Source organism: Myodes glareolus, chromosome 19 (assembly GCF_982192425.1).
Source record: "Myodes glareolus chromosome 19, mMyoGla1.1, whole genome shotgun sequence".
Lineage (NCBI taxonomy): Eukaryota > Metazoa > Chordata > Mammalia > Rodentia > Cricetidae > Myodes > Myodes glareolus.
This window is the reverse complement of record NC_142044.1, coordinates 22,366,433-22,438,521: the sequence shown is the minus strand read 5'-3', so window position 1 is coordinate 22,438,521 and position 72,089 is coordinate 22,366,433. Positions and strand designations below refer to the sequence as shown.

General features: G+C 46.3%; 1 long non-coding RNA gene across 1 annotated transcript; it reads right to left on the bottom strand.

The window, feature by feature from the left end:
• Window positions 1–33,708: 33,708 nt before the first annotated feature.
• On the bottom strand, window positions 33,709–43,909 carry LOC146891091 (uncharacterized). Its single transcript, XR_014998038.2, has 3 exons — window positions 43,540–43,909; window positions 43,222–43,397; window positions 33,709–34,045 (listed from the first exon to the last, which is right to left on the bottom strand). It is a non-coding gene; the product is annotated as an uncharacterized LOC146891091 (long non-coding RNA).
• Window positions 43,910–72,089: the final 28,180 nt, after the last annotated feature.

Below are 72,089 nucleotides of genomic sequence, written 5' to 3'. Positions count from 1 at the left end.
TTTCACATCTCCTGGCAAAAAAATATCACCAAAGGTGATGAAGGTGAGATTGCTGTTGGCTTGATGAGTACTGCCAGAAGGTGCTATTGGAAGACCTACTGAAGACAAAGTAGGCTTTTCATGGGGTTGCGGCATTTGTTTTACCCATAAATCACCAGGGTGCCTCCAGCTGTGTCCAAGGGATGGTTTTGTTACTGTTTGATCATTCTCCTTACAGTGGAAGATGAGACAGAGAAGTTGGAAAGTGAGTACCAAGGGAGAAACTTCTTAGTTCATGGGCTCTAACTAAAGGAGACTGCCAACCGTACGCCCTGCATATACTGCAATGAAAGGACTTGATACGGTTGCTCGAGAAGTGGATTGCCCTGTGCTATTGTTGGGCATGTCCATATCCTGAAGGCAATGGCTATCTGCCATAGCAAATTTGCTGAGCAAGGGGTTTATACCTTGGGGTGAAATTCCCAGGGAAATGGGGGCAAGGCCACAAAAGGGGTAAGTTTTCCCCTAGGACTGTCCTAGCGAAGGAAGAGGCCATGAAGGAAATTAGAAAGCACCATAAATCCAGAATTCTAAGGTGTCTCCAAGCTCTCTGCTCTTGTGTGTGAGGCAAGGCTGAGGAATTGCGTGCATGGCCCATGCAAAAAGACTGTGAGGTCACGCAAAGGGAAGATTATCCTGGCTGAACCTAGGCCACTCAGGGAAACCCTTCAATGGAGAGACGAGAGAGAACTAAAGTGGGTGGCATACTCCGCTGCTGACCTTGAGGAAACCAACCGTCCTAGAGTGTAGACGGTCCCATGTCAAGGAACAGGTGACCGCTGGGTGCTGAGGCCCTCAGCCCTATGACTGCAAGGAACTAGATTCAGCTAACAACTGAATGAGCTTGTAAGAAGTTCCCAGTCTTCAAGTGTAAGCCAGCCTGGGTTGACATCATAGTTTCAGGTTTCTAGGTCTCTGGGTCAAGATGCCCAGGCCAGCTTCAGGTACACATAAATCTTGAGGTGATGAGTCGTAAGCCCCTAGGTTTTTACTATCAGTGTTGGATGTTCATTTCAGCATTGGATGTTAATATCTGTGGTGTTGGATATTAATATCAGTGTTGGTTGCATTGCAGTTCATGGCAAGAGAAAAAGATGGAAGTTGTATCTATTTTCAGATGTGGCATTGATCATAATGCATATGATACCGACTTAATAACATTTAGACAGACCTTAAGAAAGAAACCAGAACCCTATTCTTGCTTCTGACATAAGGTTGAGGTATTCCGGCTTTTAAAATGCAACAAAATTATTTTCTTAGCATTGAAGGAACAGGCCTAAAAATTTTTTTATAAGCCCTTTCAAGGACAGTTGTGTGGCCCTCCCAGCCACTCTGTCTTGTTAAAGAGTTGCAAAGGGGAGGGATGGAGATGATGAAGCTAATAATGGCTTATTCTAGGTGATAACCCAAGACAGTGCAGATGCAGGCTAGGTTTCTTTTTCTGGCTCTTCGGCAGTCTGCATTTGAGACACTCCGGGTGGCTCTTGGTTTGTGGTACATTTATCACGTGTATAGCTGTGCACTTTGGATCCACACTGGATCTTAACCCCAAGACTGAGAAACAATAGTGCTGAGCTCTGAGAGAGATGATATCCTGGCATGAAGAATCACTCATGCAAAGTTATGTGCAAACTCACACAGATTTGCCGTGACCGCCCTGCCCAGCAGCATTATTATGTTCATATTCCAGATGAGGAAACAAAGCCCCAGAAACAATTGGTCCCAAGCCTCCCAACTATTAAGTCACAGAGCAGGGACTCGAACTCAGGTCCTTGTTTCTCTGAACCTGAGCCTCCTTAATGTATCAGTGGTTGGGTTTGGAGGTCTGTGCATTTTAGACTTCACCAGTGAACAGCATGCAACTACAGTCAACCTGAACCAGGTTGCCAATCGGGCCCTATAACTTAAGAAAGCTGGACATTAATCTTCCAATTCCTGTTGTCGAGCAACCAGTATGGGTGAACTGTGAATTTTTACTAGTGCTGGCTAGTTTTTTTCCTATCTTTAGTTTCTCTGCTGATTCCTTGCCTCCTCTTGGTTCAGGTCAGAGGTGCAGCTCTTTGGTTCTTGTACAATTTCAGCTCCCCAACTTGCCACCCCTTCTGAAAGAGGCCCAGTTCTCACTAATGCTTGCTCATCCACAGAGACACACTAACTTGGATCTGAGCATAGTCCACTGGCTGCCTTAGGTGCCCCTCACTGGCTCAGCTCTGGTCCTTGAAGCTCTTTACCTGGAACTCTCTTCCGCCTGAGCCTCCTTAATACAGTGTGTATATTACACACTCTTGGTCTGCACTTCTTGTCTGACAACCTCTGACCTTACTGTCCCTTCAACTCTTGTTTGAAAAGGCTTTTCCGGCTGTTGACAAGATTCCTGCTTCTAGCCCACCCCAGCTTCTGTTCATATTCTCTCTGCAGAGAACCAAACTTGACTCTTCAAAGGTAGCGTGAGTCACTGCCAAGGAAAGCGTTATAGACTCTTTCTAAGCACTTTTGACATGGCAAGCATGTTTGTGGATATCCTTGTCTCAGCACTCAGGAGGCTGAGGGACAAGGGGATTGTGAGTTCAAGTCCAGCTTGGGCTGTATAACAAGACCCTGTTTCAAAATCTAAAGCCAAAACACCATTATTTAAGTATAATATGCTCACGGAAAGTGCATAAAACAGAAATATTGGGTAGTCATTAGCCACTACAGGGACCTGGACTTCTGAACACACAGCCAGTGATCTGAACACACAGCCAGTGATTCCTTGAATACTCCTCCCACCCCAAAAAAAGTAACCCCTATCTACCCTCCTTTCTCACGCAAAGGTTAATTTTCACCTGCTTCTGGGTTTCATATAAATGATGATTTTAAATTTCTAAAAATTATTGTGACAAGTATATTTGACATAAGAATGCCATTTCTCTAGTTTCAGCATATAATGGGTGGCACTGGTGTACTCTCAGCAAAACAGAAGCTTAAACAGCTGCTTAGCCTCTGGTGACTGCCATTCTGCTTTCTGTGATTTGTGGATATTTTCGCCACACCGTATAAACAGAACCATGCGTTTGTCTTTTGGTGACTACTTTATTTCACTTAGCGAAGTGACCTCAAGTTTGTTGCATAGAGAAGAATGTCCTTAAGGCTAACTAATACTCCCTTGTGCGGCTATCACACATGCCATTTTTACATCTGTTTGTGAATATTTGGGACGCCTCCGTGCTTTCACTGTTGCGGATAAAATTGTTGTGCAATGTAAATGTACAAATAGCTCTTCAAGACTCTCCCTCCAATTCTGTTTGCTAAATACCTCCAAAATAGAATTGTTGCATCATATAGCAATTCTGCTTGTAAATTTTAAAAACCAAATCTTCACATCTATGTAAAAGGGCCTTGGAACTGGCGCAGGACACACACAACTAAATTCTCGGTACCACGGAGATTTATCGCCCGCCCGGTGGGACAAGCGGGGACGGGGTGGGTGGCCGCCTTTGTGTCAGGCCAAAACAGCAGCAAGTGTGTCTGCAGAAGCAGTTTCTATGGAGGTGAAAAAAGGGAAGTCTGTGTCAGAATGATTTGGTACATTATGAGTGTTGGCCAGTGTAGCCAAAATATGAATTTTAATTGCTGGACTTTGGTGTTTTAGTCAGGCATAAGGAAGTGGCCAAATAAGGGAGTAGACATTGGTGGCTAGCTTTAGAGATGGCCTAATGGTTTAACATGGGAGACAGCAGGGAAGGGTCACACCTGCTGGGTCACATTTGCTATACTTGGGCCTCAGAGAATCAATCCTTCAATACGTGAAGCTGAACACGTCAAAGGGAGGGGGAGGGTGTGAATCAAATAATCCCAAACTAATTCAAAAAGTATTCCAAGATTATTCTTTATATTGTAAGGGGAAAACTCACGAAACAGGAATGCGGGGTCCAACCTCAAGGTGTGGAGCGCGGGAACAAGAGAAAGCCAGAGCTGGGTGGGCTGGTGGTTTTCTCTGAGTACCCAAAAAGTACCGTCCCAACCTCATCCAGCCTCTTCAAGGTTATTGGCTAAAGGAGGTTCCCCATCAAATATGGTCAAGAGATTTTGGGTAGTGGTACCAAAACTAGTCAGTAGGGAAGGGAGATGTCTTTTGAACAGATGGTGATGGGAAAAACTCAAAAGGGGGAAGTAGAATCCTCAGTTACTGCCATGCCAGCTCAGCCTGGATGCCGTGTCCGAGCCAAGGACGTCGGGATTAATGAAACACACACTCTGGATATTGCAGAATCATAAGCCCTTTATTGCACATTACTAAGGGGGTTTTATACCTAACCCAGACAGGTGGGTCAACAGGATGGAGACCTGATAGCCAGATCCTCGGGTTGGAGCTCAGGGAGCAGGGTTGGTAAACAAGTCTAGAGTACAGAACTTGTTTCTCAGAAAGCCAGAACAAGGGCTTTCTTTTCATCACCAACAGGGGAGGTGAGTAGGAAGGACAGGACTCCATTAGGTCCCAACAGCCTACCACAAAGGAATTGACTTATTAAAATGCCCAGTGTTCAGAAGGAAGCGTGGAACCAAAGCTCATGTTGCTGGATTCGACCGGGACCAAACAAGACGGCAATAAGAGAACGCCAGAGTGGGCTTTCTGGAAATTAAAAAGCCTTGTGCCTCGAACGATGCCATGAGGAGAGGTATAGAGAAGGTGGACCGAACACATTGCCGAATCACATATCTGACACCAGAATACAGAGAATGCTTGACAGCCAGGTAAACAAGGGCATGAAAGGCTGGTTCTCCAAGGAGCACAGATGAGCGATACATGCAAAGATGGCCAACACTCCTGGTCATTAAAGAGACACAGAACAAAGCTCAAGGAGATGCCACGTCTTGCCCAGTAGGAAGTCTTCTGCTAAACACAAGTAATGTTGAGAGAATGGAGAAGCTGGATCCCACGTGCCCTGCACTGGGGATGTGAGATGTTGCAGCCCCTGTGGACACGGTATGGTATGTATTCATGGGTCTGGATGGTTTTATTCCAGTTGTGTGTCTGAGACTCAGGGATGTGACTTCATTTAATTATATAGTTGCTGCATGGGATCCTATTGTGAGGAGTTATTGAAAGGTATTAAGTGTGTGGATTGTGTGGATTGCTTCCAGTTTGGGGTCTGGATAGATACTGATCACACACACACACACACACACACACACACACACACGTTTTATTATAAACACGCAAACTTATATCAGAATGTAATAATAGGACAGTTGTCATATTCCCATCGACCAGTCTTGACAGTTATCATACATGGGCCAATCTAACTTCATTTCTTTTCTATAGTCCATTCACCTCTGATTGTTCTGAACCAAATACTAATATTACAAAAAAGTCACTAAATATTTTAATATATATCTCCAAGAGATAAGTGTTGCTTTAAAAACCCCACAATATGACTTCATCTTAACAATTAATGTAATATTAGAATCAGAGGTCTAGTCTTCATTTACATTTGGACTGATAAGTACAATTTTATCTTTTGTGGTTGTTTTCTTTAAATTTACAATGTCACCTGCCTCCTGTGTCTTTGTCACCTGTGAATTTTGTGCACGAGAGTAGGTCCTTGGTGTGGTACACACTTTCCTGGAACTAGCTCTTGTAGACCAGGCCGGCCTCGAACTCACACCTACCTCTGCCTCCTGAATGCAGGGATTAAAGGCGTGCACCATCACTGCCCAGCCCAGCAATAGTACTTTAAATATCATATTCACCTCCATTCATCCCCCTAATTCTATCCCTCTATAACTTGCGGTGCCCATATATGGGTGTTGTGCTGTCCGTGGAGCATGGCTAACATGTCAGAGAGCAGAGCCCTAAAGAAAATTGACTCTCTGTGTCCAGGAAGCTATGAATCATCAGTAGCTTCTCCACAATCTCTGTGGTGATGCTCACTGGATTGCTCTTGTGCAGGTAACCCCAGCTGCTGTGGGTTCATGAGTACAGGAACGCTGCCATGTTCAGAAGACATCATTTGGGCTCCAGCCCTTCCCCAACCTCTGCAGACGTGTGTGTGTGTGTGTGTGTGTGTGTGTGTGTGTGTGTGTTTTGCATATGCATACAGAAGTCTGTCAGTCCCCAGTGTCATTGTTCCTTGGTTTCATTTTGTTCTATTTTTTGAGACAAAGTCTTTTCCCTGGCCTGAAACTCACCCATTAGTCTAGGTTGGCTAACTAGCACGCCTCAGGCATCCACCGGACAGGCTTTCTAGTTCACACATTTGCTGTTGATGAAACGAAACCTCACCGTGGTTTTCTGAGGTGCAGGATGCTATACCTGTTTAGTAAGTACAGCCCCTCCTTATTTCCCGTGGCCCAAAGAACGCATGTAGTCTATTGAACAGTTGAGCTCAAACCAAATAAACATAGCGTTTGACTGGGTTTTCTGTTTCTTCCCACGGGTGCTTCTGTTTTCCCTTAGAGCCCTCTAACACCAGGCCTCCCCCACTCACAGAAGCCCCCAGTTAATAATCCACACATCCCTTCCACTTTTCTCACATGCAGACAAGCCATAGAAATACATAAGAATGTACTCCTGTGTGTTTTCTTTGTCATATCTGTTGTTCAGGTTCCTTCCAGACAGCTTTCCTCGAAAAAACTTCACAGACATTTTTCATGTCAACCCCCGTGGCTCTTGCTTATTCCTTAAAGTAGCTACCCAGCAGAATACAGCCACCCACGGTCACAGCATGGGGCCACCTGCCACTGTTCTTGTCACTGTAGCCACTAATGGCGGAAAATCACAACACTTAAGCATTTATGCGCATTGACTGGTGTATTTTTGCTTCTTCAACTTGAAATTAATTTTCTATACAAAGACGTAAAATGTTGGTGATTCAAGAAAAGTGACGTCATCTGGTATTGCTGTCAGAATATAAATAGTATGAAAGTTGATTCCAGCTCCTGAACAGTGTTTTTGGTGAGACGGAGTCAAGGAAAAGAAATGATATGGGCTAAATAATTCCTGAATTACGCATGTGTCTTATTGTTGATGGTAACATCAGTGATCTGTCAGGAGAATATCTAAATATTTGCAATATCATTTAGACCTGGACACCCTATTTTGATTACATTAAAACAATCCATGACTCACTGAGCATCTTTCCTTGTTTTGTTGTTACATTGAAGCCTTGTCAGGGCACAGTGAGAGGACCATTTGCTAGGGACTTGTTTTATAGCTTTGGCTGTTTAGATATATAGGAAATGGACAAATGTCTTGGAGGAGCTTATCTACTTTGTGTCCCAGACACTACCATCTGCTGGTTTGTTAATTTCAGGCATTAAAATTTCCACAGCCAGAAGTGTTTGTGGAGTTCATGGGATCAGAACACCGTCCGAGTCATGCTGGGGTGCTCAGATGACACAGGGTTCAATGGAGGTTCTGGTGAATATGATGAGTGTATTCAGAAAGTGTTCAGCTCAGTGGGGGAAGGCAGACACATGGGGAAACAACTCAGACAATGTAAGCATTGGCTGGAAATGCACACACCACACTCTGGGAGTGGGGGGCTGGGACATCTTCATGGAGGAGAAGACATGTTGGGTAGGAAAGCTGACACTTGATCCCAATTTAATAGATACTATACATGTGGACAATGCATATTTATATAGAACATATTTATACCATGGCCTATAAAACATAATTTATAGAATGTGTAGTTGTAAAATATGACTGTACTTAAATGTACAGTATCTTAGACACATGCAACATATATGATTTATAAAATCTGAATCATAGGTAAATAATAATTTTAAAAAACATGCAAAATGGAAGTATTTATTCTCAGATTTTTATATGTCAGTGAGACCTTTGCAGAAGGATAGGGAATGTTGGGGGAGGGGAAGGAAGTGGGCATGATCAAACTGGAGTTTCAGGCATGTTGACTGAGAAAGGAAGGAAAGCAAAGGTCTTGGAAGAGAAGCAGGGGTGTTAAGGCCCAGTAGCTTCAGGCTCCTCCGAAGTGGACAACGTGTTGGTTTCTGTAAGGCCCAGGCATGTCAAGAGGGAACCCAGTTTCTAAGCTAGCAACTTACAGATGAAGATGAAGCAACCGGCTGGGGTATTGGCTTTAGTTTGTTGGCTTAGCGGAGGGGATGAGTCACACCAGACCACAGCATCAGAGTAGGGTGACCCACCAGCCCTCTGCCTTGCCAGGGAATACTCTACCCGACCACCCCAATGCACGCTTCCTGGATGCTGCCAGCACAGGTAGAAAAGTGCATTTGCCTGGGGCTGTTTTTCTGACCCTGCAACGTCAGTCTAGAAAAATCCCTGGAGCTGTTGCTTTGCCCACAGCATCTAGTGCTCTCACACCCCCGCTATTTCATGACCTCACCTCCAAGATGGCACCTAGATTGCCAGGAAGGAACCTGCTGCTGACAATGCTAGTTAGACAGGCGGAAGCTGAGGCTTCTGACCGGATCCTCCAAGGAGACTGCCTTCTAGCACCATCTTAGGGAGAGTCATACGCCATCTAAGTATTCAACATGAGCCATCTTTGAAAGTCAACAAGTCTTATCTCCTTCATCCACCAGGTCACCAGAACTGTTCAGCTTTGAGGAAATGATGGAAAATCACCTTCCGGGTTCAGGAGATGTCTCAGGAAAGTGTTTTCTGTGCAAGTATGAGGACCTGAATTTGGATCCATAGCATCCATGCCAAAGGCCCGGTATACATAGTGATGCATAGCACTGTGGGCTTCTAATCCCAGCACTGGAGAAGTGGAGACAGGAGGAAGCCTGGGTTTTGCTGGTCAGTTCTAGGTTTGGTGAGAGACTCTGTTTCAAAAAGTAATGTGGAGAACAATAGACGAGACACCATATTGACTCCGGCGTCTACACATACACATACACAGGCATACGTGTACCATCCATGCTACTATGTCTACTATACCTGTAGTGTGGTGTCTGCACTATGAGACAATTTGCGAGTCTCGGGCAAGGGTCTGGAGATTTAAACACTAACACACTGAGACAGTGAGACAATGACACAGGTCATCCCTGAAGCAAGAATGCCAAGAACACCCCCTTTATTGTCAATTTGTAGAAGGCTCTGGCCATGCTCCAACTCTTGGGATCTTTCAGCTGTAGGCCTCACTAGAAACCACTCCGCTGCCATCAGGGTCTCGTGCTCAGAGTGGAGGAAAACAAGTTGTTTACAGAAAATTCAGGGTCTGTGTCCCACCCGAATCTGCGAAGCCCTACTCTCCGATATGGGTGCGCGCTTCCCGTACCGAACCATGAGCCTGGATCAATATCCTAGGAGTTAAGCAGACACACACATAGAGACAAGGATCATTTGCCCAAAGGGTAAATGTCGACTTTATTCAGCACATGTCAGGTTTATATACCTGGGGCAAAAGGACCAGAGCCTCCTCCCACCCGGGATAGGGAATGAGGGTGTCAGGCACCCGGCGCCAGCGGCTTGAGAACTGAGGGGAGGGGGTGTCAGCAGCTGCGGTGTCAGACGCTTTAGGCACTTTAGGCCATGGTGGGAACCTTTGCTTACAGGTGAAATTACCATATCAAAAGAGGACAAAGCTCTCTCTAAACTAATCCCCCAAGTCGGGTGCAGCAAGCAGAGGAGAAGGCAGGAAGCTAGGCTGGTAGGAAATACAGCCCTGCATAGCGCCTCAAAGAAAGGGGAAAAGACCCGGGTACCAACAGGTCTGGTGGTCCACAGTCCCCAACACATACACACTACACAAATACACATTTCAGTTGGGTCTAATGGGGAATCAGAGTTGAACAAATGGTGACAACCCAAATAAAAATTCCAGGCTTTCCTCAATTGTGGTGAAGAATCTGCGGCATTCCCACTTTAATGACCTTCCTCTGCCTGCAGGAGCAAGTGGAACTATGACAATCTCAAAGTAAGGGAGCAGGAATGAAGCAGGGTAGAGATGGAGGTGCTGACCCAAGGGTTAGGAATGGGGGGCATCCCAGTTCATACCAGTCATCAACTCATTCCATGCTGCGTTTCTAGTCATGATCCACGCTCAAGTCTGTTTCTTTGAGGTTGTCAGGGTGACACGGTCTCTCACACTAGGTGACTACTTTGTGGCCACTCTTGCACACTAGACCGGAAGTACCTCCTTTTATACTCACGGAAGTACTCACTTTTATAGCCACAGGGATCAAGTGTGCGTTGGTTCACATGAATGAAACTCGAGGCTCCTTCCAGATCTGAGGGATGGATTTCCTCAGTAGCATAATCCCATATCAGCACATTCTGCAAACAAGAGGGAAGGAGGGAGTACGGAAAGAAAGGAGGGAGGAAAGGGAGAAGGGGAGAGAGGAAGAACATTACCTTTGCAACCAGATCTGAGAATAAGTGTCCATACTTAACTTCCAAGAGTAGACCATCTTCCAGGAAGTATAAACTCCATTCTCAGGGACACATGAGGCCACTTAATCGGGTAACTAAATGTCCATGAACTTGCTTGTGGTGCCTAATTATCATTGATATCTGGAGTGCCATGCAGTCCTCCAGTAGGCTGGAGCTCTTGACAACAGTTAATAAACTGTCTGACTCACTGTGAGTCCACTGAGTGCACAGACAAATCTAGTGGCCACTATCCTAGCATCCAAATGTGTTATCCGGACAGCATATATTTGATTGCTCATGCAGCATCTACATTAGTTCTTGATTTTATGTTGGTGCAGTAAGAAATGTCAAAGTATGATCTTCTGAAAGCTCTGCTTCTCACAGTTAACAAGAACGATCAAAAAAGGAATGGAGGACAACAGGGGAACAATGAATCTAGATCAACTGAGCAAAGTTCATATGGACTCATACAGATCGCAACATGCGCAGACTGCATGGGTCTGCACCAGGTCCTCTGTGTATATATTATGGCTTCCAGTGATGTGTTTTTATATTTTTTAAGTATGAACAAGTGGGTCTCTGATTCTTGTGCCTACCCTTGGGCTTTTTTCCTTCTGTTTGGTTTCCTTGTCCAACCTTGATGTGATGGTTTTTGTTTTATTGATGTGGGGTTCCCCTCTATATGCTGTGAATACCATTGTTTAATAAAGAAACTTGCTTGGCCTTACAGGGTAGATAGGCAGGGAAAACTAAACTGAATGCTGGGAGAAAGGAGGCAGAGGAAGGGAAAAGCCATTGAGCCTCCACCAGAGACAGACACACTGAAACTTTGCTGGTAGGCCACGACCTTGTGGCGATGCACAGATTAATGGAGATGGTTTAAATTAATATGTAAAATATAGCCAATAAGAAGCTAGGCCAAGCAGTGATTTAAATAATATGATTTCTGTGTGATTATTTCGGGGCTGAGCAGCCGGGAACCAACAAGCGGCCTCCTTTCAACATTTTGTCTTGTTATATTTTATTTTGCTATGTCTTGTTACCTCTTAGAATCCTATTTTCTAAAGAGGCAGAAGGGGAGTGGATATGAACGGAAGGGGAGTTGGGGAGGAACTGCAAGGAGTACAGGGAGAGAAACTATAATCAGGGTATATTGTATGAGATAAGAATCTATTTTCTATAAAAGGCGAGGAGGCGGGGAAGAAAGATCAAAAAATAATATCCTACCTCTGGGTGACCAGCAGAGACTTGAATCAACTTTGAAGATGATTTGGGCCTTGCCTGCATTTAAGATCCTTGCCTAGACCTCCAAAGCTAGGTGCATCCTGGGTGCAGGTTGTTGCTGCAGGGTCAGAAGTAGGGCCTTCTGTGCCAGTCTGGCTTGGCTTCAGGCACACGGTGGGCCACCAGTGATTTTAAGCATGGATTTTCATGATTCCTCTTAGAAAAGGAAGATTTGCGTTCATTTGACGTGACCACTCATGTATGTCCCCAGTCTTCCCCCAAATAGAAGTGTGAAATCTCTGCTGGGTGACCATTAAGACCCAACTAAAGTCAGAGTGATTTAGAGTACCTAAACACATATAGATTCAGTATATTGGTGACATTATGCTAATTAGACTACATGACTAGAAATGGCAAAGGGATGGTAGGGATTAGTTAAGACAGATGATCAAGATGGCAGGAGATAATACTGAAGACTCAGGATCACACAGTGAAGTTTGCCCAGTTTTGAAGGGGAAGCTCGAGAAGGGTGGCTCTCCAGGGACTCAGGCAACTTAGGAAGATCCAACCACACCAGCAGGTAAGCAACCTCTATTAGCAGAGATGGAGAGACAAAGAAAATCTAGGCTGAATAACAGGGTAAGAAAGCCACAAGGAATAATTCCTGCCTTGGAATCACTACAGTGGCAAGGTTGAGCTCACTTCACTGGCTTTTGCCTTACACTAAGCAAAGGACCTAAATAGCACCAGAGTGGGTCGCAATGGAGCCCAAACCACACTCAGCAGATCTTCCCTTCAGAACTGAGCATCCCAGCCAGCCACTGTAAGTTTTGTTAACTGAGAGAGCAAACGGCCTCCTCACTAACAAGACTCTCTACTTGACCGAACACTAGTTAGGCCCTTTAGACCCACCTGTGCTTCACTGTAAAATCCAGTTTTAGCAAAAATCCTGATCAGTCGGTTTAGCAAGAATCCCTGACCTCATTCCCAATATGGATCATTCCCAATATGGAGTCACTCAGGTATCTGCTCAGCTCATCCCCAGTGGTCTGATCACCCAGTGTGGTAGTTTGAAAGAAAATGACCCCCAAATGAGTGGTATTATTGAGAGGTGTGACTTTGTTGTGGTAGGTATGGCCTTGTTGGGGTAGGTGTAGTCTTGTTGGAGGAAGTGTGACACCGTGGAGGCGGACTTTGAGATCTCATATTTGCTCAAGCCATGCCCAGTGAGACAGACCACTTCCTGTTGCCTGCAAGATGTAAGACTCTCAGCTACCTCTCCATCACCATGTCTGCCATGTCCCACCATGATGATAATGGACTAAACCTCTGAACTATAATAAGCCATGCCAAGTAATTGTTTTCCTTTATAAGAGTTGCTGTGGTCATGGTGTCTCTTCACAGCGACAGAAACCCTAAGACATCCCGTCTGTCTTCATCAAGAACCCTTTATCCTCAACGGGTGTTCAGCCAAATCTCTCCAGGGAACTGAAGATATTTTCATTGAGTCTTAAGCTAAATGAGATAAAATGATTGTATAAAAGCTGGGGCCAATTGCAATACTTGGACCGATGCAACTGGGGTAGCCAGCCCTCAAGCCCAGCTGGATTGCTAGGATAAAAGGAGACCCCGTGGCGGGAAGAGACTTTGCTATTTGATTCAAGACAACCCCAGTGAAATAGCTTAAGTCTTAAACAGTCACTGTAAACAATGCTCCACAAGCCCAAGAACCCACTGGCCTGTCAGCTACACTCTGCGGGCCACCATCTGTAGCCCTTGACCTGGAAGACAATTAAAAAGGTGACTTTCCCAAGTACACTGACTTGAGGACCATTGGGAAAGTGACCTCATTCCCCTAAATATCATCCCCTGTGTGGCCTCAATTTCCACTATTTTAAATTGATCCTCCACGGTAAAATTGAGCTCTCTGTGTTCATTAAGACAACATGACAGAGAAAGCTAACCTACTAAACAAACCCTCCAGCTGAGAGACACAGAGTGTCTGAGTAGATGGGAGTAAGGCTGACTGGACCCATCTTGCCGTTGGCTCTGCTGTCCCAGACTAGCCTCAGCACCTTCTCTCCTGGGCCGAATAGGGAGGAGGTGATGCTGGACCTGCCAGCAGAAGACAAACACAGGAAACAAGGAAGGAGAGGCAGGCTCGTGGTAGAACAGAACCTGCGGAAAGGTCAGGACTGAGGAGGAAGTGGGGGCCAATGGGCTGCCTTTAGACCTGACGCCCAGTAGGATGGGGGTAGGATGTTCTACTGCACATCAGCGCCTCCTCCCCAGGAGCTATAACACAGGCCCAACCCTTTGACAAAACTCACAGACCTAAAGTCTACTAGGTGGGTGAGTTTTAAAAAAAAAAAAAAGGGACAGGCTGCTATCACAGCAGAAATGGGCAGTAGGCATTAAAATACTGTCCCAAATCTGACCCCCAGGAGACCTGGCCAGTCCTTCTGTCTCCCTGAATTTTAGCGAAGAGCTCCTTAATCCAATGACCAAGTTTTTCCTGCCCATGACACTCAGCTCATTAGTTCCATCCCTGCTCTGAGTTCCAGACCCTGATCCCTCAGGGCTGTCCAACTCCAGCACCGCATCACCCCAATCTCTCAGGGATCACGATGGGTTGTCCCCCTCTGACCACACTGCCTCATTCTCTGCTCCCACCCCCACCCCAAAGTGCATCCCCTGGAGCTGTCATTGTCATTTCTGTGCAGCCAGCTCCATGGGGGTCCATGGAGAAATTAGAAGGGGAAAAAAAAAGCCCTGGCTGTGTTTATCCAAGAATATGGTCGTCTATTTTACTGTGATGTTTAAAAGACATTCTGTGATTTGGACCCAAGGGTTCCATCCCACCTTTGAGAAGCATCTGTCTTGCCAAGCTTCCTGTTTGCAGCGCACAGGTTCCCTCTCCGTCCTTAGTTCCGAACTTTTCTTCCCTCCTCACTTCTTAGGTTCTGCCCTCAGACGCTCTTCTGTCCTGGTTTCTTCCCTGCGGCAAACACAGGAGGAAGGGGTTTGTTTGGCTCATTGTTGCCTGTCCATCATCAAGGGAAACCAGGGTAGGACCTTGCAGCAGGAACCTGGAGGCAGGAACTAAAGCAGAGAGTTCGGAGGAGTGTTGCATACTTGTTTCCTATCCTAGTTTGCAACACCTGCTTTTTGTTTGTTTGTTTGTTTGTCTTTGTTTAAACCAACCAGGTCCGCCTCTCAGGAGCAGCGTCACCTCCAGAGGGTTGGGCCCTCCTACTACAACCAGTAATCAAGAAAATTTCACACAGACATGTCCACAGGCCAGTCCGGTGGAGGCAGGTTCAACTGATGTTCCTCTTCTTTAGGGATTCTAATTTGTATCAAGTTGACAAACAAGCCAATACATACCTTCCTATTCCCTGTGGTTAAAATACCACTTATCCCAGAGACCTTTCTCTTCTCTTGTTGCTGGGTTCCAGCATCACCTCTTTACTGTTAGGACATTAATCATCCTAGAAGTCTTTGCGCTTAACGAACCTCTTTGGTTTTGATTTTTGGTTTTTCAGGACAGGGTTTCTCTATGTAACAACCCTGGCTGTCCTGGAACTTACTCTGTAGACCAGGCTGGCCTTGAACTCAGAGACCTGCCTGTCTCTGCCTCCAGAGAGCTGGGATTAAAGGCATGCACCACCAACCCCCAGCTATCCTTTTGGTCTTAATGGAAATCCCCAGTGCTGGTTGACTTGCTAGCATTGCATACCCTGGAATTCACGGGCTGAAGTCTCCACTCTCAAGGAGGCCATAGGAGATTGTGTCCGGAGAGCCAGTTCAGTCACAGAGGCACCATCCTCATGAATAGGATGAGTGCCTTTAAGAAAAAGCCCCGAGAGAGGGCCATCCCAACTGGGCTATTGAAGACACAGTGAAAAGATGTCAATTATGAACCTCACCAGACTGGATCTACTGACATTTTGAGCTTCAGATGATGGCTATGGTTTCACTGTTTCTAAGCTAGAAGGCACACTTTCTAGCATTGTGATAGAGCAGCACCCACCGTTATCGCAGGGGCCAACTCTAGTTCCCAAGAGGAGCCTCTCACACTGAGTGCCTCCATTTGTCTCAGCCAGTGTTACTCTGTTACATACTGTGTTGTGAGACTTACTTGGTTTTTTTTTTTTTTTTTTTTTTTTTTTTTTTTTTTTTTTTTTCAGAGTGCTATAAGGACAGTGTGGAGCTAAAAAGGTCAGCCTTCCATTCTGAATGTTAGGAACCACCCACATTCTGGAACCAGCTGCCCCCACCCCACCCCCCTTCAGAAACTCAGGGCCAGCAGCCCTGTCATCTCCAGCTGCCAACTGCAACACATTTCCAATGTGGCCACAACTGTGTGCCCTTTAAAATGTCCCCACCATCACAGCCCACTCTCTGTCTCTTTGTCTCTGTCTCTTTCTTGTCTCCATTGAGAGGTGGCCTTTTGCTACACCACCTACCATGCTCCCAATAAATCTTTTGTATGAGATCTGTTGCACGATGTGAGCTCTTCATCATTCCTTGGCCCTGATGCACCAAGGTTCTCTTCTGTCGCTAAACATTAACGCTGACTACTTGTGCTAGGTTTGTGTTCATCCTCCATGCACCCCTTGTCCTACCCACCCTCCAAGTCTGGTCCTTTCTACTTGTGCTAGGTTTGTGTTCATCCTCCTTGCATCCCATGTCCTTCCCATCTTCCAAGTCTGGTCCTTTCTGCTTCTCAATAGTTCAGTGTGAAGGAACTCAAGACAGCTCCAGTGTGGCAAACATGGCTCTGGCAGGCCTTGCTCTTCTCCCCATTCCCTCTGCCTTGCTAAACTGCTAGATTACATTCCTAAAGCTAGTCGCCAAGGTCTAGTCCCTCATTTGGCCACTTTCTCCTTCTGAGGCTGACTACCAAGGTCTAGCTATCAAAATGCTAAAGTCCAGCAATCAAAAGCACCTTTTAGTTCACTTAATTAACATGCCTCACCCTAGCCCATTTTAACTCAGACTTCCCCTTTTTCTCTTCTTAAAAATTACACCTGTGCCGGGCGGTGGTAGCAAAGGTCTTTAATTTCAGCATTCAGAAGGCAGAGAGGTAGGTGGATCTTTGTGAGTTCAAAGCCAACCTGGTCTACAGAGCAAGTTCCAGGACAGCCAGGGCTATACAGAGAAATTCTGTCTCAGGAGATAATAATAATAATAATAATAATAATAATAATAATAATAATAATAAATTTCAGCTGCAAGATCATTTGCTGTAGTTTTCTGCCAGAGTCAGAAAGCAGCCATTTGACTTTTCTTCCCCACTTAATAAAGGATCTCTGTGAAAACAGCTGTTTGGGTGTGGTTTGTGCCTAATCCAGGGTCTGGGAAGGAACCTTCACAGAGAATCCCAGATCTCCTTTTCATGTACCCCTTTTGTTATGTAAGCCTATCAGGGAAGCTCTGTAGTCACTGGGCCAGCTGTGCTATAGAGATTTGCTTTGGTATGGATCTTGGTCTATTGATGCAAATTTAAGGTCAATCTTGTTACATGTATATTTCTGCTCTTGATGAAGGTATTGTGATTATGTAGTTCATTTTAAAATGTAATGTATAATTAAGAAATATAGGTTAATAGATAATCATCTATAATAGTCAAGCTTGTAGTCACATTAGTCAAGTTTTCTAAATGTACAGAGATGTATTTCAGATGGATAGCCATTCTTCAAACCTTTCTAAGACTACAGAATATGGCATTTAAAATGTTTTAAGAACTTAGGACTTTTCATGACAATGAGACACATCTGCTCCTGGTAGCACCAATTACTTCAAGAGGAAGATGGGCTCCAAAGAGGCTTCTTATAGAGTTTGTTAGTCATTTGGGCAAGAAACCGCTTTGCCTGGTCTGCTTAATAAACTAAACATGCAGGACCCACAAAGAAATGACTGCTGAACTTGCCTAAAGGTGAGACGGTCCTTCAGGGTTCCTGCTTCATGAAAGAATCTGCAAGACATTCTGTAGGACACAAAGTGACTGACAATTTGCTATTACAAGGCAGAACATATCTTCAAATTTTCTGCTTCATGGAAAAGTCTGCTGGATACTATGGGCCTGTGAGCTGAAGATGGATGCCCCAACGGTACAGAAGATCTTTGGGTGACTGTCCAGAAAGTGAGATGTCTCTGTCAATTCTAAAGTTTTGGAAGTTGCTTACAATACACTTCCTGTTTACTTAGGTAATATTATATTCTTCTGGAGTCTTTGATGGAGTTGAAGAATTTATATAGTTTTTCTTAGTTATGATAAAAGATAAAATAGATATAAATATTGTAATTATAATTCTTGCTTCATACCTGTTTTGTTATATGTAATTTTACTATGTTAAAAGTTAAAATCTTTTTTATTTAAACAGAAAAGGGGAGGTGATGTGGGATTCCCCTCTGTATGCTGTGAATACCGTTGGTGAATAAAGAAACTGGCTTGGCCTGATAGGGTAGAACAGAGGTAGGCAGGGAAAACTAACCTGAATACTGGGAGAAAGGATGTGGAGTAGGAGAGAAGCCATGAAGCCCCCACCAGAGAGAGATGTGCTGAAACTTTGCTGGTAGGCCACAGTCTTGTCAGGTGATGCACAGATTAATGGAGATGGGTTAAATTAAGATGTCAGAGTTAGCAAATAAGAAGCTAGAGCTAATGGGCCAAGCAATGGTTTAAATAATATAGTTTCTGTATGATTATTTCGGGGCTGAGCTGCTGAGCAGCCCGAAACCAACAAGCAGCCTTCCTCCAACACAGCTGCCTTGTGGATCACATCTCATTTAATTCTCCTGGCCAGCCTCCATTTTTATGATCATGAAAACCAGGATTCAGAAGTCCATAGGACTTTCTCAGAATAGAATCTGGCACGGCTCTGAGCCCTGCATTTTTGTCAGCCCTTGTCCTTCATAATTATGATCTTAAACTATACAATGTCTAAGATGTCAGGAGGCATAAAAAGCAAATCAAACATCCTCAGAAGAAGCTAATCAGCCCTGAAATGAATGAGAATTACCTGCAATTTATAGGAAACCTTTTCCAGAACACCTCACCAAGATGATCATTATATTGTCTTCACTGTAGTGTTGTGGAAGTGTTCAGATGTGTTACATTTGTTTATGCTGTGGAACATTTGTTTAATGATGCAAAGGTGTGCTGCATTCTTTTATGTTGCATTTGTTTAATTCTGTGAAGCTGTGTTTCCTTGCCTATCTAAAACACCTGATTGATAAAGAGCTGAACAGCTCTAATAAAGAGCTGAACAGTCAATAGCTGGGCAGGAGAAGGATAGGCAGGACTGTTAGGCAGAGAGAATAAATAGGAGGAGAAAGAAGAAGAAGGAGTGAGCAAGAAAAGAAGGAGAGGAGGATGTCAGGGGTCAGCCACCCAGCTACACAGACAGCCACCAAGTGAGAAGTAAAGAAAGGTATACATAATAGAGAAAGATAAAAGCCCAGAGGAAAATGGTAGGTGGGGATGATTTAAGTTAAGAAAAACTGGCTAGAAATAAGCAAAGCTAAGGCCAGTATACATAAATTCATGAGAAATAGTAAAACGAACAAACAACTACATGGACTGGAGAGATAGCTCAGTGATTATGCACACTGGCTGTTCTTCCAACGGGCACAGGTTCAATTTCCAGCAACCACATGGCAGTTCACAGCTGTCTATAACTTCAGTTCCAAGGCATCTGACACCCTCATACAGACATGCGTGCAGGCAAAACCCCAATGTACATTAAACAAATAAGTCAATGGGGCCTTCTAAATCATGAGATCCAAATGCATTAAAGCCCACCTAGGCTTCATCTCTCAATGTTTAACACTCGAAGAGGTGAAAACAGGGTGGATTCAGGTCTAGATGTACAGCTTAGTAGTAGAGCACTTGCCTAGCCTGCAAAAAACTCTAGACTTGACCCCTCAAACGTCAAACTAAGTAAATAGATAGAAAGATAGATAGATAGATAGATAGATAGATAGATAGATAGATAGATGGATGGATGGATGGTAGATAGATAGATAGAGATAGATGATAGATAAATATAGATAGATGGATAGATAGATAGATAGATAGATAGATAAAATGAATTCATTGACATATAGAAGAATGCATCTTTTCCATCCCCACAGACCTTCCAGTTAGCATGGAACTAAAGAAAATTCCAATCCCACTCTAAGGCAAGGGACTATTAGGGGGGACAGCTAAGTCGCGCTGGGAGCACAGGACAGAAAATAGACAACTCCTAAAATTTTTGTCAAGGATGACATCACAGGGCAGAAGTCTGAGAGGACAGCAGGAAAGGGATAAAGCAAGGAGAAGGTGGGGGTGCAAGAGCCCAGACATTGGAGCCATCTTCCCGGACCAAAGTCCTCTTCCATTAGCTGGGGTCTTCATTTCAGTCTGCTGTGTCTTCATCCGTGAGATGAAAAGAGTCCCGGTGTGTAAAGTTCTAGATCAGCAGCCTGACAAGAGAGTGAGTGAGCACTCGGTAGGTGGCTGACAACCTGCGGTGAGCAAGTGTAGAATGCGTGGGTAGAGAAAGAAAGAAAGCAGTCTATCCATGAGACTGCAGGAGATGGACATGGCCAACGGAGACCAGTGCAGACCCCAGGTGACTAGAGCATCGTGTACACACAAGGAAAGGCCCAGAGGCAGAGGCGGGTAACAGCAGGACTGAATGGGCGATGAGCAGAGCGCCTCACTTATGGAGTAACTAATTCCTTCTGACTGAAAGATGCTCTCAGAGAAGAAGGAGGTAAATAAAACCCACAAGTCTCAGGAAGCTACTGAAACTTAGAAGACTCATAAGGTCCTCCCTCCGCATGGTTACACAAGCAACAACAATTGGCGGAGAGAAGATTCACCAGCCCAGGCAGGGAGCCACCTTCATGTTGCTCAGGAAGCTCCAGGGATGCCGCTTTTGGGACTCTTCACCCCTGCTGGGGTGGACTTCATGGCGATGCAGTCGCCTTTGGGCTTCTGTAAAGAAGTCAGCCACAGTCCAACCCCAGTAGACTCACTTGTTCTCCAAGCCAGAGCTGGGTGGAAGTGTATATCTAGTCTGCCATCCATACCCCGTCTGGAGAAGACAGGTGTTTCTTTGTGTCTCCCCAGGAAAAGTCACACGATATCACCCAAAGACACAACGCCGCATAAGAGACTGTCCTGTGGCTATAATATGACCACTCCCCCAAGCAGTAACCTCTATTTGGAGCCAGCACAGTGGTGACAGACTCATTGTGGATTTGTGTCCCCACATGAAGAGGACACAGGTAAGGTGATGGAAAGTTCAGAAAAAATACTTCCAACTCGAGTTTTTCAGTATGTCCAGAGGAGTGGTGGTCTTGTAGCAGCCTGCACAGTCTACAGCGGCTCCGAAAGGATGGGCATTAGGACAGGGCCTCCAGGTCAAGCAGCCTAAGCGCAGGTTGGCTCTTGCTGTACCTCTGAACGAGTCACTTAAGATTCCTGAACCCCTAGCTTCCCCCCCACTAACCGTGTAGACAGCTGCTGCTGTCTTTTCTGGGGGGTTGATGAGAAAAAAACCTTGGCAGTGCAGAGGTCACTGTGAATAAGACGGATAAGGATCACAGGTGAATACTGCCCCATTCTCCGTCCTCCATTCCCTTGGGTCTGATTAATCACCTTCGAAGAGATCTGTACACACACTGCTTGGCTCGACCCCCTCCCAAGAGGGCACAATGGATTCACTCTGAACGTCACTCTGAGTGTTCCCATTTGTTAACCATTCTGAGACTCTAACTGGTGCCAGCTTGAAAAGCCAGGCACACCCAGGAGCCGCAAGCACACAGAGCCAGTGAGGAACAGGTTCAACCCAGCCCCCGAGACCCAACAGGATTGCAGGTGGCTTCTGGGACAGGCCAGCTTTCATACCATGCTTGTGGGTGTGGTAGTTGCTTTTCATATTTGGAAAACTTCCTATAAAAACTGTATAAGTGGAACAGTGAGATGGCTCAGCAGGAAAGACACTGCCAAGCAAGTCCGATGATGACCCGAGTTCAATCCTTGGAACCACATAAAGGTGGGAGAGGGCGACCAACTTCAAGTTGTCCTCTGATATGCACATGGTACTAGTTCACCTGCCCTCCATCACACACACACAGAATAATAACTAAAATATTTTAATTGTATGAATGATATATGAACATTATATAAACACTATAAAAATACAGCCAAGTGTTGGAAAAAGTACAAGATAAGTAGAAATCTATGGTTAAGCTATGTAATATTCTTTTATTTTAACTTATTTATTTTACATCCTGACCACATTTCCCCCATTTTAGTCCTTCCCCCATCTCCCTTCTGCCCCCCCCACTACTCCTCTTCCATTTCTATTCAGAAAAGGGCAGGTTTCCCATGGGTATCAACAACACATGGCATATCAAGTTTCAGCGAGACTAAGCACCTCTCCTTGTCTTAAGGATGGACAAGGTGACCCAGTATGAGAAATAGGGTCCCCAAAGCTGTGTGATGGTCTTAACTATTAACTAATGTGCATATCTTTTGTTAATCTACTGTCATATAGCCCTGAGGATCTTTTTCTATGAATCTCTAGATTTCTTACAACAGTGGAATCTTACTGCTTCTTATTTGTTTGTTTGTTTGTTGTTTTGTTTACGCCTCGCTGAAATGAGCAGGGGTGAGAGCACTGGGGCCACAAAATAAACAAGAGATTTAATTTATCCAGTCCTCACCTTATTAATATAGTCCTCAGTTCAAAAAGCAGAATAAGCGTCTCTCTGTGTCCTGGCGTGTCTCACACCGCATCACCCTTGTTAGCAGCGGACCAGCTCTTCACTATAGAGCAGAACACTCAGAATTCTGAGGGAGATGCACACTCAGCTCACCCTGGCCTCACTGCTGTTGAAGAAATGCGTTATCTCCTACCATGGAAAGGTTTGTAGAAAAATGCTGGATTTTAGGAGTAGATGTGTCTAACCCATGGCCCGAAGGCCTCCTGAGACCAAGAATAGCTCAACACAGATAGCAGATTGACTTAAAATATCACATTTTGTTGTCGCTATTGGTTTTTGTAATGCTTTCATTGTTCCAAAAAGAAGCTGCATACCCACCCCTTTGTCTTCCAAGAACCTGGCCACTACATTACTTTCTGCTTCTGCATATTTGCATATTTTGGACATTTTATAAAATTATACTATTGTAGTATGTGATCCACTGTGACAAGTGTCTTTCACCCAGCTTGTGTTCAAGGTGCATCCGCAAGTATACACAGTACTTTGTTTGTATGGCTGAATAATATTCCTTGGTATGGATATACCACATTTTGTTCTTTCATTCATCAGTCAGTGAGTATTGAGCTGTTTCTAGTCTTTTCTGTGGTGAGAGTCCTGTGAACATTCAGGTACAAGTTTTGTGTGACAATGTTTCAGTGCTCTTAAGCATATACTTGTCCCTGAGAACCCAGTGCCTAGCTGAGGAATAAGGATTCTGAGTAACCAAAAATTTGGGTTTTATAAATACTGTGAGATCCTTCCTGTGATGGTTTGACTGAGAATGTCCCATAGGTTCATATATTTGGATGCTTCGTCTTCAGGGAGTGGCACTATTTGAGAGGGATTAGGAGGTGTGGTCTTGTTGGAGTAGATGTGACCCTGTTGGAGGAAGTATGCCACTGGGGGGTGGGCTTTAAGGTTTCAAAAACCCAGACTAGGACCAGCGGTTGTCTCTTCCTGCAGAACCCTCAGCTACTCCTCCAGCACTATGTCTGCCTGCCACCATGCTCCCTGCTGCCAGGCTTTCTGCCGTGATGATAATGGACTAAACCTCTGAAACTGTAAGAAAGCCTCAGTTAAATGCTTTCTCTTATCAGAGTTGTTATGGTCATGGTGTCTCTTCAAAGCAATAGAACCCTAACTAAGACACCTCCTCTCAAGAATATAGTCAAAATAATGTCTACCTGTGATTACTGGCAATTTACTGGCTGCCAGTCTAGTTCTGGGTTGTGAGAGACCTTGCTGCAAGGGAATAAGGGGTAGAGTGACAGAGCAATGCTGACCTCCCCTGACCTCCCCCGACCTCCTCCTTGCCATTGAATCAGGCATATGAAAAAGGTGTCATACTGGGGAAGGAAGATTAGAACAACTCAATGACTGAAGCCCTCAATTTAGTCCCATCAATAGGACAAAAAAAAAAATGGAGGGGCAGATTTACTTCAGTCTGAAATGAGACTGGAAGATAAGGAAGCTTCCATTTAGTTGGCTGATGAAGTCAGGCTTAAAAGGTAGGCAGGATTCCTACAAGGGTAGAGTTGAAAGGAGCACCTCGCTGGGTGGTGGGGCGCATGCCGTTAGTCCCAGCACTCTGAAGGCAGAGGCAGGTGGATCTCTGCAAGTTTGAGGCCAGACTGGTCTAAGGACCACTGTGCCTATCTCCACTCACCCCTGCCTTTGCACAGCGGCTGGATGGCCCAGGAGACAAGAAGAGAATGTGGGAAAGGACTCAAAGAAATGAGGAGGAGAACGCAGGCACGTTCAGCTGTCTGAGGTAAGAAGGGATGTTGACAAAATAGAGCCAATGATAAAAATCTCAGATGGCCGCACTGACTGTAGGAAACTCTTTGTGCTAGAAACTAAGGCAGACTTGTCAGAGTCAGTGAACTTCGGGGCTTGCCCAGTGTCACCTAACAGGTAGTGGTGCTGAATTTAGTCCAGTTTCCATTGTCTGGAAGATTTATTTTTTAAATTAATTTTGAGTTTCTTATGTGTGGACTGTATTTGCATCATTTTCCACCTCTGTCTCCTCACTCTAATCCTCTCATGCCCATCTCTTCTCCCTTTCAAATTCATGGCATTTTTTTTCTTTAATTTCATGTGTGTGTGCACATGTGTGTATCAATATATAAGTACAAGCTACAGAGTCCATTTATGCATGCATGCATGCATGCATGTATGTATGTATGTATATACACACACACACATCTATATACATGTATGTGTATATATGTTTAGGGCCGAGGACATGGGATTAGCTCACCTAACATGAGCTTCATACTTGAGGAAGACCAGCTCGCCCTCTCTCAACAGTCATTAATTGCCTGTAGCTCTTCGTCTAGGCAGGGGGCCCATGAGATTTCCCTCTTCTGCACTACCATAGCCATCGATGTTATTGTTCGGGTCTTGTTTAGGCAGCCACATTGTTCTGATTACTTGCTGCAGGTTCCCTGCCATATAGAAGATACAACCTCACTGCAGGCACGCCCTTAATAGACCTTACTTCCAGCTGAGAGACTATCACTTCCGGCCGGATAACCAAGAGCAAAGGTAACCTTCGGTTGGCTTGTCTGTGAACTGCAGAGAACAACAGTGTCCTTCGGAGGAGATTGACTGCACGGTGTCCTCGGTGCACAGGTGGGATGGTTCTGAGCCCTGAAGACCCAGAACTCACAGGTGTAACCTGAGCGTAGACACTGGCTTTCTAAGGCGAGTGCTGTGCAGAGAGGGTGGAGCCGCCTAACTAGGTTAGCCTGCTGACATGTGACCACGCCCTCTGGGGGCCTCCCTGTTGTACTCAGGTGTTTCTTCTTCTTGGTGACCTTCTAGATTTCAGAACTCCGCCTCCCAGACCTCATCCTCTAGCTTCAGAACTGCCACATTTCTTTTTAAAAATTCAACTTAATTTTATGCATATAGGTGAGGGTTTTTGCCTGCACAGATGTCTGCGTGCTGTGTATGTGCCTGGTGTCTACAGAGGCCGAAAGAGTGGGTCAGATCCCCTGGGACTGGACTTAACAGATGGCTGTGGGCTGTCGTGTGAGTGCTGGGAGTTGAACCTGAGTCCTCTGGAAAAGCAGCAAGTGCTCTTAACTGCTGAGTTAACTCCAGCCCTGGATGCCGTATGCCTTACAATCAGTAACCACAGAGTTTACTTCCTAATTTCAGAATCCTGTGTGCTCTGATTCCTAATGTCCACAAGAATATTAATGTTCCTGCAGTTAATCAGGAATATCTCTACCTCACCACAACTCAAGGCCTCATGGGAATCACCCGAAGTGCCCCCCACTTTACCCTTTTCTTAACCGAGCAGCATTGTCTCAGTCATTCGCTTGTCGTTCTTTACAGAGACGTGGAGCCAGCAGGTGCCGTCAAGGTCACTTAAGGTAATCCACGGGCTTCTGTCATTGACTGAGTAACATTCCAGCTTCTATTTGGAAGGCACAGCAATGGATAATTCATCAACCCCAAGACAGCACGTTCCATTATTGCCTGTTAGAAAGCTCTTTCTTTATTAGCTTTGAAACTGAATTCCCTGTAATTTCTCCTCGTTGGCAGTGGCATAGCAAGTGGTGGAGGTGTGGCAGTCGCTGTCTGTCCATGCAAAATGGAACATTTTATTACCGAAGTGGTTTAGAATTTCCAGCACGCGACGCTAACGCCAACACGTCTATGCTCTATGACTGTTATCGTCATTTTAGAATGCTCCACAGAGAATGCATTTCCTCATTGCCTGTGCCTAGGAGGAGCTGTCTCATCAGGCCTGCCCTCTGGGACCACATAGGAACCCTGATTCTCTTCTCAAGAGACAACTTGTTCCCTTGGATGGCAGCCTGGGGTGGGGGCTAGAAATCCTGTTTTACCTGGTTGTTCCTAATACACCCTCATCATACTAATTAGCCTTCCCTAAAAAAAAATGGGTGCCGGTTGACATCTGCATCATTTACAATGTTTCAAGTTGCCTGTCATGGAAAATCAACTCAAAAGGGGGCTTAAACGATAAAGAAGATTTGCTGAGGCTCGCCAGCTTCAGGCAAAGCTTTCACCCAGATGCTCCTCATGGCACTGGGGAGACTTTTCCATCTTTCTCGTTTTCTCAGCCTTTTTATAAGTCTGTCCTCAGAATGACTTCATTTTGGAGAGCAGGATGGTGGCCAACCCTCCTGGTGCTTCTAACCTTCAATTTCCCTTTGAGGAGAAGAGAATGTTTTTTTTCCCTCTGTGTCTTAGTGTCTAGTGCTGTGAAGAGACACCATGACCATGACAACTCTTATAAAGAAAAACATTTAATTGAGGACTGACTTACAGGTTTAGCCCATCGCCATCATGGTGGGCAGCATGGTGGCACACAGGCAGACACGGTACTGGAGAAGCACCTGATAGTTCTACATCCAGATCTGCAGGCAGCAGGACGAGGGAGACTCTGGGCTTGCAATAGCCTTTTTGAAACCTCCAAAACCCAACCCCAGTAACACCATTACTCCAACAAAGCCACACCTCCTAATCCTTTCAAATAGTGCCACTCCCTGGTGACCAAGTGTTCTAATCTAAGAGTCTATGGGAGTCGTTCTCATCCAAATCACTGTACTCAGTCAAGAGCCCCGACAGCAGAAAGTTCTACACCCCTCCTTGGTTGGTATCTCTTAGGTCACAAGCCCAAGCTGCCCATCTTCGTTCACTGGAGAGACAGAATAGAGACTGGGAGCAGTTTCCCTCTGCTAAGACTGCTGAAACAAAGCACCAGAGACAAGATGGCTTAGTCAGCAAAAAGTTATTATGTATTAGTGCTGGAAGCTAGTGGCCAGCAGCTGCAGGCAGTGAGGCCCTTCTCACCATGTTGACAGCTGTCTTTTCTCTCTCTTCACAGTCTTTCCTCTGTTCACAGCAGTGTCCTTCACCTGGCTTTCTTTTATCAAGACACTGGTCATACTGGACCAGCACTACCCCACCATGACCTCATCATAACTAAGCAAAAACACAACTATCTTGTTTGAAAATAAGGTCACAGCCGGACAGTGGCGTTCTACAGAGTGAGTTCCGCAACAATAAGAGCTTCAACACAGAGAAACCCTGTCTCGAAAAATAAATGAATAAAGTCACATTTTGTGGTGCCCATATACTGTGGGGTATCAGTACCCCAGTGGCTCTAACTGGTTAGTGCATGGTATTTATGTAAGATACTGGGAGTTAGGGTTCTCTCTCATCCTTTTGCAAGGAGTCGTGAACACCAGAACACCACTTTGGTCATTACATAATCTGCTTTAAAATTTAGACCCTGGAACTGAGCACACTCTACAGATACGTTTGACTTACATAGTGAAGAGTGAAATAGGTTTTATTTCCAGACAAACTTACACCGTCACCACGGGACAACACTGAACACTGTGACTTTCTCAGCAGCAGCTCTGCATAGTGGCAGAAATGCCTGTACAGGACAGCCACCATATTGGAAGCCTAAGAAAGTCAGCAAAGGGAAGACCAATCATTAGCACCACTAAGGTCCTGTTTATGAGACAGACCTGAGCTGAAGAGAAGGCTCAGTGGGTAAGACTACTTGCTCTGAAATAAGAAGACCTAAGTTCAAACCCCAGCACTCATGTTAAAAAAATGTTACATGGCCATGAGTGCCTACAACGCCAGCATCGGGGAGCAGAAACAGGAAACTCCCAGCAACTCACTGGCCAGCCACCATACCCTAAACTGCGAGTTTCCAGTTCAGTGAGAGACCCTGTCTCAGAAAATAAGGCGGAAGGAGGCTGGTAAGACGGCTGAGACCTGACCTCCTGAGTTTGAACCCTGGTACCCACATGGGAAAGGAGAGAAATAATTCTTGAAAACTGTCACTTGCGCCAAATTACCCCCACACCCATCCTCCTACCCACACCCACACTAAATAAATAAATAAATAAATAAATAAATAAATAAAAATGCAATGCAAATTTAAATAAGAATGTCCTTTAAATAAAATACTAAGATGAGGAGCAATCAAGAAAAGCACCTGATACCCTACTCTGACCTCTTCATATACACACACCTGTACATACATGTGCACATAACCACACATGCACACACACGGAGTAAACAAGTAGTTAAAGTTTGACCTTTTAGAGAAAGACAAGCATCTGGAAAATAGAGTTATTTCCTTTGCCCACAGATGTTGGCAAATGCGTCCCAGAGCCTGTGAAGTTCAAGGGTGTTGAATGACGTGAGGAATGACTCTCACTGCCGTCCTTCATGCCTTTCACATTCCTGTGACTTTTAGACATGAATCCTGCTTCTAGAACATACCCCAGTGTAGAAAGCCGCGTGATGCCACGCCTTAAAGGTGGCGCTGGTTTCTACCTTCCACCTTCCCAACGGTGAGTGCTCTCAGGTGTGTACAACTCCATATATGGCTAACGCTAACGATCTGGCTTGCTTACGCGTTTCTGGACCTATCTGCGTTTCCCACGTAGCTTGCTGGGGTTGGCTACCCAGAGGTTATTTAAGCTGTAGACTGGCTTTTCCCCGGGGCGAGAGGTTGCAAGAGGTAGCGAGAGGGTAAAGAAGATGATTCAAAGGGCCTGAATAAAACCGCAGTGAGAAGAGTCTGGTGTTTTCCTTGCTGGCGAGGCGGGCGCGACATTTGGTGCCGAAACCCGAGAACGAGAACGTTATGGGGAAAGGAACAACAAGTGGCGTACAGAGACACAACCTCTCGTCTGAACTCAGGACTTGCTGTGGGCAGGATAGTGCACTGGTAAAATTCCCAGGTAAAGTGGGAAACTGTGACAAAAGCGGGGTTAAAGTTCCACGACAAAAGTGGGTAGTTTGCTCTCCTCTGTAAACAAAGAGTGAGCAGGAAAAATTAGGATAAATTAGGATAAGTTAGGATAAATTAGGATAGGTTAGGATGAGTTAGCAAAGCTGTAAAATCGAAAGTGAAAGAGGTGCCGCAAGCTGTAAAACTGAAAGCAAGAGCAGGTGTCATAAATTATCAAACCAAAAGTTAAAGTTTAAAAAGAAAATATTAATAGTTGGCTATGGGTGCATTTCAATCACGACCAATTTTTTCGGCTTTAAATGAGCTGCTGCATTCAATGTGGAAACTAATTAGAGACTGTCATGAGGGCCAACGATATAATGAGGCAATAAAGAATAGACAGGCTGCTTTAAAGATATTTCAGGAAGAGAGGTCGAAACAAATGGACAGTGAGGAGGACATAGAGAATTCAGAATCTGTGGATTCGGAGGAAGAGCTACAGACACTTGTAGAGAAGATGGAGAGAGCGAAAATAAGAAAGAGAAAAAAGAGGAGAGTGAAGAGGGACCCTAAAAGGGAGGAATGCTGCAAGCCTTCCTCATGCCAAGCAATGCTATCGGTACCCCCTCTTTATGCGAATGGAGGGAATTGGTGCGGGAGAATTATCTGTATTCTGTCAATCATATTTTAATAAAACGCTGATTGGCCAGGCAGGCAGTATAGGCGGGAAAGCCAGACAGGAAGTAGGGGTGGAGCAAAGAGACTGGGAGTATTCTGGAAGCAGAAGCTCTCTCTCAGCCACTCCTGTACAGACCACCGAAGAGACAGCATGTAACCTGCCCAGCTCAAAAAGGTATGGAGCCATTATGGCTAACATAGATCAGAATAATGGGTTAATATAAGTTATAAGAGTTAACAAGAAGCCTGACCCTATGGGCCAATCAGTTTATAACCTTATGGAGTCTTGTGCGTGATTTTCCTTGGGACTTGCTGGCTTATTGGGGTACTGGGCCAGACAGAAACCCCAACAAGCCGGCCCCACATGTTACAGGGAATGGCAGCTCAGGGCATTCTTTTTGCCCAGGAGTCTGGAATACAGTAAGGACAGAATTACAATTGGCTTATCCAGTGTTTCAAGATCCACAGGGGAACAGATATGAAGAACCTTTAGATTTTAAGATTATTAAATCTCTGGCTGAGTCTGTAAGAACATATGGGACTCGTGCTTCCCTCATGGTGGCACAGGTGGAAGCCCTTAACCAGTATTGCATGACGCCCGGTGATTGGAGCGGACTTGCACGTGCATATTTAAACCCAGGGCAGCATTTAGACTGGAAAGCTTTTTTGATAGAATTTGCAAACGAGGAAGCGGCTGCCAATCAAGCAGCAGGAAATCATGCTCGGGACAGGGATATGTTACTTGGTCAAGGTCGTTTTGCCAATCAGCAGACTGGGTACCCAGTTCAAGTCTTCGAACAGGTTAAAAAAATTGGAATTAAGGCCTGGGAAGCCCTGCCCAACCTGGGGGAAGTGAGCGGCAATCTTACTAAGATTCTGCAGGGTCCCACGGAACCATTCTCAGATTTTGTCGCTCGCATGGTTGAGGCTGCAGGCAGACTTTTCGGGGATCCAGATCAGGCTATGCCACTGATAAAACAGCTGATATACGAACAATGCACGAAGGAATGTAGAAATGCTATAACCCCTTATAAAAGCCGAGACCTTGAGGTATGGATGAAAGTTTGTAGAGAGCTGGGAGGGCCACTTACTAATGCAGGCCTAGCAGCAGCTAACACATACAAAAAGGCAACTTCAGGTGCCTGCTTTAAGTGTGGTAAAATGGGACTTTTAAAACGGCAATGTCCAGAAAGAGAAGATGCTCTTCAAAGGCCTGGTGGCCAGCGTCTAGCTCAGTAAGATGTATGTCCAAGATGTAGAAAGGGGAAGCATTGGGCGAGTGAATGTCAGTCTGTAAAGGATATAAATGGCCGGTCTTTGCCTCACACACTTGTAAGCTCCCGTCCAAAAAACGAGTGGTGGGCCCCCGTCCTCAGGGCCCACAAATATATAGGGCAGTCGTGAGTCAGAACGAGGACACGTGTCAGAGAGCGCGGCCAACCCTCCGACATCCGAGGGACCGCGGAGAGACACTGCAGGCTCAGCAGGACTGGACCTCCGTGCCACCAGCAGACTTGTATTGACTCCCAGAATGGGGGTTCAGATTGTAGAATCAGACTTTAAGGGGCCTCTGGATCCAGGAACAGTAGGGTTAGTTATAGGAAGGTCTTCCACAACATTGAGGGGTCTAAAAGTTCATCCTGGGGTTATAGATCCAGATTATACTGGAATAGTTAAAATTATGGTAGAGTCACCTAAAGGCATTTCTGCAATTTCTCCTGGAGATCTAATTGCTCAGCTCGTACTCCTTCCCAGTCTTCATGAGCGGTTTGAAGCCTGCCCTGTAGAAAGGGGAGATAGAGGTTTTGGCTCCTTGGGCACGGACCTAACCTTTTTGTCCGTTGACTTGGACCAACGGCCAGTTTTAACGCTTAAAGTAGATGGAAAATACATTCTTGGTCTGTTGGATACAGGTGCTGACAAAAGCATTATAGCCAAGAAGGATTGGCCATCAGGATGGCCAATTCAGGCTTCCTCTCAAACCTTACAAGGCCTAGGTTTTGCAAGAGCCCCAGATATAAGTGCTAGACAGTTACAGTGGAGTGATGATGAAGGCCATTCAGGGAGTATTCAACCTTATGTCCTAGAGCTACCCATTTCTTTGTGGGGGAGGGATGTGTTGAAAGACATGGGATTTAGACTCAGTAATGAGGATTCCCATGCTTCACAACAGATAATGAAAAAGATGGGATATCATCCAAGCTTCGGATTGGGAAAAAGACTGTAGGGGCAGAAAGACCCTATATCTGTACAGCAACGCCCTTCAGGGCAGGGGCTGGGATTTTCTTAGGGGCCGCTGGGGAAGGAGTTCCCATTTTATGGAAAAAACTAGCATACAATATGAGAACTTTACCCGTACTGTAAATTTGTCTAAACAGTTGTCTAGTTATCTTTTAGGTAATTGGACTGGAGAATTTGATACCATGATGGAGCAGCTGATGGTGGCCATCGTCACGGTGAACTCTACCCGAGTGGATGCAGAATTAACCACAGGATTTTCATCATGGATTACTGCCACCATTAATCATCTAAAAGAGTGGGTGGGCTTGGGAATGTTAACAGGCCTACTGGTGTTAGTCTCCCTGGCTTGCCTGTGGTGTATATGCAAGATCAGGCTTTTACAGTAGCGCGGAGCAGCCATGATTATTAAAGCCATTACAGCCATTGAAGCAAGACAGTCCCCCTACACATGGTTGATGATCATAGAATTGTCACGCTCAGGATGTGAGGCTAAGCACTGCACTCAGGGTCAGCCGCTTTGGACCCAGAGAAGAGCATGCCTGATTGCATGTGGCTTGATACCCTAGATCCCACCTCTGAAAAAAGGTATCGGACTGGTCTGATACTCTTCGGGTGGATGGCACCTGAATGAGGATCAGTACAAGGTCCCAATGTCTTTCTATATTCAGAGATCAGGCCTCACTCTTGCCTGTTGCATCTAAAACAAAAAGGGAGAACTGTAGAGAGCCGCATGATGCCACACCTTAAAGGTGGCGCTGGTTTCTACCTTCCACCTTTCCAACGATGAGTGCTCTCAGGTGTGTACAACTCCATATATGGCTGATGCTAAAGATCTGGCTTGCTTCCACGTTTCTGGACCTATCTGCGTTTCCCACGTGGCTTGCTGGGGTTGGCTACCCAGAGGCTATTTAAGCTGTAGACTGACTTTTCCCCAGGGCGAGAGGTTGCGAGAGGTAGCGAGAGGGTAAAGAAGATGATTCAAAGGGCCTGAATAAAACCGCAGTGAGAAGAGTCCAGTGTTGTGTTTTCCTTTGCTGGTGAGGCGGGCGCGACACCCCAGACCAAATGTGTCCCCTGTCCTCAGTATGCCTTCCTGGGCCTTTTGATTGATTGAAATCATCGTGTCATCCTTCCCCATGACAACCTTATCTAGACAATTCCTCAATCAAGGCCGTCTTCTTAGGTCACTGGTTCTCATTCTTCCCAGTGCTGCCACCCTTAAATCTAGTTCCTCGTGCTATGGTGACTCCCAACCATAAAACTGTGTTGCTACTTCATAACTGTAATTTTGCTACTGTTGTGAATTGTAATATAAATATCTGTGTTTTTCAATGGTCTTAGGCAACTCCTGTGAAAGCGTCATTTGACCACTAAGAGGTCACAACCCATAGGTTGAGAACCTCTGCCTTAGTTGGTTCTAGGCTGTAGCAAGTTGGCAGTTAAGAACTGACACTGACCATCACAGGCTCCACACAACCAACAATGGGAACCAGAGGGAATGGGTTCCCTATAAAAGCCTGTCACATAATACAGTGTGATAGTGCCACGTGCCAGAGAAGATGGAGCCACAGCAGCCCTTACACATAGCCGGAGGAGTGTGAATTGGTATGACTGCTTTGAAAACAATCTAGAATTATCTTGTAAAATCAAACGTTCCTTAACTCCTGTTCCGGAGTAGGTTAGGCTAAATCATCTATTTAACAAACCAATAGCATATTAGTTACTGTCCTTATTGCTGTGGCACAATACCTGTCGCAAGCAACCTGAGCAAGAAAGCACTTATTTTTGGCTTGCAGTTTGAGGGTTCCGTCCACCGTGGTGGGAGAGGCGTGGTGGTGGGAACACGGTGTTGACAGTCAGACTGCAGAGGAAGGTGAATGCGGGTGCTCTCCTTCCATTCACTCAGGCCATGACATGATTGTCACCCGTGTTCAGGGTGGGTCTCCCATCCTCAGTTAGTCCTCTCTGGAAACCCCCTCCAGGACATGCGCAGAGGTGTCTCCGTGGCAATCCTAGATCGGGGAAGGTGACAATGAAGATTAGCCGTCACATACATTTATCATCTGTGATGTGATATGCCAGGCCCCAGGTGTCCTGGGATAAAAACATCGGGACAAAAACAACCCCTACCTTCAAGGCTTGTAGTCTAGCAAGGAAGATTGGCAATACATCCCACGGATGAGATGCAAGTCAGTCTGTGGTAACAGCAGAGGTGGGAGGGAGGTGGGACTGGGAATGTGAACTCTACCATGGTCACGGATCTGGTCTCTGGGGGACAGAGAGTGCAGGAGCCCCAGTGATGGGTGGGTGGGATTCCAGCCTCTGAGGTTTGGAAGCTGCATAAACTTAAGCAAGTTCTAACTGTTGACGGCCTTTTATTTTTAAAAGGTGGCATGGGGGCCTGGCCAGATGGTTGAGCTGGCTAAGGTGTTTGTTGCCAAATCTGACAACCTGAATTTGATCAGCAGAACCCACAAAATGCTGTCTCCTGAAAGTGCTGTCTGCTTTGCATACTCAAACCATTGCATGTATATGCACACACACACACACACACACACACACACACACACACACACGAATAGATAAATAAATGTAATTTTTACATGAAAATGAAGCACAGATAAAATCTGGCACAGGGACACAGAAAACCCAAAAATGCCTGTTCATGATTGTAACTGTGCCCATGTTTATCACCTGGGCTTTTAGGGGGAGGCAGCAGGGACTGAAGGTAGGCAGTGAGGAAGTTCAACCTGAGTGAGAGACAGGTGAGAAAATGATAAACCAGAACATTGCAAATCAGAGAAGAGCCCAGAGGGGGACGTGGCGATGCACCCCGAGACTCACTGCACCCTGCCTTCCACCATAAACTTCTCAATGCCTCCTAACACTCCAAGAGGCAGTGAGTCTCCCACCATCATATCCCTGTATTGAGGCAAGAATTTGAATCTGGGTCTTCAGCTCCAGAGTCTGGGTTCTAGAATAGTCTACTCTGTGATGCTTCAAGGAACAAGTGCAAGGAGAGGAAGTAACTGGGGAGCTGCGGAGACAAAAGGTAAAGTCCTCCGATAAGATGCTAATGGCCAATGAGGCTTGAGTCTGAAGCAGAGGAGAGGGAGGAAACTTCCAGAAGGAAGAGACGTGCAGAGCCCAGAAGCAGAGGTCTGGCACTCAGGTCCCCTGCACTGGAGTCCCCAAGGTTAAGCCCACCCAGGAGGATGTGGCCAGATAAGACGCAGGCGCTAATTATTGAGTGCCAGGCCCCATGCTGAACCCCTTTGTTCGCGTTATCTTGTTTATCCTGCGCAGCACCCTGTGGCAGGGAGTGTCCCCACTGTACAGTTGGCAAAACATGTCCATAAGATTAAGTCATTTGGCCTGGGTCACAGAGGCAGAAACAAAGCCAGGACATAGCATTCGTTGGTGCAGCCCGCCCCCAGATTCTGTCGCCTTCCTTCCTTCCACGTCCTCTGAACACCTGTCTCTAATCTCTGTCCTTTTCTGCCGCTGGTGTCCTGCATTCGGCCACCCGGGGTTTGTCTTTGGGAGACTCAAGCTGTTGCACCCACAGGGGATTTAGGTCTTGAGGAATCCTTAGTCACAGCTAAGTGGAGGAGCGTGAGAGCCCTGTTCGTCCTGGTGGAGGCGTGGTTACATACAGCGCCCTCTGGGGGAACTAAGGCTGGTACTTGGTGGGAAGCCCTCTGTCTTCTTGGGAAGCCCAAAGATAGACACATTGTTACTTCTTCAAGATCAGCCCTCTTGGCTGTTGCTCCTTCCTCGTCCCTATCCCGCTTCTGCACTCCGGTCCTGCTCCTCTCTTGAAGCAACTGCCTTCATGAGTCTCTTCTCAGGAACTGTTTCCAGAACCCCAGCGCTAGACAGCCTTAGCCTCTTAGCCACCTCCAACCCCATCATTCTGTTACTTATCCTGACTTGCAGCTTCACACCCTCTGGGGAGCAGGAGCTGGTTGTCACCCCTACCCTCTCCCAAGACCTGGATCTTCCCTGGGGTTTCCCTTCTTCACACTCCTGGGCCACACACCAGACAAGGCCCCACCTCCACACAGGTCTCCTGCTGACTACTCAGGCTTTGCTGTTCCCAAACAAGCAGGGACACGACCCACCTCCCAGTGTGGGACAATGAGGTTGTGGTTGGAGCCGGTCTTCAGGCCCTGTTCAGACTTGTGCTGGTGCTGAGGCAGATTCTTGAGGATCAGCCCTGGGTGTCTGGAGGAGAGAACCAGACAGACCACTCCCCTGGGGAAGGATGCCAAGCCTGTAAGGAAAGGCCCTGTGTAAAAAGAACGGGTCTCGAGCTAAGAAGTTTCTTGAGGAGTAAGTAACACAGTTAGACACATCCACCTAAGGTTGCACCCAGTCAAACTTCTTCCACCATTGGGAAAGACGCTAAGTGGTCCAGGAAAGCCTTTTGAAGATGCTGACTCAGTGATTTCCCTTTCTGGGTCCCTGAGAACTTGAGATTAGAGTCTCATGTTACCATTGTTTACCAGTTACATGAAGCTTCCTAGCTGGGCTAAATTCAATTTAGGAGGGAAGGGTGGAGCAGGGACAACTCAGCCTGGGAACTACACTGTGGTCCTGGTCCCTCTCTTTGAATTCAATCTTCATCTTTAATGAGATTCTCTCTCTCTCTCTCTCTCTCTCTCTCTCTCTCTCTCTCTCTCTCTCTCCATTCTCCTTCAATTTTCTTCCACTTTTCAAAAGTCCTCTGTGATTCCAACTGTTATATTCTCTGCAATCTCCTGCATCCATCCCAGCACCCTCCTCTGAAATATGGAGTCTCCTGGCTTTCCGCTCTCAGCTTACTCCCTCACGTCGCCTGCTTTTGTCTATTTCTCTCTTAACGCTGAACCCTGGCTTCATCGGTTGGGCTGGACTTCCCTTCTCTGGGTCCCCACATCACCTTGTATCCTTGGTCATGTATCATTTTGTGTATGTTCTGATCTTGATGCCTAGGCTAGACCTTGGATAGCATGGCCATATTTTAACTCTGAAATTCTAAGACCCACCACAGCATCTCTGATGACACATGTACTCACTAAACATTTCTTGAATAAACTCCCAAATGGAAGGGGAATGTGGAGAGTAAAGGAGATAGCAGAGGTGAGAAGAAACCGTTAAATTGCATTACATCCATTAATGGGTTTCCATGAATATATTTTTGTGCTCAGTGCTCAACCTCATAAGATCTAGAATGACCTGGAAGACATGTATCTGGAGATTATCTTGAGGTGAGAAAACCGGTCCACTGTGAGTGGCATCACTGTCTGGGGTGGGATTCTGGGCTGTATTAAAAACAGGTGAGTATAACACGAACCTTCTTCATTCTTATCTGCTTCTTGACCGTGGATGTGACAACCTATGACCTCTAACCATGAGCCTAAGCAAAGCCTTCCACCTTGAGTTGCCTTTAGCAGAGCATTTTATCATGACAGGCAAAGCATCTAAGGCCCTGATTGGTGCACATCACATGTGTCAATATGATTACAATAGCAACATGCTAAGTCCGGGCGAGGAGCTTTGCTGAAAGTCAAATGCTAATAAAAACAATCAGACATATACGTGCACACACACACACACACAGAGAGAGAGAGAGAGAGAGAGAGAGAGAGAGAGAGAGAGAGAGAGAGAGACTGTACTCATCTCTAAATTCACGCTGTAGCCAGAATCTCACTCTGGACTCCACTCAGTTCCTCAGCCCTTGTGATCTCAGTCTCAAGAATTCAGATGAGACAGGCAGAGCGTGAAGAAGAAGGGGTAGTTTATCACAGAGAAAAGTGGTGGCCTCGGGGGATGATGTTGACAATGCCCGGGAGACCGCTTAGGTGGAACACACTCTCAAGGGTGAGAGTGACCAGTATCCAGAGAGACTGTTTTACCAACCTACTTTAGGTAAGCTTTCTACTATTTCCTAAGGTGTTTTAGAATTATAACTTCCCGGGGTGGGTGTTTTCCAGATCAGGTGACCAACAGACTCATTCAGATTCACTTTTATGGGGGGAACAATGGAATGTCTTTGTCCTTTACTGGAAAGCCTCCAGGATGTATAGCAGCATTCTGAGCTTTTGAGCAGTTGAGATGGTCATAGAGCTACCCAGGGCCAGAGATGTGAATCACATCCCATTCTTTTGACCAATTATCAAAGTCCTGTGGCTCCTCAAGCTGCTGGTTATGAAGGAGGGGAACCATCCATGGTGGCCTTCAAACTTGATCATACCTGACCAGCTATCTAATGATACCGCAAATGACAGGAAATTGTTAAAATTCCTGAGCAGGAGGTGACCACTCTGTGAACAACCTGTCCAGGAATCAGAGGGGAGCTCATGTGGAGAATGAACATCACACCTGGGCCTGACGTATGCCCAAGTCTCACCCATTTCCAGAAGACTGGGCTGTTGATCCTGACGCTCACAGTGCACGTTCATCTAAGATGTCAGGCAACTGAAAAAACAAAAGACATTCTAGGTTCTACCTTCACTCTGTGCCCCTTTGTCAAGAGAGGGAGTGTGGAAGCTAAGCCTGTGTTCTCCCTTTCGGGGTGAGAAGGTGGTCAAGGAGGGGGATTGTGGGAGCAGTGTGGAAAATAAGGATTGACCCCAGGCTTTCTCTCACACCCCTGCCAGAAGACAGCCTGCCAGGCAGAGAAGCCACCTCTCCTCGTGTCTGATTCTATCTGCCAAGTGTTATCTCCTCCCTTGTCATCCAGGCCCCAGCACAAGGCTTCACAAATCTCCCACTACCTCGCCTCGCTCCCCTCCCTCAGCTGTATCTGATGGCTCTCACTTTGCCCAGGACTACAGGAATGGGGCCCCGCCCTCCCTGCCTCCCTCCCTTCCATCCCCATCTTCTTTTTTTTTCTTAATAAGATTTTAAGTTTCGAAACAGTAATACCATCTTCTCAAGGTTATAGATTATAATTATTAAAACGATAAATCTTCCCTTCCTTGTCTATTTCTCAGAACTTCAGGCTTGCTGTGTGACCTTCTGGAGATTTTTGGGTTTTTTTTCTTCTTGTCTTTGTATATGTGCATGTATGTTGGATGGGGAGGTACAGGTGACAGTAGATGCCAGAGGTCAGTGTCTCATTCCTCAAGTGCCATACACTTTTTCTGTTGTTTTTGTTACTATTTTGGTTTTTGCTTTTGTTTTTTTGGTTTGGTTTTTGGTTTTGGGGTGTGTATGTGTGTGTATGTGTGTATGTGTGTGTGTGTGTTATAGAGTTTCTCACTGGCCTGGAACTTGCTGAGTAGGTTATGCTGGGTGGTAAAAGAACTCCAGGAATCTGTCTGTCTCTGCTTCACCAAACAGATTACAAACACACGACACTCAGTATTTATACTTTTTAAATAATATATATATTATATTATTATTATATATAATAATATAATTATATTATATTATGTTATATATATATAATATATTATATATATTATGTTTTAGATGGAGTGCACAGCATTCACATGAAGGAGGTCAGAGGACCGTGTGAGGGAGTCAGTTCTCTCTCTACCACATGAATCCCAGGTATCAAACTCGCGTGGTCAGGATGGATGGTAGGCCCCTTTCCCAGCTGAGTCATCTTGACAGCCCACACCCAGCCTTTTATGTGGGTTTTGGGGCTCAAACTCGGGTCTCAAGCTTATACAGGATGAGTATCCCTGTTTGCTTCCTGTTGCCATGATCAAATACTCCAACCAAGAGCCTCCTGGGGAGGAAGGGGTTGATCTGGCTTACACTTCCACATCACTGCCCATCATCGAGGGAGGTCACGCAAGAACTCAAGGAGTAGTAGAGACAGGAGCCACAGAGGAACCACAAGTGAAGACTGACTTGTTCCCATGGTTTGCTTAACCTGCTTTCTTCTAGAACCCAGGAGGTGGGCCCGGGGTGGTACCTCCCACAGTGGGCGGGGCCACACACATCAATCACCAATCAAGGAAATGCCCCCACAGACTTGCACCTAGACCAATCTGATGGAGGCACTCCCTCAAGTGAGGTTCCACCCTCCTCCCAGATAACTCTAGTTTGTGTCAAAGTGACAAAACTAACACTGAGCCACCTCCCCAACCCCCGCACAGAGGTATTCTAATGTTTATGTAGCGTGTTTACTTGCTGATCTGCTCATATATTTCCACCCCCTGCCTTCCCTGAGGACTGTCTATCGCAGAGCGTTGACATACAGCATTCTGCCCCTCGGTTCTCTCAGGGAACAACACTTCTTAGTGATCTTGCCACCTTCAAGCAGGAAGGGTTTCTCTGTCATTTCCTCATAGCCATGTGGTTTTCTAGTCCACAAAACTTACTCCGTCATCTGAAACAGGTCACTGTCATGACAGGCACTATAAATACCAAACAACTGTAGACAGAGGGGCCTTCCAAGTTTAAACTGTAATTGGAGGGGAAACACTGGGTTAGAGGTAAATGGACTTGCTGTTTTTGTAATTGCTGCCAAATTTCACATCGTAGGAATCGCACCAACTTACTTCCTGCAAACAGGTACAAAAGGAATGCTTCTGAAACTTTAAAACTGGAACCGAACTTACACTTATACCCTTTCGTTGACCTGTTAGGGGGCATATGTTGCTTATCTCATTGAAGTCCCATTGCAGCCGTTTGAGTTAGGTTGTAGCTGGTCCTATCTTCAGAGCGGAAAGCCAAGATTCATTGTTGAGGGCAGAAAATAAAAGAAAGGAGAGCGTTTGCTTCTTCTCTCCTCCTTGCTATTCTTAGTCTTTTATCTAGGAGTCAAGAAATAGATGAGGGACTGCGGATGTAGCTCAGTGGCAGGACACTCTACTATGTGAACAACCCTGGGTGTGATCCCCAACACCGTGTAAGAGAGAGCCTTGTCGGGTTGATCATGGTGCACCCCTTTAATCCCATCGCTTAGGAGGCAGAGGCAAGCAGATCTCTGGGAGTTTGAGGCCAACCTGCAAAGCAAGTTCCAGGACAGCCAGAGCTATGTGTTATGCAGAGAAACCCTGTCTCAGAAAAAGAAAAAAAAAAGAGGGGATGGGGGGGGGGCGGCTCCTGGTGAATACTCATTCTATAAACACCATCCTCTACTGAGCACTAAATTACGCCAGGCATATCATCTGACAAGCCCTCACATGCCCTGTGACACAGGCTGTTATCTCCTTCCATTTTCAGTGATGAGGAAATCCAAGCCTGGCGTGCTGAATGCCTGTGGGTCAATGTTACCCGAAGTGTAGGCTGATCGCAGGTTTGCTCGCAGGCTGGCTACAACACTCAAGCCTTGCCTTACCCAACATGGGGTGGGGGGTCACAGTCTAGAAGTCTCCAGAACACAAAGACTTTGGCAATCATCATTAAATTTACAGGCGAGGAAAAGCGAGATTCAGAAGGGAGGGAGAAGACCTGTCTAGTGACTGCCCTGGATGAGGTTCTCATCTCTTGGCTCCCAGGCAGTGTCCTCTTAAACTTGCTGTCATTTACACAACATGCCTAGGACAGCCTCAGCCCTGGTTGTGACAGAAGTGTGGTTGGCAGGCAGATCCAGGTTAGGCGTCTGGCTCCTCCCAGACGGTGGCACAACACCAAAGGCGGCAGGTACAACCCACAGCTCAGCTGGTTAGAACAGCATCCGCCCAAGGACCCTGCTGTCCACCTGGTTAGTTCCAGTCAAGGAATCGGAGATCTTGAATTCTTGGGTCACCTTGCCTATGAACTTCCTACCACGTGTATACTGACAATGGTGCTAGCATGATACTCACACCTGCTGGGTGCATAGCAATACGGTCAAACCCATTGCTTCACATACTCCTAACCATAGCTCAGGAGGCTACGTGACTTGTTGAATGTTATAATCAGTCAGTAAATGGCAGAGCTATATTCTGAACCTAAGTAGTTTAATGATAAAATTCTTTCTTTCTTTCTTTCTTTCTTTCTTTCTTTCTTTCTTTCTTTTTCCTTTCTCCCTGAGACAGGGTTTCTCTGTAGCTTTGGAGACTGTGCTGGAACTAGATTTTATAGACCAGACTGGCCTGGAACCCACAGAGATCCGCCTGCCTCTGTCTCCCAAGTGCTGGGATTAAAGACATGCACCACCACTGCCCGGCTAAAATCATGATTTCTAAGGGCAAGATCGCACAATGGTTAGGAGGTTCATCTTTGGAGTTACAAGACCTGATTCTCCTGCTTATTTGATGAACATGTAGAAATTCCAGTTCCAAAAGCTTAAGACTATCCCTTAATCAAAGACATTTTTACACCCATGTTCATGGCTCCACTGTTTTCCATAGTCCAAAGGAGAAGCTGCCCAGTGGCCATCCGCAGAGGCATTGAGAAGCAAGTGGTTTAACCTGACAGGTTATAGTCTGGATATGCTGTGTTCCTTAATGAGGCCAGAGTACTGAAAGATCAATCACCAGCTGGGGGCACTATGTTTGAAGGTTCTGGAAAAGTTAGGAGGAAGTGCCTAGCTGGGAGCAATGGGTGATTAGGAGCCTATGTCATGCCCTGCTTGATATCTATCTATCTATCTATTTATCTATCTATCTATCTATCTATCTATCTATCTATCTATCTATCTGTCAGTCTATCTCTATCTCTCTGTTCCTATCCACTGCCACGTCCTCCTGTCTGCCATGAACTGAGTAGACTCTGCCACATGCCACCATTACCTTCTGCCCTTCTCCTAACCTCGAATCGTCAGAGTTGAGGACTACGGACTGAAACGCCCTCCCTCAAGCTGTGATGTGGTGGGTTCTAGCAAACGGACACAGAAGCACATGCACCATACAAAGGACTAATGTACGGCCTGAACACAAAGCAATAACACGGATGGAATTTGAGACCATCACAACTGAGTGAAACCAGACACACACACACACACACACACACACACACACACACACACGCACACGTCAACTTCATTGAGACAGAAAGCAGTCTGAGGAATGAGGAGTGAGAAGGCCCCCATGGGAGTTTTCTCATGAGTCTGGAGTTCCCGTTGGGAGAGACAGAAGGAATTGTCTGTGAATGGCTACAGCGGTCACTCGGTAACGAGAGGATTTATTTCATTCCACGGATATTTGAAACGGATTACAAAGGCAAGATGGACGGTAGGGATATTTTATCAAAATTCTTTCTGGCAGGAAAAAATTAGGTCTGTTTTGACGAGTTGTGGAAAAGAAGAGACAACACTCACCAGGGCTTCATCCAGGCCTGGCTCAGGGCCGTGCTCACAGGCCAAGGTCATGTCTCTGTCATCTGTAACTGCTGGATCTGAACCTGGGAGTCTGTCTGCTGTCTCCCAGTCTGTAGGGTGAAGCGCCTGCTGTCTTGCCTCCTTCACTGGGTGTTTGTGAGTCAGTGTTTGATCTCCTGTGTGAAAATGCATATAAACTGTTAAAAAAAAAAAAAGGAAAAGAAAACACGGAAGGACCAACGGAGGTGTAAGCACCATGGCTCTTAGCTAGCTGGGTCTTCTACGTGTCTTCTCTCCTTTGCACCTGTACTTACTTACCCCCATCAGAGCGTCTGTCACTGCTGTAGTGGGGAGACTTCTTCAGGTCTCTCTCCTCACCTGTCTGCTGAGTCTCCAGTAGGAACTTTGCTTCATTTCCGGTTTCTAACATCCGACAAAGCACCTGCACCCTGCGGGGAGGCGGGTAGCATCCATTTCTGCCGGCGTCAAGTCAAAGAGGCCTGAACATCCCTTTGGATAATTTTAGCTATAGACACGAGGGAAGAGGTTTAGCTCTGCTTTGTGGAGCGGAGTCCCCTTCCAGATCAGTTCAGCCATAGCTGTGAACTGCCCAGTCCTAGATAAACAGGCTCTGCGGGTTAGTGGGCATTACTACCCTCTGGGGAATTGAAGGAAAGCGTGGGAGGGATGATTGGCTGAAAACTGAGAGAACTCTTCTGGGCCTCCCAGAAAAAGGTGACTTCAGGACATGGACAGCCTCGCTGTTTTAGATGTTGGCATTACATTGTCTGAACTCCTGTGGAGTGTCTCAGGCTTACTTGAGGATCCAAGTCTACAGTCTTTGAGTTAAAAAAAAAAAAAAAAAAGTGAGCTACCTGCCCTGCGGGAGCAGAACTGACTGCTGAGTGGGCTGTAAAACCTGTCTGTCCACACAACAGACGTGGGCCCCAGGGAGATGGACTGACTGGTTCATGGTCTCCAACCTGGAACTCTGGCTCCTGTGGCCCTCAACTAAAGGAAGGCTGAATTTGGGTCAACTGAGGGAGGAAATACAGGCTCTCCCAGATAGGATAGCCAGGTAGCTAACTCCTGAACGAAGCTTGCCCGATCAGAACGATCACGTCTTTGTCATTCTTTCTTTTGACTCACCGGAATCCGGCCTCACATCCTACAGAAGGGAGTGCTGACCAACCACGGAAAAGAGGAAGAGGAGACGCTGAGGTGGCTTGAGCGGCTGCCTTACTCACCAAATCGGAAAGAACAAGCTTAGTCAGATTGTCATGGATCAGCAAAGGACTTTCTCCTCAACGGAGGTGAAGAAAATGGCAGCCACAGCGCTCCCCGCCCCCCTCAGTGAACAGTTTGTCAAGCAGCTCAGTGCATCCCCACAACTACGTAGTAACTCTTCTGGTAGGGTTTGGTGTCAGTCATGAGCTGGTGGAAAGTGATCGGGGATGGATGTATGAGGTAAGGCAAGAAGAAGTTAGATGGTTGGTTAGAGCATGCATGGCATACCCACAAAGTCAAACCCGTGGCCTCGGGCAGGGCTCTGACTTCTTCCTGCCTGTAACAGATTTCGTAAGGAAGCCAGCAAGCCAGGGCTCAAGAAAAAGGGAGGCAGCTTTTGATGACACCTGAAGCAGTTTTTGGTCAGGCATTCCCGGCAGCTTGCAACACTGCAGCATGCCCATACCTCTTAAAGATGAAAGCTGGTAGACAACAGTGATGACCCACTGGGACTGGGCGGTGCCGGAGTGTGGTTTGGGGACAGAGGAAGGGCTCCTTCCTAAAAATATCCCACTCCCATTTCCGGCCCTAGAAGGCTTACTCCATTGGTTTGAGGCATTATAGACCCAGGAACTATGATTTCAAAATCAAACACCACTCTACGTGTGGAACGCACTCAGACTCTCGCCACTGTGGTACCCTGACTCGTCATTTGTTGACGGCCCTCTCCACGTCCAAAGAAGGATTTGACAGTAACTCATATTTCTTCCTCAGAGAGTCAGCTTAGGAAACAGTCGTTCTGGCAAATTTGAGAGCAGTTAGAGAGAACTTGGACTTTTCTTTGGACATTTCACTTTTCTCGTCAAAGACTCAGACAGCGTCCTGACCTTTAAGTGGAATCCGAACTCGGCATCTTTCCAGGCTGTGCGTGCTCGGGTCCTTCGTCTGGCTCATCCTTCTCAGTGCCTGTCATTCACCGTCTAGTTCTCTGCCTCCTACCTCACTGTGACTATTGGTTCATTTTTGTTGCTGTGCTAAAACACCATGGTCAGGCTTATAGAAGATTTCATTTTGGCTTACAGTTCCAGAGAGGTAAGAGTACACCGTGGAGAGGCACGGCCACAGGAGCGGAAAGCTGAGAGTTCGCTTCTCAGCCATGCAAAGGTAGCGGAGAAAGCCAACTCCAAGCCTGAGGCTGTACTTGGAATTTTCTTTGGACTGCTAACCAGCTCCCAAATAAAGGCACGGAGATGTATTATTGATTACGAACGCTCGGCCTTAGCTTTGGCCCATCCCACTAGCTCTTATAACTTCATTTAACCTGTTTCTATTCACCTACATTTTGCCGCATGACTTTTTACTTTTCTTTCATTCTGTATGTCCTAATTTCCTGCTTCCCCCATGTCTGTCTGGCTGGCCCCAGATATCTCTTTTTTTCCTTCTCTTGAGCCTAAATTTCCCCTCCTACTTACTCTCCCTGTCCAGAAGTCCTACATATACCTTCTCCCTCACTATTGGCCATTCAACTTTTTATTTGATTAATCAGATAAAACAGCAACACATCTTTGCATAGTTAAACAAACACAACCCATCTCTGCATAGTTAAACAAGTATTCCACAACATGAGAATATGGGCTTTCAAAGCCTGCCCCACAAGGGCCTAATTCCTTCAGCAAAATCACACTAGAGTCCCCTAAAGAGTCCACAGGTTCCCAAAACAGCGCTACCACAGGGGAACCAAGCATTCAAATATCTGAGATTATGGGGGACATTGCTCGTTCGAACCACCACATCACACAAATGCGCCAAGCCCTTTACAGAGACTTCCCATGGGCCCTTTCTCTGGGTAGAACTGTCCCTTCTTTCCTGGGCCATCTCTATCCTTCAGGATCTGGTTTGAAATGCCACCATTTCAAGTCAAGTTTTGCCACCCTGGTCAAGTTTTTCTTTCTTGTATTTCACAACACTCTTTCCTTTTCTTCCTTACAGATTGTGTGTGTGTGTGTGTGTGTGCGCGCGCGCGCACACGTGTGTGTGTGTGTGTGTGTGCATGTGTGTGTGCGCGTGTGTGTGCATGCGTGTGTGTGCGCACGCGTGTGTGTGCATGTGTGTGTGTGAAATTGATCCTCAATATTTGCAAATTCTGTATTTATGATTTTTGCCTCCTCTTTAAAAGTTGTCACTACAGATCAATATTTCAAGCACTATCAGGGTCATTCAAGAGTTGGCACAGAGCAGAGAAAATTTCAGTCACCTGACACACGTGTTCCTGACTGAACCCAGCAAGTAACACTCTGTCATTTTGTTCCTGCTCTCACCTTGTCACACTTAAACCCACAGCCGTTTCCCAGTAAACTTAGCGTCTTAGGTTCCCCCACTATCTTGCCTTTCGTTGGTGGTCTCATTGTGTGATTCAAGCAGGCCCCCAGTTCAGTGCTGGAATGTTTCTAAGCCCAGGAAGGCTATGTTGTGCCTTGGAGGGGAAATGTATGACTCATTCAAGTATTGCTGTTGGCCATGACTTCTATGTCAGGGAATCACCAGAACATATTAAATAAAGCCTCTCTACACATTAACACACATGAAACAAGAGCAAGTGTTGGTTGGTCAATGAAACTAGAGACTCATGGGCGCCAACCTGGTGCTTCTCACAGAAGCAATGGCTGCTAGTTGTGAATTCCGTTCTGTGACTATGCCACAAACTATAACAGCTGCAAATAACGAGGAAAATCTGTATTTTATTCATCTTTTTAGGGCTAATATAGCAATACCACAACTGAACAACTTAAAGCAGCCACAGTCTGTCCTCTGGTCATTCTGGAGGATGGACATCTGACATCAAGATGCCACCAGGGACAGGCTTCCTCCACAGGCTCAAACAAGAAGTCCTCCTTGATTCTTGGCAGGTTGCTGACAATCCATGTGTGGTAGGTTGAATGAAAATGGCTCAGATAGGCTCATAGGGAGTGGTACTATTAGGAGATGTGGTCTTGTTGGAGTAGGTGTGGCCTCGTTGGAGTAACTAAATCACTGGCTTTGAGGTTTGAAATGTTCAAGCCAGGCCTGGCAATGATAGGGCATGTCTTTAATCCTAGCACTAAGGAGACAGAGGCAAGTGGATTTCCGTGAGTTCAAAACCAGCCTGGTCTACAGAGTGAGTTCCAGGACAGGCTCCAAAGTTACACAGAAAAGCCTGTCTCAAAACCCTCCCCCCCAAAATAATTTCCTTTATTCTTTTATAAGAATTGCTGTGAGCAGGATGTTGGTGGTACATACCTTTAATCCCAGCACTTGGGAGGCAGAGACAGGCGGATCTCTGTGAGTTCAAGGCCAGCCTGAGCTACAGAGCAAGTTTTAGGATAGTCAGAACTGTTACACAGAAAAACTGTCTCAAAAAAAAAAATAGAAGGAAAGAAAGAAAGAAGAAAAGAAAAAATGCTGCTATGGTTATAGCGTTTCTTCACAGCAATAGAAACCCTCACTAAGACACCATGGTACTCCTTTAGCTGACAACCATGTCTTTGTTAGCCCTTGGCATCTGTCCTGTGTTGACTTTGTGTCCCTCCTCCTCTTACGTCTTCATGTCTTCTCCTGTTGCTATAATAAATAACTCTGACAGAATACCTTGGGGAACAGTTCACTGTGGCACACAGTTCCAGGTGAGAGCCCAGCACGACAGGGAAAGTCGAGGCAGCAGGAATGTGGAGCAGCTGGTCACGTGACATCTTCAGTCAGAAGAGAGCAACGGAATGCAAGCACACTGGCGCTCACCCCGAGATCCCGTGTGTAAGGCATGGCGCCACCCACGGTTACCAGGTCTTCCCACTTCATTTCATTTGGTGAGATAAACTCAGACGCCCTCTCACAGGTAATTAATTATAGCTCCTATCAAGTTAGTAACACTCATAAGTCACCTTGGATTCAGGGCTCAACCTACTCCTTGCGATACAGCTTCATCTTAACTAAATACACTTGCAAAGGCCCTGCTTCCAAAGATGACCACCTTCTGAATTTCTCTGAAGAACTTGAAAGGCAGGAGATCGTAGAAGATCCCACTAGTCTATTCAGTAAAATGCATACGTGTGTACACATTGTTTATTTCACTGACATTTGTTTCTGTCTTGTTAGATTATAAGGCTCATGAGGCAGGGAAACGGCCTTCTTATTCATCCTTCAATCTCCGTGCCCAGGTCAGCCTGATACATGGTAGAAGTTCAGTCAATATTTATAGCAGACAGATGAATGAGTTTCAAACCTTAGAACATCCAAGGTCGTTGATTTCTGGGGATTAGACTCTCAGAAATTATAGGTTCCTGGTTGGTTTAGTTTGGATTTCTATTGCTGTGAAGAGACACCATGACCATGGTAACTCTTAGAAAGGACAATTGGAGTGACTTACAGCTTCAGAAGTTTAGTCTGTTATCATCGTGGTGTGGCATGCTGGTGTGCAGGCGAACATGGTGCCGGAAAAGGAGACAAGAGTGGAGAAGGATCTACATCTTGATCACACAGGCAACAGGAAGTGAACTGAGACACTGGGCAGTATCTTAAGCATAGGAGACCTCAAAGTCCACCCCCACAGTGACACACTTCCTCTAACAAGACCACACCTACTTCAATAACGCCCCACCTCCCAATAGTGCCCTCCCCATGAGCTTATGGGGTCTGATTACACTCAAATTACCGCACAGATTATCATTCACCTATTAGCCTCCTCTGTCATACACACAGGAGTGTGCCTACTCACCCACAGGCCCACACATAAAGAAAATCTTTAAAAATGAGGAAACTCCATGAGTCCAGACCCCTAATGTACATATAAAGAAACAGGTCCAGAGACATGAAGGAGTCTGCCTCTGGTCACCAGCCTGTAGGTGTAGAGGTCAGGTTGAGGCTCACATTCTTGGAGCCCTCCATGATCAACTTTGCCTTTGCTCTTATCTGCCAAGACATTCAGCAGGAGGACTTTGGAATTTGCCCTCTCTGGGACCCTGTTTTTCTATCCAGAGAAACTTCTGGGAGATGCAATGGAGCCTGTGGCATGTGGCCCTTCCCCATAGCTCCCAACAGGTCCTTTGTGCCAAGTTCTGTGGACATTCCACAGGCCCGTTTTAGACAGATCCGTCTGCCAACAGGTCACAGTCCTGTCTTCATCTCCGAGCAGAGACCCGCTGGGCCTTTCTGCTTTTACACACACCCTTTACTTTCTTGGAAGCTAAAGTCCAGCAAGGGAGGGTGGGCTCAGAGGTTCCGGAGGAAAGGGGCGGGGTGGACCGCCAGAGGAAGGGGTCTATTTTGCAGACCTGGCTAGAGAAGAGAACTCTGCTGATTATCTCCCAGGCCAGCTGTGGAAACAAAGGCCGCAGCGCAGCAGCAGGGCTATAAATAGCCCGGAGTCCACTCCCAGCCCCTTGAAAAACGGGAAGATTTTTCCTGTGTGAGAGGAACAAGGCTTTAAGCTGTGCTCGCTCCTCCCACAACCCCCACCCCCAAAGGGCTATGATTTATGCCTTCGCACCATTGCTGGGATCAAGGATCACACTGCCTCGATAAACAATGATTAATTCATTGCCAAGTTCAAAAAAAAAAAAAAAAAAGGAAAGGAAAAAGGCATTCCTTTGGAAGCCATCTCTTTCATTTGGCACAGACACTGACCCACGAGACCAGTGGGGCAGTTTCGCTGCAAGCTCATGGCCCTGGGTTTTACTGGGCCCCCTCTGGGATTGGATACATAACGATGGAGAAAGGCAGAAGCAGGGTTTACGGAGATGGGAACTGTGGGAAGTAAGGGAGCAGAGACAAGGAAAGAGAGAAAGAGAAAGCATGAACTCGACTGTGTGATGAGGTCTCCGAGCTGGACAGATCCAGCTTTGGGGGTGTTACGTTTACATTCACTCCAGTGGGTAATCATTCCGCAGTTGAAGAAAGAGAAGAATCAGTTCTGGGTGAGCATCCTTGACGCCCCCTAGACCCATGAGCTCACCCACTGGGACCTTACGCACTTTGCACACCGCTCTCTTCTCTGACCTTCACAACAACGGTGTTGTTTTTCTCCAACCAAAGATAATGCCCACTTGTTATTCAAAAGCTCAAAGTTTCAGAAAAAGAAAAGGAGGAAGAAAAAAAAATCCATCAAATTCTAAGATTCTGAGACAGTGATAGTTACACAAACAGCTTTTCTTATTGTATATACTGATGGATTTGATTTTACCTAAAATTAAGGCTTTGGGGAGAAGCAGATGGAACAGGGTCTGAGGATGTAGTTGGTAGAGTGCTTGCCCCTTGTGTGTGAAGCCCAGCATCATATAAATTGCATATGGTTGTGTGGGTTTGCACTCTAGCACTCAGCAGCCAGAAGCTTCAAGTCTTCTTTGTCTACAAAGTGAATTTGAGGTCAGCCTGAGACACACGACACCCTCTCTAAAAGAGGGGTGCGGTGGATATGTGGAGCCTTCAACCGGGTAGACAAGTGAGGAAGGTTTAATAAAGGGAAGAGTTCCATGAGTGTGGGCAGAGTTAGGAAAGTCAGAAGGACTCTCACAGTACACCCCAGCCCCAGGACGCCAGCAAAGATGATACCAGAGGAGTAAATGCCCTCCCTTCATGCTCCTCCCACACCCCAACTTCTGGTGCCTCCTGCTGGCCAACTGAGCGGGCAGGGGTCTAGAGTATGGAAACCAGCATCTCAGTAGAGTGGGCAGGAGAGGCAAGCAGAGAGCATTTATCGCGCTCACTGTAATCCCACTTTTATTATCCAATGGCAAATCGAACCATTTCAAAGCCAGTGAAAGAGCATCATCAATGGTGTCTCTCGGTGGAGATGCCGCCAGTTTCTGACAGGCAAAGCTGTGCTGAGCAGGTCTGTGCATGCAAACTCTTTGTGCACAAAAGATACACTTGCTTCCATTTCTCCTTGGCACTTTTCAGAAACTGACCCGAGAGCTAGATAGAGATTTGCCCCAGTCATACAGAAGTAATGTGACATTTCTTTTCCCACCAAACTCGAAGTGCTTCTAGAATAGAAAAAGGAAAGAATAATGAATTGTTTTAGTTCTGAAAACAAAATATTTTTTTTCTTCTCCTGAGAGCCTCATGAAATGGCTCTGAAAGGGAAGGACAAGTGCTGGACAGCATTGGGGACAAGGGTGTGCCGAGTCAGGGAACAGAATCTAAGAAAAGTCAGGATCATAGCTTAAGGGGCCGTCCTCCACAGGAAAGATGCCACCAGGGACATGGGGAGAAAAGAAAGAAAGTAGAAAGAGAAGAGTGGAAATGGGAGAAGGGGGCTGGCCCAGACCGCGGGAGAGGGGGGATGGCTTCACAGACTCTCACACAGCAGCTTTGCGGTCACTTCCTCTAAAGGTGGAAATGTCTCCTGAGGCCTTCTGTGGAAAACAGGAAGCAGACAGCCTTGGGCAGTATGGAAGCTAGTGGGGGGCAATGCTGCCTCTGCTTTTTGTAGGCATAAGCAGGACCTGGGACATCTACTAGATGTTCAACCAATGCACATTTCTTTCTTGCTCAATATCTGGGCGCCAAGGATGAAATGTTTTCTTTGGTTTTTGATATTCAACAAAATCTTTACAGAGGTGTGGGTGCACACAAACTTCAACAAGATAATATTCCTGTTTTCCAAGAACTCGGAAACTATCATGCCCTTGAAGCCATGTGACGAGTAGCTGAAGGCTTCTGGGCGTTGCTTGGAACTTTGACTCTGCCTCTGGAACATTCTCATGCCTTGTACTCATATCCTCCCTCATCCACTCACACAGGACAGATGCTAACACATTCATCCTTCCTCTGGGCCCCACAGCTCTCTTCCCACACCTCTCTCAGACACTACAGCACGCCATGCAGCAATGGTTAAGGGTTTTAGGGTCAGATGGGTTTGGTTTCCTTGCCTCTCTGCCGCTCCCTAACCTGGTGTCTTCCACCACCTCCCCTGAAGGATGGGAACAATGCGGCCTCTGCAGGGTCTCTGTGGGAATGGAGTCTATATTTACACCACCGGTTGGCAAAGAGCAAGGGGTGTTTGCTCGCTTCACGAAAGAATGAATGGTGTGTATTTCTTACCGTTGTGGAGGGAAAAGGTAGGACTCCAGAACAGCCTGGAATCAACAATGTCCAAAAGGCCTACAGTGGAGCACGCTGGATGAGGACAAGAGGTTGAAAGGGTGGAACAGATCCCTGCCGATGACCCAGGAGGGATCCGTGTGCTGGACAAGAGGCAGAAGGAGTGATAGGGATTCATTTCTGGAACTTTCCGAGGACAGGGGCTCTGGAGAAGCTGGTGACCCCTCTAGACTTCAGTTAACGTGGTGAAGATGCAGATAAACAGCCCTCATCTCACATAGGTCCTGGGGAGGCTCCTGCAGGGTGAGGTCAGAGGCACCCCAAGTCTAACAAGAAGCACGTGACTGCCATGATTCTACCATGCTCACCGCCGTCATCAGCAGCCGGCTTGACTGGGTTGCTCTCCACAACGTGAACTATCTCAGAGCCTCACAGTCTAGGATTTCCTGGATCTAGGAACCTGGACCAGACAAGGAGCTGTCCTCCAGTGCATGAAGAGCCGGCTGTGAAGATCCCAGCGCCCTACAGTGAGCCCGTCTGCTGGGTATGCCAAGGCCAGAGCGATGAGGAGGAAGCCAGGGAAAGAGTCCTGGTGTCTGCGCTGAATGCCAGCCTGGGCACTGACTCGCTGCTGACCATGTTGTCCCTGCAGGCGCCGCCGACCTGGCCTTTTCCCAAGAGTAGCCAGGGCCTTTGGCCTTGGTTGTCATGGAGACAGTCTTCCTCAGAGGCCTTGCTTTCAGTCTGTGACTTCAGTATGTTCTTGACAGGAGTCTTCCTGACTTCCCTAGCTGACTGACTGTTCCCAAAAGGCAGCCTCTCCCTTTCAGCCACTCCTTCAGTCATTCATTTATTCCGACAATAAACATATGTGTGTGGGGGGAGGGGCTCCTGTAGGCCACACACCATGTCAGATAGCCAGATACAAAAGTCCCCACTTCGTGGAGGCTACATTCTAGCAGGGAGGATGGACCATCGACAAATAAGAAATACATCCAACACAAGTAAAATAATATAGAAGGGACCTCTCAGAAGGGGTGACATTGAGCAGAGGCCTGGCTTTGTTGAGATGAGCAGCCATACAGGGACAAGAGCCTCCAAAGGAGAGAGACAGCCGAGGTGTGAACCTCACATCTGAAGACGCTACTGGGCTGGGTCCAAGGAGCATAAGGTGGCCCATGGGGTTGAGTGCAGGTTGAAATCACGTTGATATGAGGGTTTGACGCCCCAGGACTTGAACAAGGCCAAGGAGGCTGCGTTTTATCCAGAGGGGTGGAAATTGCTTTCGTTGAAATAGTCTAGCCAGAGAAGGGGATGCCACGATTCCACTTGCAAGTTTTCAGGGGTGCTAGATAGAGGGTCGGGGGGAGTGAGTGTGGGAAGTGGGGAGCTTAGCCAGAGTTGCTGCTGTCATCCAACGTAAATGATCCCATGGCTTGGAGCAGGGTGGCAAATGGGTAGACGAGAAAAAGATGCTTGGAGCCTCTCACTGCTCCACCAGAAGGGAATGGAAGGAAACGCGCTTTCTCATGGATGACTCCAAGACTTTCAAGCTTGACCGGAAGAGCTCGGGGACGGCCAGATGGCTCAGCAGTAGAGGTGTTTGCCACCAAGCCTGATGACCTAAGTTCGATCCCCAGATCCACATGTTCTGTGGCGAGCAGATGCCGTCTTTCAGAAGCTGGTTCTCTCCTTCCATCATGTGCTGTGTGATGAGCATACTCCCAGCAGCACAACTAATACTGTAAATTTAAAAAAAAAAAACTCAGTTGTTTTGGCCATGTTAAATTTAAGGTGCTAAATGAGAAAATGTCACTTTGTACCCCACAAATATACACATATGCCCAATTCATTCATAAAAAATGAAAATTAAATAAAAAGCAAGAATACATAGAAATACTATTCAATTTGGTCACTGCACACTGTAGACAGGGCAGAAGTACAAAACAATATTTTATAAAGTAAAATTATGAAATAACTCACAATTTTATAATTACAATAATACTTTTAAAAAGAAAATATACAAGAGCATCTGAATAAATTGCTGTTTTTAGATTTTTTATTTTATGTGTGTGTGTGTTTTCCCTCTGTGTGTCTGTGTATGTGTGTGTATGTGTATCATGTGTGTGCCTAGTGCCTGTGGAGGCCAGAAGGCGGTGTCAGATCCCTGGGATGAACTGGAGTTACCCATGGCTGTGAACAACAGTGTTGACTGAGCCTGGGTCCGCTAAGAGAGCAGCAAGTACTCTTAACCACCGAGCCATCTCAGCAGTCCCTATACTGCTCTGTTTGACCCTAAGAGTTCTTATAATGGACACCCAAAATGTCACATACAATCCTCTTACCCCTGCAGATGCTCCCTTGCCTGGCAAAGAGATGCTGTAGGCATGCTTATAGCTGAGGATCCTGGGAACCATCTGAGTGGAGCTTACCACCAGAGGACTTTCTTGGCTGAAGCCAGAGGGAGAAACAACTACAGAGGATTAGTCAGAGAAATCCGATGTGCTGGGTTTGATCATGGAAGTGGGGGACTAAGAGATGTGGCCAGCCTCTGGAGGCTTCTAGAATCTAGGGAAGGCAAGGAAATGCAGTCTCCTCAGAGAGGAACATTACTCTGCCTGTGTTCCAGTCTCCAGCTTCTCAGCTACAGAGCTAAGAAACAACAAACTTGCGCTGTTTAATCCACTAATTTCTCGATGGTCTTTTGCAATAGAGATAGAACAGCCGTACAAGGAGGAAGCGAGCAGCTAGTCCAGGCACTACCCGGGCCTGTGTAAGACGGGTGTAAAAATCCCGCAGTGGTTTGAACAAGGCTGAGGTCACTGGAGACCTTGACCGCATTAGTGTGGCCGGGTGGGAAGGAGATTGGAGGGTGTGGAGAAGAATGTGGGAGGAAGAAGAAAGAGGTGGGGACTGAGCCAATCTTTGCAGGAGATGGGTGTGGGCTTAAGGAAGACTTTCAGATTTTCGCTGTTTAAGATAGGGGATATCACTTCCTGCTTGTGTGGAGACGTGAATGAGCCAAGAGACGGTAAAAAAGATGAAACTCTCTGAGCCTACATTCTACCTGCAAGTCCTGCTCCCTAGCCCTCTGTCTCCAGAACCAGATGTTAGGGGCCCCATCCATACCTTAACTCAACCTCTTATAGAAGTAGAGGGCTCTCTGTCAAATAGCATGGGCACAAGAGCCTCACCAAAAGCCCTCCTCTCTGAATCGGACTGTGTAGCTAGGCATCTCTTCTTCCAAGAGTCTGTATGGCAGGGGCTGCACGGCCTGGAAGACATGTTTGCACATTTCCATATGTGCTCAACTGGCTTTCTTTGTGTCTCCCAGCTTGGTGGAGATGACAAGGCAGACAGGTCATTGGATAGATGGTTTATTGACTGATGGGAGCCACCATCTCCACTCAGGGGTCACTATGCCCCAAGCCCTTTACTTACCTTATCTCATATTGTCCCAGTGTCCCAAATTATTACCACTTTTTTTGATTTAAAAAAAAAAAGGTGAGGCCTGGGGAGGCTAAACAAGATGTCCAAGGCTGTGAAGAATTAAGTTTGGAACCCAGGCGCTCTCTCTCTCTCTCTCTCTCTCTCTCTCATCTTTAAGACAGAGTTTCCCTGTGTAACCCTGGCTATCCCGGAACTTGTTCTATGAACCAGGCCGGTCTCAAACTCACAAAGATCCACCTGCCTGTGCCTCCTGAGTGCCGCCCTGCCCAGTTTGAGCAGTTCATCTCATAGTGGTACACGGCAACTGAAGGAATAGAACCCATTCTGGTGCTGAAATAGCCAATGGAGGGTGGAACTTTGGAAGTGATGTCCCAGTTTGGATCATTGGGTGGTTTACTTTGATCATGAACTTGACCAGGCTTCAAATTGCCTAGGACAATTGCCTCTAGGTATGCCTGTGAGAGTTCCAGAGGGGATTAATTGAGAGCTAAACTCCATCATGAAAGTGGGACCCTTCATCTCATGGGCGGGGTCTACCCTGGAGAAAATCGAGACAGAGAGCCAGGCACGCATCAGCATTCGTGTCCTCTGCTTCCTGATTGCAGACAGAAAGTGAGTAGCTGCCACCGCAACATAAGCGACCATCATGTGTCAGGCTTCCCCAACCCCCGCACCTTCCTCCCTCGCCACAGAGGGCTGTACCCATAAACAGTGAGCTGTAACAAACCTTGTTTTCTTTGATTTTTTTTTGCTTTGTTTATTTATTTGTTGCTACAGCAAAAAGAGTAGCAAGCCATGCAGACTGGAAGCTTGAGCGAAACATAGACATTGAAGAAGGTGGCAAGATGATACCACGCGGGAACAGACCGGGATGGGCACCAACAACAGAACAGGAGCTGGGTCCCTTTTGCTGTTGACTAGGAGTGCCAGGCTTAGAGAAGACAGACCCAGCGAAGAATTCACACCCATTTCATAGGCAACAGAAAGTCTTGTCAGAGCACCGTGGTAACTACTCAGTCTACTGGTCCCAGTCGATAGGGCTACACTCTGGATGTGGTTACAGGGCTAGAGTGACGGACAAACCAGAGACTGCAGCATCCCGGAGCCTGACTTGGTCCATCCCCCTGCAGCTGGCTGGGGTCTATCCAAGTTGACCAGGATCCAAGTTCACTTCAGAACAGTAGTGGCCAGGGACCAAAGCCCAGAGGGGGTTGGATGGTGTCAGAGCAGGGAGCAGAGGCCAAGTTCTGTGTCTCCACAGACAAAGGAAGAAAGCAGACTGAGAGATGGGGGCAGCATGTGACACCTGGGCCACAAGCCTGGGCAGCAGCCGCTGTCATGACAAGGATAATGGCTCCCTTTGTCTTGCCTGGAAATTCTCCGGAAAAGAAAAGATTCCAGGGCTTGCTTCTCTTGTTTGCACAATGCTGGCTCCCCAAGGATCCACTGTGAGGGCCTGCCATGGCATTTGGGGGAGCACTGAGGCCCCTTCACTGACTTGTTCCTTCTAGGCATGCAGAATCGGGAAGTCAGAGTGATGAGCCAGACAGACTGCAGGGGGCTGAGAGATGGGGCTGAGGTTACACAGCAAACTTTGTGTGTGTCCTGAAAGAAATCAAAGACCTTGGAGCTCGGAATTACGGTCTCCCGCTTCCCCCAGTGTTTGCCTTCTGCACATTTCCTTGCATGCAGTAGCCAAAAAAATGGCTCCAAAATCTCAGCTCTGGAACCTGACGAGGCTGACGTTGATGAGCCTCAGTTTCCCTTGGTTCGAATAGGTGCCATAGCACTTGCTTCCTAACACTTCCGATGGGAACAACGAAGCAAAATGTCTGCTGTATGCTTAGTGTGTGAGAACTTCTGAAGCAGAGGTGGACAGAGCAGCGGCTGTCCAGCCTGGGCTACAGTTCTTGGAAGAACAAGGAGCTAGCCTCCTGTAGTCCATTCCCAACAGAGTACAAAACCACCTCTTACCTGCTCACGGCCTAAAGCGGGGTATGAAGAGGGGACAGACGTGTCAAACATCTGCTGCATGACAGTGATACCAAAAGTCACTCAGAGTAATTCAGTGTCTTGGCCAAGGTCACAGAATGTGACCAGAATTTCTATTTGAGTCTTTTCAGTTCTATGCACTGTGTGTGGGAACAGCCTCCCTGGACCCTTTAGTGTTTTTTCTCCTCCAGGGAAAAAGTCCCTAGACCTCAGGGGGTGGGACTTTGTGTTCTCCACACTACCCTGGCCCTCCTGTTCTCATCAGGCCCCACTTTGTCATTATCTCCCTTGAAAGAAACGACCCTTCAGATGCAATGCCCCACCCCATCCCCCAATCTCCTGACCAGTGAGGAGAATGTCCTATTGCTTGCTAAAGGCTCATGTGTTAGGAGCCCTCAGGTGAACTTTGGAAAAAATGGCTGACTCATGAGAACTCTGGCATCATCGGTGGATTAAACCACTGACAGATTACAATTTGGCAATGGTACTGGAAAATAATGAAAACGTGTGGAAGTGGGACCTGCCTGGAGGACGCAAGCCACCGGGGCTGTGCCCTTTGACATATCTTGTGTCCAGCTCCTTCCTCCTCCTCTCCACCCCTCCTCAGCTACACTATCCAACCGCCATGATGTTCTGTCTCTAGGCCTAAAAGCAATGGAGCCAGTCAGCCACAGAGAAGCCTCCAAAGCTGTAAACTAAAATCAGTCTTCCCCCTTTACGCTGTTTGCCCTGGGCATTTTGTCACTGAGATAAAATGGCCATCACACCCATTCTGTCCAGGGTTCCATGGTTGAGATGGCAAACTCTAAGATGCTGGGGTACCGGGACCACTGACATTCTGCTGGTAACTCTCACGCTCACTATATTTAGCCGCTAAGAATGACACACAGCTTATGCTCCGCGAACCATAGAACAGACATTACAGATGACTTATAGCTTAATTTAACCCATTTCTATTTATCTGTGTATCGCCATGTGGCAGTGGCTTACCCAGTACAATTCCCAGCATCTGTCTCCAGAGGATCCATGGCGTCTCTCTGACTCTGCTTTCTTCCTTCCAGAATTTAGTTCCATCTTCCCCGCCTACCTAAGTTCTGCCCTATCAGGCCAAGGCAGTTTCTTTATTCATTAACCAATACAAACAACACATAGAAAGAAGAAACTCCTACACCAACACTGCAGATAACAGAACTCTTTCTAACCATTTAAGCAGCTTGAGACTACCATATGCTTGGTGGTTCACAGACTCATCCACAGACCTGAACAGTCAGATCTAGAAGAAATGGCCGTGAATAATTCCTAAGCCACCTCTTTCAGGTTCCCATCCTAGAGACATCACCACTGCCCTGGTGCTGATGCTGATATGGAACCTCTGTTTCTGGAAGCGATGCTCATGGGAACGTGAGCCTCCCACACTGAGTACTTTCTTCTCTACCCGTCTCTTTCAACTAAGCATCCCTGGTACATCCCTAGTCAAGGGAGTTCATACACAGGGAACCCGTCCTCCAAATGGTCCAGGGACACTTGCCTCCTGGAATCCTGCCCTCCTACAGGCTCCCCCTACACTGACCCTTGGAGTCACTCGTGTGTCATGAAACCGAGATCATATCACTTCCACGGCACCATCATGAAAGACATTATGGCTTCCACTTTTGTCTCTAGGGAAAACCAGCTACTCCAGAAAAATCTTTCATAAGCAAATATCAGATCTGGGTTCTTCCATCGCCTGCATTACCTTGGGTTCTTATGACATCTCTGTCCCTAAAGGCAGCAATAGCACCAAAAGCTGGGACTAGAGAGATGGTTCAATGGTTAAGAGCACTGACTGCTCTTTGAGAGGACCCAGGTTCAATTCCTAGCACCCACAAGGCAGGTCACAATCATCTATTATTCCAGAGCCAGGGGATCCAGTGCCCCCTTCTCACCTACACAGGCATTGCATGTATTTAGTACATAGGCATACGTGCAAGCAAAATGCCCGCACACATAAAATACTGCTTTTGGCAACGGTGCTTTATCACAGCAATAGAAAGCAAACTGGGTCAGGGAGCAATAGATAGCTAACGCAGCATACATCAAGACTTGGAAAAGAAGTCTGGTCTATATTTACCTGGTCTTTAGTCAGGGGGTCTTTGAACTCTGTCTAGCTCGTGGTTAGCGTTCTTTAAGAGTATCATTATTTTTATCCTCACTTCCTCCGTGCCAGATGTCAGAAGCTGTCACCTCAGCACTCTGGGGAGTCTGGGAAACGGGAAAAAGTGATGATTTTATTTGATCCTCCAGCACCCTGCTGACTGGTGGATGAGCACCCTCACTCCACACATGATGACAGGTTGAGTCACTTTTTTCCGTTTCCCAGGCTAGCAGACTCCAGGCCACCACCCAGGGCAGCCTGCAGACTGCTGAGGGAGGCCCCTTGATTCATGACTTGTCACTTCCAGACTACGTGAAGTTGGCATGTATCAACTGGGAAGCAGGAAGGGAGAGAAGCCAGGAGCTGCGGTGAATCCAATGGGGCGAGAAGCAGAACTTTCGGTGGTGGCATCTCTCTTTCCCCACTGTCGCCCCTTTGTGGCAGAAACGTCGCAAGAAGCCAAGTTAGCTCAGTTGATGGGAAGAATTCCAAGTTCCTAATTCCTTGTCAAGGTTGTTTGGTCATGTTTTGTTTTCCAGATGAAGGTGCTACTGCCTGGATGCTACCAATTTTTCTCCAAGGAAGTCCCTAGGGTCCCTTCTTAACTGGGCTGTAATGCACCTTTTTCTTTACCACTGTAAGCTGTCCCTACCAGCTCTAGTTCGGGGGACCTGTCACCTCCTCATACAGCGCTAATGCTATAGTAGAATATAGTGTATATATATAGAGAATATAGTATATCCTCACCCACCCCCCCTGCATGTGTGTGTGTGTATGTATGTATGTATGTGTGTATGCGTATGTATACACATGTGTATAGAGGGCAGAGGTGAATATCAAGTGTCTTTTTCAATTGCTTCCACCTTAGCTTCCTAGGTAAGGTCTTTTCTTGAATCCGGAGCTCACCGCTTTGGCTAGGCCGGCTGGTCAGAGAGCTCCAAGGAGGTGCCTTCTCCACTTCCCAAGCGCTGGGATTACAGGCGCACACTGTCATGTTTGCCTTTTCATGGGGGTGCTGGGGATCTGAATTCAGATCCTCATGTTTGAATGACAAGCACTGTACCAACCAAGCCACCTCCCTGGCCCTTTCATGAACAGGTTCTGAAGAACCTTCCATTGAATGATTTTGCTTGCTGGTTGCTATGCAGGACCGCAAAAGAATAAAAATTAAACCGTGGAAAGGGTTTTAGAAACTTAGAGCATAAAGGGTGAGGAGAAGTAATGGATGGACTCACCTAGGCCCAAATTCTGATAAAATTACATCACTTAATAGCCAGGGACAAATGATACAACGTCCTGAGTCTCGGTTTAGTTGTCTGAAAAATAAAAGCATATTTAGGGAGAGCTATTTGACTAAAGTCATCAAAATCTAAGATGTAGGCACCTTTCCACTATGGAGAAACTCCCCTGAAGAACCATGGTCAGGAATCTCAAACTTCAAAGCTCAGGGAGGGTCCTGATAATGCTGCTTATGTCCACAATTTGTGAGCGTTAGCCCACCGTGAAACACAGGCTGCATTGAGCCGGATTTGCTTGCAGCTGCCGAAAGGAAGGAAGTCGAATGGAGCCAAGCCCCCCCCCCCCCAACAGTTCTCCACGGCCCCTGCTGCTGTCTTGCCTTTCTCTGAGTTTTGTCACTGCCTCTGGTCCCCACACCTCCCTTGGAACCAGATTCTGGAAGGATCTAGCGAGTCATGGAATCACAAAGGGTTCCATGCTATGGGACAAACTGCTTTCTGCATGTTCTAAAACCCATTCTCTTGACAGAAGAGGGCCGCCACGGGCAGTAGAACTAGCCCAGAGTTCTCCTCTCTACCCCAGGCTCCTGCACCTTTTCTCCTGGGGGTGTGGGGGTGTCCTGACACCAGCTCCCCTTGCCCCTCCCCCTCCATTGCAACAGTCCTCACGGAGGTTCCTTGGTCTCTTTTCTTGTGATCTGTTCTTGTGACTGATGCAGGAACAATCTCCTAAGGCCTGACCCTAACTGCTGGTAGCCGCAGCACAGAGCGGCACCCTAACAAAGCCGCTCACACTGCCGCAGCGCAGAGCGGCGCTAACAAAGCCGCTCACACTGCTCAATCTCTTACCTGCTGTTAATCCTCTCCGAGAGGAGCGTCTGCTTCAGCTGCCTCTGCTTAGGCTGTTTCCTCTCCACCTGTGATGCCCTCCCCCGACACCCACCCACACTGTGTCTGCTCTGGGACCCTTTCTCTCCAGCCCTACCTTTGGGAAGTGTCACTGTCACCGTCTCTCCTCAAAATCTTCCCGCCTGGGAGCCTCAAAGTCCCACTCTTCCCAGGACCAATCTGATCTCCTCCACTGGGGGAGGAACAGGCATTGCTACAACTGAATCCCCACCTCCCCTTGAGACCTGACATTTCATAGACAGCAGATGCTCAATAACGACATGAAAAATGATTAATGAGTACAGTGCAGCGATGGATTATCGCAGGGATAATTTCCACGTAAATGAATGAATCGCCCAAATTCATGAAGGAATAATTAAATCTGCCCCTCGAATCTCTGGTCGCTGGTAACCTTGCATGCAGGTAATCCAAAGCTCCACATGCAAAGCTCTTCTTGTGGATAAAATCTGTCCAAGTACAAGCTAAGGATGTAAATGCCTCAGGATTCTGCAAAGACATCCCAGCAGAGAAACACAGGGTATGAGCCATGAAGAGGAAATCGAGATCCACAAAATATACTACACTTCTCTTGTTAAAAAAATACAACCCACAGGGCATGGTGGTGCATGCCTTTAATCCTAACCCTTGGGAGACAGAGGCAGGCGAATCTCTGTGAGTTCGAGGCCAGCCTGATTCATAGTGAGTTCCAGGACAGCCAAGGCTATGCAGAGAGACCCTGTCTCAACAAACACAACTTTAATTTATGCTAATTAAAACATAAATTAAAAATGCAATTAAAAAATGAGACACAAGTCTGTTTCCTTGATAAATGTGCAAGCAGAAGTGGAGGGGGAGGGGGAGGTAGGCTTGAGGTTGTTACTGTCTCTAACATTAGGAGAGTCTATCTGAAAACGCACACTTAGGTTGTTAATTTTTAAATACATGCGCCCTTTGAGCCAGCAATGTCACCTTAATCCTGAAGAAATATTTGGCAAAATGACAAATGTTTTTAGCTCAACAATGTTTGTAAAAATGAAAGATGGTAAATAATATGAAAGCCTATCTGGAAGAGTCTAGTTGAATGAATTGTGCTTCCTCTACACAAGGCAACAATTGAGTTCTGCACAGCTGTTTAGAAAGAACGAGGCCAGGCTTTCTGTATGGACAGAACACAATACTCCTTTTATCATTAGGTACCAACAACAGATGAAAGAATCAATCCCTTCAATTTAGCAATGTGTACCTAACGTTTACCGATGGATGTAACAATCATGGGACCCCGCAAGCCAAACTTGAATGGTTGTGAGAAGAATTACTGTTTGAAAGTTTGTATGTTCAAAGAAAAAGAGTCAGTGAGATGGAGGACACTTGTCCTGTCCCCCACCCAAACAACCTGAGTTCCCACTTGGGCCTATGTGACAAAAGGAAAGAACTAACTTCCCAAGGTTGCCCTCTGACCGCTACACCTGTGCCACGGCTCACACATATGTGGGTGCATATTCACCCACACAATAAATGAACAAATCAAATTAAAAAACAAAGTGTGTATATTTCATAATAAGAATCGCTGTGTTTATGACCAGCAAAATAGCTAACTTTAAGTAATAACCACGTGGCAGAAGGGGTAGGGATGCAGTGGGGACTGTCATCACGGTAGAACTCAAAAAGGCAACTGGAGGATCCTGACTTAGGTCCCACTCACCCTGCCCTGTTTCCCCTGCTCCATCAGACTCCACCCAAAAACCCAGTCCCTGGGAAAGGCTCCCTCGCTCCTCTGCAACAATAGAAGCAATGGTGCTTTCTGCAGCCACGTCAAGAGTGACCTCCAAAATGACTCCAGGTCACTTGAGTCCCCGCTCAAGGAAGCCAGTGCATGAAGGTCCCGTAGATCAGGGACATCTTCACAAAGTAGACCTTGAGGATTGAGTCCCCTCTTTCTGATTTGGCCAGCCCTGTTCCAAGGTCCCATGCCTGTGGTGACTGCCCTGGCCGTCTACAGGCTTCCTCTGCAGCGTGAAAGAATAAGGCTTCGATGGAGTATAGAATCAGTGAGAATAGGAGGGAGGGGCAAAGGAGCCCGTGGGAGAGTAGGGAGTGTGAGAAAATAATTCTTGCTGGTGTTTAGCTGTGTTGTATGTTAGATGTAGAATCCATGGCTCTGGAGCTGGTGGCTCTAAGTAAGAACCTAACCTCCATGATCACTGGGTTGTTCCTCTGATGTGATGAAAACTTTCCTGTTTCTTAGGGTTCCTGAGCAACAAATGAATGACACAGGTCAATAACTTGACTTAGTGCCTGGCCAGATACTCAGTTATCAGCAAATAGCCATTGCTGTGGTATCCTCTGTGCAGTTACAATGAGGTTTATAGGTAATCATCTGTTCAACGAGGACAGTGGCTAGTACCACCAGGACTTCTCTTCAGCAGAAAGAGATCACTGACAACAGCTAATTAGAATATCTAAAAGATGAACTAGACTAATAGAGGTTAGAGAATATAAGAAAAGGAACCAATACATTACCCAATGGGGTATGTTCAAAATTAGATTGTGTCGGAGAAAGTTAGTGAGATCTTGCTATCTCTGTGGTCTCAGCCATTGACATAGTACCCATGGCGTGAAGGCATTCGGTAAACCTGATCAGTTAACACTGAATAAATGAATGAACCCTGTGGGCTATGTGATTCGATGGGGGTAATTGAATCTAGAAGGAGCTGTGCTTTAGGACAAAATGAATTAAACTCAGAGACATGGCTACGTTTGCATCCAAAATCCCAGCAGGGAAAATAGACAAGCTTTGGATTGAGCAAGCCTGAGTCCAGCGTCTAGTCACTGTACCTTGACAGTCTGCTCCTCTCTTAACTAAGTAAGTGGAACCCCATTCACAGGGGCAACTCGCTTCCGCTGTTGGAGAGTATTGACCTGGCAGGTCCTTGAAAGACATCAAAGAAAGTAAAACTGAGGGAGGCAGGTGCCAAGCTGGCAGTGAGAATGTGCCCCAACCTGGATCTCCTGACCTCCAGGCTGGTAGGTCTTGGTGGGAGAGGGGACTTGGGCTGTAGGTGGTCGTTCACTCAGGTTCCCTTCTCTCCATCCCACAAGTAGGCAGTGCAAGAGGGTGAATGGGAAAACGTTGACTGCCAACCTTCTGCTCTGTCCACAGAAAAGATAGGGCCAAGACCCTCAAATCCACCTTGCCCTCCCTAGGGACTCCAAGCCCAGCGAATCTGAGTCCTGCCCACCTGAGCCAGATGCCAGGGGACTCTCACGAGCACTCTTATTCTAGCTCAGGACATGGACACTCCAGTTCGTGGGCTCTTGTGGTGCAGAGAATTGTGGAGCATGTAGACCAGATCCCAACATAGTAAAATATTTATCGTGCCAGTTACAGTGAAGGGCACCTGCTCCACAAAAGTCCGGGGGGTGCTTTTCTGAGCAGAGCAGGGAAGGGGTGCTAATGAGCTATCCTCATCATTCTTGGGTTTCACAACAAGTGCGTGGCACCAGCAGCTTCCCTGCTGGCCTTTTTTTCTTGATTCAGTTCTAACGCTGTAAAGTTGTGACCCTGGACCATGGACTGCAGTTAAAAGATCTGGGGTCAGTAGCCCATATGCCATGCTGAACTCTCTAGAAACAATGGTGTTCTCCATGGGGCCCAAACAGTCCTTGAGCATGGACTTAATGATCAGAGAAACACTTTGCAGGGGCAGTTGTCACCCTCGAGCTTTTGTGGGTCACTTACAATCACCTAGCGGTTTCTCCACTCAGCCGAGAGGCGGTGCAGTTCTGACGGGTAGATCTGAGCTCACAGTTTTCACTCACTTCAGAACATGTGAAGGCTGAAATGGATCCAGGGCACAAACGGTTTGTTGACATACTTTCTGCCATTTGATACATTTGGCCTCTCTACACACAGAAATGCATTGGCAGAGAGGTGAGGTGCTCGGGTGTTACTGATTTAAAAAAAGAAATGCTTTTGAACAGCTACTGTACAGGGAACTGGGAACCAGAGAGAGGGAGTGGCGTAGCGACAGCATCACGCAGCGTCAGCATCACGCAGCGTCAGAGCCGACAAAGGCGTCGACAGAACCCACATACCCGAGTCCAGTGGAAATGGACACCGCTTATTTACCAGTAACTGAAACTTCATCATCAGAATTGGTTTTGCTTCTTTCCACACTACTTCATAGAATACACAAGTATAAGTAGCCAACGGTCATCCCATTCTCTGCCTATGAACTCCTATCCACTGTTAAAAAACTGGTACTAAATCCCTCCAGAGCTTTGTCCATGGGCTGTTAGGAATACATTGATAATATATGATTAAGTTATTAAATATACACATATGTATTGTGATATACATAGTAAATATATGCTTCTATCCATAAACTCTATTTGTGTGTTTCTTCATTGAGAAGTACATGGTGGGGGACAATTCTGTTTTCTGTTAATTACGTTTTAAATAAACACTGATTGGCCAGTAGCCAGGCAGAAAGTATAGGCAGGACAACCAGACAGGAAATAGAGGCAGGGCAATGAGAACAGGAGTATTCTGGGAAGAAGGAAGTTCTTCCTGCAGACACCAAAGAAGCAGGACATGACCTGCCCTGCCGGAAAAGGTATTGAGCCATGTGGCTAACATTGATAAGAATAATGGGTTAATATAAGTTACAAGAGTTAATAAGAAGCCTTGCTAATGGGCCAATCAGTTTATAACTTATGGAGAACTCTGTGTGATTTTCTTTGGGGCTTACCGGCTGTGGGAACTAGGCAGGACAGAAACCCTAACAAGCAGGCTCTCATGTTACAAGTACATGATCACCTTATGTACTTTGAATTTTTCTCTGTTCATTTAACTTTGTGTCTTGGTTTTCTTCCATGCTGCTCCATCTGGAACCTAAGTGCTCTGTCAGTGGCTGCATGTTTTCTGACTATATGAATGTACTGACGTGTGTTTAGACACCTGACCGTTTTTGAGATTTCAGACTGTTTCTCATATTCTCCTGTTGAAGTCACAGTTTCAGTGAAGTTCCTGTGTAAGAGCTCTGGGACACGAGGCAGTGCTTCTGTAGAAGAGATGTCTAGAAGTGAGAATGTGAGGTCATCTGTCTGGGGAAGGTTTCACTTCAGGTTATAAAAGTTTGCCTTAATGTCCAAAGTTCCTCTCCTATGCTTTCTTTGAGAACTGGCAGGAGCCACGGGTTTGTACTTGCATGTTACTTGGAGTCATGAAATCAACCTGTGAGAAGAAAAAAAATGTTCCCCATTTAACAAAAAAATACAAGAACCTGGGCTGGAGAGATGGCTCAGTGTTTAAGAACACTAACAGTTCTTCTATAGGACCCTAGTTCAATTTCCAACACCCACATGGCAGCTCACAACTGTCTGTTACTCCAGTTCCAGGGTATCTGACACCCTCATTCAGGCAAAACACCAGTACACAGAAGAAGAAGAAGAAGAAGAAGAAGAAGAAGAAGAAGAAGAAGAAGAAGAGGAGGAGGAGGAGGAGGAGGAGGAGGAGGAGGAGGAAGAAGAAGAAAAAGAAGAAGAAGAAGAGGAGGAGGAGGAGGAGGAGGAAGAAGAAGAAGAAAAAGAAGAAGAAGAAGAAGAAGAGGAGGAGGAGGAGGAGGAGGAAGAGGAGGAGGAGGAGGAAGAGGAGGAGGAGGAGGAGGAAGCGGGTCTTCCCACTTAAAAAAAAAAGCAACAACTGTTGGCGAGGGTTTCTGTCCTGCCCAGTTACCACAGTCATTAAAGTCCCAAAGAAATCACACAGAAGTCTACCTTAGTTATAAACTGATTGGCCCATTAGCTCAGGCTTCCTATTAACTCTTATAACTTATATTAACCCACTTTTCTTGTCTATGTTAGCCACGTGGCTTGGTACCTTTTTCAGTGAGGCAATCACATCTTGCTTCTCCTGTGGCAGGGTCAGGACTGCAGAAGAATGGGCTTCCTCCTTCCCAGAATTCTCCTGTTCTCATCACCCCCTCTCGATTTCCTGCCTGGTTGTTCCGCCTATACTTCCTGCCTGGCTACTGGCCAATCAGCATTTATTTAAAATATAATTGACAGAATACAGACCATTCTCCCACACCAAACAACAAACTACCAAACTAGAAATAGAGGGAAACATTTCAACTTCATAAAAAGTACTTACACACACACACATACACACATCAAGCATCATAATTAACAATGACAGACTGAACACTTTCTCTCTGATATTTGAGAGTAAGACAGAAAGGTATGATTTCAACATCTTATTCAACATAGTACCGGAAGGTCTAGCTGGTTACAATAAGAAGAAAAAGCAGGCATATGTAGTAGAAGAGAGAAAAAGGACTGCTACAAGCTGCATAGTGTTGTGGGAGGGTCTTCTGTTTTGTGTTGATTTCATTGGTTAAATAAAGAAACTGCCTTGGCCTTTTGATAGGCCAGCCCTTAGGTGGGTGGAGTAGACAGAACAGAATGCTGGGAGAAAGAAAGCAGTGAGGCAGACGCCATGGCTCTCCTCTCCGAGACAGACGCCGGTTAGATTCATCCCAGTAAGCCACAGTCAAGTGGCGTTTGTGGAACTAGGTCTCCAAGACACAAAGGGACAACTCTGTGTAATATGACATTTGATATTTTAAAACTTTTTGAGATTTATTTAATCTTTATTTTATGCTTATGTGTGTTTTGTGTGTGTGGACATATGTGTACCACATGTGTGCAATTCCAAGGAGGCCAGAGGAACATATCTGATCTCTCTGGAGTTACAGTTTGTTGGCCACTACGTAGCTGTTGGGAATCAAACCCTGGCCCTCTAGAAGAGCAATCAGTGCTCTTTGCTGCTAAGCCATTTTTCCAGCCCCCTTCTAGCATGATTTTTATGTCTCCTGTTCATATTCCATCTCCCCTTACTAGAATAAAGGCAGGGAGTTTTTTTCCTTGAGTCACCAATGTATTTCCAACATCTAGACTAGTACACACCATGCAGGAAGTGTCTGGTAACTGCTGGTTGAATAAACTGTTGAATAAAGCCTGAAGTAGTTAGCTATGACAAGTAGTATCTCACCTTTTTTGATCTTCACAGAAAGTTTTGAAAAGCCTGCCAAAAGATAGGACAGCATCCATTTTATAGATAAAGCGAGGAACACGTGGAGGCTGGGGGGGGGTCCTTCTTTCACTCATTTAAAATGTCGGTCAAGCTGGATGATGATGACGCATGGCTTTAATTCCCACACTCAGGAGACAGAGGCAGGTGAGTCTCTGTGAGTTCGAGGCTAGCCTGGTCTACAGCGTGAAATCCAAGACAGGCTTCAAAGCTACACAGAGAAACTCTGTCTCAAAAACTAATGAAAGAAAGAAGAAAGAAAGAAAGAAGGAAAGAAAGAAAGAGAGAGAGAGAGAGAGAGAAAGGGAGGGAGGGAGAGAGAAAGAGAGAGAGAGAAAGAAAGAAAGAAAGAAAGAAAGAAAGAAAGAAAGAAAGAGAAAAGGAGGGAGGGAGGGAGAGAGAAAGAGAGAGAGAAAGAAAGAAAGAAAGAAAGAAAGAAAGAAAGAAAGAAAGAAAGAAAGAGAGAAAGAAAGACTCATTGTCATTCATATATTTAGCAAACATTTATTAAGTCGGTATCATGGATGGTGAACTAGGCTTAAAGAGAGCTATTTGTCTGTGCCTGGGTGTTTCTACTTTTGAATGCATTACAACCTTCTGAGATGCATCAAAAGCACACGCACCCCAGTTACAAAGCAGCCTGTGAGAGCCTGCATTGTCTAAGACCAGAGGCTGTGGAGTCTGGCCCAGCCTCCTCCATTCCCACCCTCAGTTTTGACACTTGTAAGAGAGCACTGGCAAAAACAACCAGTTCATGGAATTGTCACAGGCTCTTTGAAGCAACGCATGGAAGTCATTGTTTTCTGTCAATGTGTGTTCTGCCATCCTTACCAGCCACGGGGCCTTATCCAATCTGTGTCCTACAATTTGCATGACAATGCCAACAGGCCTATTCTTTTCATTTCCAAATATAAAGATGTGTTGAAAATGCTTTTTCAAGCCCAAGATTGCAAGGTGCCCCCTCACCATGGTACCTCTCAGCAGGCGGAGTGCCTAGGGTGACCTCAAGTCGAGAGGGGCTCTGCCCCTGCCTTCTTCCCTTAGCATCTGTTCCCGACAAGGAAGAACGGATGTCCAGCTGCAAGGCTGAAATGGAACGAGCAGAGGTGCAAGCAAAGGGCTCCGGTTCCAATAGCTGCAGCTGTCTAGCGCCCTGAGCTATTTTTAAACCCCTTTTCAGAACCCACCCCTCCTCCCCACCCTCGCCGCCCCGTGCTCGCAATGGATCTATTTTCTTAACTGCCAAGCGATAATGCTTAAAAATGGATAACTTGAAAATATTCCATGGCACTCATAAAAATGACGGAAATAGATAGTGTATATAAGGCGGCCTTTGTGTGGAGCTGCAGAGGACAACGTGGCAAAGTGTCTCAGACCCCAGGGCAGCGCAGCCACTGGATCTGTCACTGACAACCGTGGCTTTGTGTCTTGAATGTATGCTGTGCCCAGAAAAAGCAAGAAAACCAGTCATTGAGGAGAACATCAGAGACCTGCCATTTAAAGTGGCCATCCATCCCAGGCAAACAGGAGACCCAAAATAGCTCCCTAAGAACAGCGCTTGACTTGGGCACTGCCTTATCTAGTGAGCCTGTCCAAGCTGTCTAACTTGAACGTGCCTTTGTCCCTTCCCTGAACTCTGGAATTTTTTCTGCCCCACTGGGTAGAACCCCTGCTCAACCGGTCATGTGTTACAGATGAAGGAATCATCCTCACTTCCCACTACCAATCAAGGTCTACCAGTATTATGTTCTAAGCCTAAATATTTTTTAAGTCTTTGCCTCTTTACACCTCCCTCCTCGCCCCCCAGTCACTGTCCTGATTCCAGGATTACAAAATAAATAAATAAATAAATAAATAAATAAATAAATAAATAAATAAATAAATAAAATAATAACTCTGGGTTTTTGGAAGAGCATCCAATCTAATCTTTTCTTGTGTTCATGCAGGGTGGATTGCAGGGTTGAGGATTTGCATCTTTGCGTGTGTGCAGTGCATATATGTACGTGAGACGTATGTATCCCTAGGTGTGCCTGCGTGTGGAGGTCAGAGGGCAGTCTCAGATGTCTTGCTGCAGGTGCCATCAGCTTTGTTTATATTTTTTCAGGTGCCATCTGCTTTGTTTATTTTTTTGGACAGGGTCTATCACTGGCCTGAAACTCACAAAGTAAGCTAGATGGTCTATCTAGCAACCCAGGGATCTAGCACTTTACTGACAGCTATTTCCCCACCCCTAACCCTCCAATCTAATCTTCCTATACCTGTTTAGTTGTTGTTGCTGCTGCTGCTGCTGCTGCTGCTGTTGCTATTGCTACTGTTGTTGTTACTGCTGTTATTGGTGCTGCTGCTGTTGCTGTTGCTACTGCTGTTGTTGTTACTACTGATGTTGTTGCTGCTGCTGTTACTGTTATTGCTGCCGTTATTGCTGCTGCTGTTGCTGCTGCTGTTGCAGTTGCTATTGTTGCTGCTGTTGTTATTGTTGTTGCTGCTGCTGCTGTTATTGTTGCTGTAATTTTTGCTGTTGTTGTTTTAACCCCCTTCACCATTTGATGTAGGGAGTCTTTAAAAATGAAATGCTATTATGTCACCTCCTACTTAGACATTTTGGTGTTCCTCTGCTGCCCTCGGAAGTCAGGTGAAGCCCTGCTGTGATAGACAGTCCATTCTATCGCTTTTCCTACATCTTCAGCCTCAGCGCTTCTGGAACCCACCCAATCTCTATGCTCTAGCGACGTCAAGCTACTCCTAATTTCCCCCAATGCTACTTCTTTCTGCT